Source organism: Momordica charantia (genome assembly GCF_013281855.1).
Source record: "Momordica charantia cultivar OHB3-1 chromosome 1 unlocalized genomic scaffold, Mcharantia_2.0 BLBB01000001.1, whole genome shotgun sequence".
Lineage (NCBI taxonomy): Eukaryota > Viridiplantae > Streptophyta > Magnoliopsida > Cucurbitales > Cucurbitaceae > Momordica > Momordica charantia.
In genome coordinates this window covers 11,972,451-12,043,034 of record NW_028275157.1, presented here as the reverse complement: position 1 = coordinate 12,043,034, position 70,584 = coordinate 11,972,451, and the positions used below count along the sequence as shown (strand labels likewise).

Below are 70,584 nucleotides of genomic sequence, written 5' to 3'. Positions count from 1 at the left end.
TCCTTATAATTCACCAAATATAAATGGGACGATTCGTAAATTCATAAACTAAAGATGGGTTTGAAAATAATTTTCAAAATATAAGAATATGATTTCTAAATTAAATAGGCAAAACAGATGGGGAAAATCCGTAATTAATGAAACTTTTGACTTATTATAGAAAAGTAGACGAAAAGTAATAGCCGGAGCTGCGGGCTGGGTGGATAATGGGACGTCATTTTCTAACTTTTTTTTTTTAATTTTATTTGTTCTTTTTCATAAATAAAAAATAGAGATTTGTTTTATTAAATAATATTAAAAAAATTGTTTTTATTAGGAGACAAATGCATCGAAAATCGGACGACATGTCGGGGATTCCCTGTGGGTTTCTTACACACTTCGACTTTCTTCTGCCTTCCCATCTGTCCACTCAATCCCTTCCATTCCCATTTTTGTTATTTTCTTCTTTAACTTTAACCAAAAATCAAAAATTAAAAAAAAATATTTAATATTAGATTGATGTTTTTTGGTTTACTTTGATCTCTATCTGTCCATTTTAGTTTATTTAGTTTTACAAAATGAGAATTTTGATTGTGGTGGGTATGTAATTTAGATGATGTATCTGGCTTTTATATTCATTTATGAAATAAATTTAGTGGATAAATGTTTGACAGATTTATTCTTTGTTTTTTTTTTTATCAAATCCTGTGATCCAAATAAAATATTTTTAGATTATGAATTTGAAACATTTACATTAAAAATAAAGATAAAAACTTTAAAAGATATATTATTTCATGTTATAAACTCATTTAATTATAATTAAAATTATAAAATTATAAAATATAATATTTAAGTAAATTAATTAATATTATTTTAGATCCAAGTAAATATTTAAGTGGGGAAATACCAATTAAATGGTTAGTTTCTTTTAGGTGGTAGTTATTACTGGTTGGTTTGCAAATAATATTACTAAATATCTTGTACAATTTTTTAAATTGAGATTTAATTTTCAAATATGCTACAAAACGCATATATGAAAACACTATGATACAATTCTATTTTCATTGAATCAGTGTTTTCTAAAATTACCAATTATATGCACCCATAATGAGTGGAAGTGTTCTGATCAAATTATGATAAAAAGAAATGAGATAAAAAATGAAAAATGAATAGACTAAAATATTTATTTTTTAAGAGCACGAAGACTAAAGTAATGTTTTGAAAGTATTAGTGACTAAAATAAATAAAAGTTGAAAGTATAAAAATTAAAATAAACGTGTGGAAATAACATAGATTAAAATTGAACTAGAGTAGGAGGTACGAAATTCTTGAACCAAAAAAAATAAAAAAAAAATCTATTTTAATGATTGAATTTTAAAGATTTTTCTATTTCCAAACTATGAATTCTTTGAATATTTGTTTCACCAACTTTTAAATTTCTTCTATATTAATTTTGAAATTCCAAAATGGTATATTTTAATTATTGAGTTTTATAAGAGTATGCATTTTGAGTCATTATCTTTATTTTGTCAGTTACTTAATATCTACCTCAATATTTGTCTCAAAAACTTATATCACTCTAATACATACCCATATAAATATATTAATACACATATATTAAGCTAAAAAATAAGAATAAAATGGATAATACTTTTCAATTTTATAAACTAAAATAGAATTAAAAAAAGGAAAACTTGATATAGCATTCACCTTTTAGTGTAAAAACAACATAAAAGGGGATAAAACTAAAAATAATTGATATAGGAACCACTAATTGTCCATGAAAATGTACTTTAATGAATTTATTCCAATTTATTATTCCATCAATATCATTTAAAAATGCGTGGGTTCAACTCTTTAGAATACTATTTATAAAGAAAAATTATGACGTGAACAAAAGTAGTAAGTACTCTCCCAGAGCTAGAAAATTTCTCCCCACCCATCGTCTAAAAGAGGAATGACAAAAACCAGGTTACTTTATTATTAGTGTTTGACGAAAATCATGTTTATGAGAAGAGAACGGGATAACCTTTCAAAAACGCACTAATTAAATGGTCTAATTTGTACAATTTAAAATTTGAGAGTTTAACCTTTAACATTAGAAGTTCAGAGGTACAATAATTATATCCGTCGTTATAGTTTATGAGTGACTTATGCAATTTATCCTTAAAAATAGTTTCATTTTTTATTTTTTGAGGCCATAGGACATAAGCTATTTGAAGCTCAAAATGTTTTATCCCTTTTATATAATTAATTTAAAATGTTTATATTAAATTCTACATCTTTCTTTATTACAACAAATATTAAAATTGGAAGATTGAACATTTGACCTCGAGAAAGAAGTAAAGTGTCTTAATCAATAAGCTAGGTTTATGTTGGCTTAAATTTTATATACCAAAATATTTATTACTCAACAGCCAATTAATTACCTGATTTAATAAATATTAAATATTGTTAATTAATTTTTTCTTTTGTATTTTATGGACATTCTTCATCTCACCCTATAAAATGGTCTTTCTTACAACTCTTTTCCAACATTCATGTCATTTTTTTCTCTCTCTCTTCTTTCGAGCTTGAGAGGGATGGAAGATATAGATTTTAACTCCCGACGTTTAAGAAGATAAGTAATTGGTGGACCAGTTTATTTATGTTTATGTCGATAATTTCTTTAAATTTAGCTTCTATATATTTTCATGTCATTCATTTTCCAGTTCGATACAACAAGTTAAAGTGACCTCTACGTTTTATCTTCGGTGCGTAGGGTCGATGTGTTTCTAGGTAGTGCTAACTGTTCTAGGTCTTATTTCATTCTTCAAATGACACGTGTCAATAACATTATCTTGGTCTTAGATTTGAATTAAGGTTTCAAGATATGTTGTTTATAAAGTATTTCATACATATAAAATAAAATTTATGTAATTGTGGGACATTTCTATATTGTAGTTTTGTCTGGATTTATAAGAAAACATTTTTATCCATTTCTTTCAATTTTGGTTCATTTTGATTCCTATATTTTCGAAACATCTGTTATGGTCCCTATACTTTTAAAAAGTGACATTTTGATTCACTCATTTTCATTTTCATCTTATTTTCTTTCAATTACAATTTTAGCATGATACTTCATTCACAAGTTCTTTTAAAATATAGCCATAAATTTGTATTAAAGATTTTCAATTGTATATAAAATTTATGTTAAAATTTTATAAATAAACACAAAAATGGTCACTTTTTTAAAGTATAGAAACTAAAACGAATACTTTGAAAGTATAAGAACTAAAATGAACAAACGTTGAAAATACATGGACTAAAATGAACATTTCTAAAAGTACGATCTACGGGACCAATAGTATTTCTCAAAATTTTATTTTCTCCAATTTAATTATGCATTTTAAAAAGATAAAAATTCTAAAATCGAATGCTAAAATTGGAGGCCCGAAAGTACGCAAGAAGAGGAGAGAGTGAATGAAAATGTAAGCTCCATGGGCCTGAAATATAATTGGGCTTTAGGTCCATCTATTTGTATTTGGGCTTCGCCAAAATTTGGTTTGGGGCCCATTTCATCTGGCCTGCCCATCAATTACCTTTATGAAAATCACAAATATACCCCACTTTCGAGAAAAACAATTGTAAATATAATATAGTGTTAGCTTTAATAATCATAAATCTAACATATTTTTATTTTATATGGTTTTTGATGAATATAAATTGGTAATTAATCTACAAATATACCCAAAGTAATAATTAATTTACATATATTTTTTCCTTTTGAAGAAATAATGCTTTTATTGATCAACAACTGCCACGGGGCTACAGGAGGGGAGGATATTTCCCTTTCAGTGATACACAAAAGCCAAAATGGAAAATTGCAAGTCCACGAAGAGGAAATTGCATTATGGAGACCGTGTTTAGCCAAGATGTCCGCCGATCGATTGCTATCCCGATGAACATGCACGAAGCCAGAGGGGTGCATACCGAGAGTAAGAGCATCGATGTCGTGAATCCAAACCCATTCAGGACCGAGGGTTTCCAAATCACCACGAAGAAGGGATATGGCTGTGAGACAATTCGACTCGACTGTAAGTTGCGAAAATCACAGTGAAATTGCAAAGAGGAGACCTTTGCAAATGGCCAAAAGCTCAGCGAGTAAAAGGTAGCGACCGACATCCTGCTGCCAATAATTGACCAGATTCATCTCGAAAAATGAATCCCAACCTCGTCGAATTAGCTCCACAGGCAGCATCAGTGTTTAATTTCAAACCAACAGCGACCGGTCTCCAATTTGTAATTGATGTTCTCTATTGCGGAGCTGGCGGTGGACATTGGGAAGCTTGTCGAAATTAAACCCAATATGAGGTAATCCAATAGCTTTTAACAGATATAGCAGGAACATGTTTATCTTGAATGATATTGTTTCGATCATTCCAAATGGCCCAGCATGTGATTGCCGCAATTTCTAAGTCCCAGTTACTCAGCTCCCTTATCCATCTCTCCCATTGATCAAGGAATGGTACATTCAAACTCGTAGGCAGAGGAGCTGAAGGGAGAACAATAGACCATAATAAGATCAATATCATCTCTGCAGAAGACACTAGATAGAATCCCAAGGTGCCAAGAACCAGGGGGCTCAATTAAGCTAGAAACCAGAAGGTTATCATTAGAAAATGGTGGAGTCAGCGGCTTAAAAGACCTTTCTCTAGGTAATCAATGATCCTTAAAAACCTTAATTGTGTCGGCTATGCCCACTTGTTTGTGAATCTCCTGGAGAAGGAGTTCACGGCCCCATATAAGACTTTTCCAAAAATACGAGGTTGTAGAGTGAGCAGCAGCCTCAATAAAGGAGGAGTCTGGGAAATATATAGCTTTCAAGAATCTGGAAGCTAATAATGATGGATTTTTCAGGAACCGCCAGGCTTGCTTGGCTATTAAAGCTTGGTTAAAACCCTCCATGTCACGAAAGTTGAGCCCGCCAAGCTCCTTAGGCATACAAAGGCGCTCCCAACTCATCCAATGGAGTTTCTTTTGCTTATTAGTGGACCCCCACCATAAACGAGTGAAAATACAAGCAACATCATCACAAAAGCCTTTATGTAACCGAAACACACTCATAGCATAAGAAGGGATTGCTTGCGCCACGCTTTTGATAAGGATTTCCTTACCACTAGCAGAGAAGAACTTATGTTTCCACCCCTGCATCGCCTTCCATATCCTATCCTTAAGATAATTCCAGTCATTTCCCTTCCTTCTTGAAAAAGCGGATGGCAAACCAAGAAACCAAGCTAGTTTCCTAGGTCATGAACCAGCTCAACTCCCAAAAGAGAAGATAGGCTTGCCTATCAGCAAGGACATTTGGGGAGAATAAGACCGCAGACTTAGAGAAGTTGATACATTGTCCAGAGGCATTCCCATAAGCTTCCAATAACTCCTTGAAAGAGATGCATTCAAGCTCAGCAATCTTAAGGAAGATTAAACTATCATCGACAAATAGAAGATGGGAAATTACAGGGGCAACTTCAGAGTCAAAATAAACACCATGGAGTTGGCCTCTTGAGTTTGCACCATAGAGCATCATAGAAAGACCCTCTACACATAGTAGAAATAGATAAAGTGAGAGGGGGTCACCTTGCCGAATGCCTCTACTAGGAATAATTGATTCCGTTGGTCTCCCATTTATAAGAATATAGAATCGAGTCGAAGTAATGCATTTCATAATCAAGGAAACCCAATCTGGTGCAAAGGCAAACTTGAGCATTAACTGCTCTAGATAATTCCATTACACTCAATCAAAAGCCTTACTGAGGTCCAACTTCAAAGCAGCAAAACCTTTCGTGCCAGTCTTCCTGTTTTTGATAAAGTGGAGACATTTGTGGCCTATAATAATATTATCACTAATAGTTCTATTCTGAACAAAAGCGGACTGAGCAGGTGAAATAATAATATCGAGAACTCTTTTAAGTTTGTTGGCAAGGACTTTCGTGATGATCTTGTAAGAGACATTACAAAGACTAATTGGGCAAAAGTCAGAGACATACCTCAGCTGCTTGACCTTGGGGATAAGGGTTGTATTGGTTGCATTCCAAACATGTAGGTTTCCTCCATTGTTTAAGATATTCAAACAATCCTCCACTGTTTTAGAGCCTACAATCTCCCAATATTTCTGATAAAACAATGTTGGAAAACCATCAGGGCCAGGAGCCTTAATCGGGTACATTTGCTTAAGAGATGTCTCGATATCAGTCCTTGTGAAGGGAGCTAGAAGTTAGTAGTTCATAGGTGGAGTTACCTTGGTAGGAATATGTTGGAGAACATTAGTAATAACTGCGTTAGATGGCCTTAAGGAGGTGAAAATTGACTGAAAATAAGTGAGGAAGGCCGAGTCAATTTCCAAGCTATCCTCTGTCCAAGTTTGGAAATGCCCAAGATTGTGTTGCATTGTTTCCGGAGAGCGGCCTTTTTATGAAACCACTTTGTATTTCGATCTCCCCATTTGAGCCAATCTTCCCTAGAACGTTGCTTCCAATAAATCTCTTCTTGCTCAAGAAGGCCTGCCCAATCATTTTCAAGAGCATGAATGATATCAAAGTCAACTGGATAGGGCTTACTATAGGCATCGGCAAGGCGTGCTTTGGTTTCCTTTATTGGAGAGAATAAAGACTTGACGGTGGAGGATCCCCATCAGATAAGAGCCTTGGATGTGTTGCGAAGATTTGAAGCCAAAGAAAATCTAGGCCCCGAGATATCCCAATGGCCAGCTCCCTGAATAATATCCCTACAATTATCATGGCGAGTCCAAACTTCCTCAAATTTGAAAGGGCGCTTAAAGTCACGTCTCCTAGCATGGCGAGTTGGAGATAAATTTAGAGAGATTGCCCGATGGTCCGACTTAGACCAAGGAAGATGGTGGACCTCAGCCCGCTGAAACATATCTGAAAAAGAAGTCTTACATAAGAATCTGTCTAAACGTCGGCATTGTTGAGCAGTTGCAAACTGATTATTGTACCAAGTAAATTTGTCTCCAATATAACAAAGCCAAAACAGCCTGAAAGTTGGAGATTAGAGAATTATTTGAGGAGGCAAAGCAAGATTTCTCATGATTCCAAAGAATGGCATTCAAGTCACCACACACAAGCCAAGGCGAGTCATCCATATTATAAATGCGCTTAAGAAGTTCCCAAGTTTGAACTCGTTTGTGAGTAGTTGGATGACCGTAAAAGCTTGTAAAGCACCAAGTACGACAAGACCAACGAATACACGTATCGATATGATTAGTAGAATAGGATTGAATGGTAACATCAGCTGAATCTTTCCAAAGAAGACAAAGACCACCACTGAACCCAGTGCAATTAACAGTAAAACAACTATTGAAATTAAGAGCATGTTTCAAATTATTAATCTGCTAAGAGTCACATTTCGTTTCAATAAGAAAAACAACCTGAGGGTTTTCATGACGAATAAAGTCACATATAACTCTGAATGTCTTGGGATCCCTCAACCCACGGACATTCCAGCAAATGTTATCCTCAATAATTAATTTAATATACTGATTTCCTGCATATTGATTAATTGTGAGCACTAATGTAACCAATGTTCTAGTTTTTGCAACATATGCAATTATATTTATACTATTTTATCTAAATCATATTGGATATAGAGTTCCTTCGACTGGTTAGGGTGCGTTTGGTTGGTTATTTGAAAACTTAAATTCTACGACATGGATCCAATGAATAATAAAGTTGTATTTATATATTTTTTCGAATGTGTTTAGTAGCATATTTAGACATTTGTAAATAATAAGAATAATGATAGTTACCAATTAAATATTTAGTTAAATCTAAATATGAGGTCAAATATTTTTAATCTTATAAATTTTGTACAGTAATATTTTACAATATTATATAACTTATAATATATGAAGTCAAACATGTTTTTACAGTAATATTTTACAATATTATATAACTTATAATATATGAGGTCAAACATGTTTTAACATGAAATAATTTTTATTATATCAATCTAAACATAGTTCAATCGGTTAAAACGTCCCAATAAAAATGGATATGATTTTCAGACACTAAGATCTTTAGAAAAGATTTATCATAGTTGAGTTGAGATATACTCATATCGGTGCTGTACATAAACTTAGAGTTTGTCTTAGTGTACTAATAGAAAAGTATCTTCAGTGAGATTATACAAATCAAGTTGTATTTAAAGAAAAACAAAAAGGGTAACCAGACCACTCGATGGTCCTAATTTTTTAAAATTTTCAATTTTATCTTGAATGTATTAAAATTTTTTAATTAGGTTGTTACCTTAAAAATTTGGACATATGGCATGCCATATGGATGTGGCACGGGGAGAAAATGAATTTTTTTAATTGGTGGGTCGGGTTCATGTATCAAGTAATATCCAAAAAGCATGTTCATCCGTCTAAAGCATGTTACAAAATTTATATATATATGTTTTAGAGGACTTAATTGAGAATTTTTAATGTTAAAAGTAAAATTGAAAATTTTAAAAGATTGAGTAGCAAATTGAGAAGTTACTAAAAAAAATAGAGACCGACCCTCTTGTATATTTGCCAACAAAGGAAAAAAAAAATCAATTTAGATATCTAAACTAAGAGGGTTAAGTCAATTTTAATGTTAAACTTTTAATATCATTAATTTAAAATTTGAACAAGAGATTATTCCATTTAATTTCGAGAAGAATATTAATTGCAACACTTATTTTAACTTCAAAGTTTACACCGATGAAATTAAAAATTTAAGATTAAAATACTCATGCATCGAAAAAATCCTCAACTCTAAATTTGGCCAAATATTCTTTTGTTAAAATTATAATTTCGAATTAAGTTCTTGATTTATTTTAATTAGAAAACCCCAAATTTATTCTAAAAACAACCTAATGAATTAGAAATTCGAAAGAACTTTTTCACGACCTAAGGATTATGTTAAATTAGAAAAAGAAGTTTTGCATTTTTTTTGTCATTAAAAATAGAGCCTCTAACATATGATATTTTAGAAAGATTATTCTTCCAAAAATAGAATAAATTTTGTGTCTTCCCTCTTCCTAACATATATGAACCATGTTTTATAAAGCTCAAATTTATCCACAAAATCCAATTTCTTGAACCATGTTGTACATACACAAAATTCATAGGGCTTCCAAAAATAATAAAAAATAATAATAATGTGAATCACGTACCATTTAAGAACGTTTTTACCATTTTGTCACAACTTTAGCGACAAATTGTCGAAACCTCGTAAGATAGTTTTCATATAGTAAAAAAAATTTCATTAATTAAAATCAAATATCCATTTGGTAGTTTAATTAAAATTCATAATCAATGTGCCATAAATTTCTCCACATTTGAATTCACTGACCGATTAAATTTGTTTACTTTAATTTTTGTTTTTCAAATTTCATTAAATAAAACTCAACCATTAATATAACGCCTTAAAACTCTTTCAACCTTGGGGACTAAAAATTTTTCTAATATCTCATATTATCTCGAGTCACCTCTGCCTTTGGTTTTTATTTCTCTTATAATTAAAATCAAATATCCATTCGGTAGTTTAACTTTTTGTAGCTTTAGTTATATTGTTCTTTTTTGTACTCTTAACATTCATCTCAATTTTTCATTTTGCCACATTCAAATTCTTTTCATTTCATTCATATGCTTTAGTTTCTTTTAAGGTTTTAAATGTCAACGTCGATGGAAATATCGAGATCTCGATTTTATAGAAATATCTATCGAAATATAGATAAAATGTAGATGTCGATGGATATTTCTGTAAAAGTTAAGAAAAATTTAAAAATCGTAAAATATTTAAATTAACAAATGAATATTATCCTATTTCTAATTTAAAAAAAAATAATTAATATTAATATTATGTATATATTAGTAACATTTTGTTGATATTTTTTTATATTTTGTCGATTTTCTTGTACTATGATAGAAATGTTGATTTACCTCTCACATCGATGTCGAATTTGTGAAAACATAGATATGTCGATGAAAATAGATAAATATTTAAAATCATGATTTGCTTGGTCCTTCAAAGTTGACACTAATAAATAGGGTTAAATATAAAATAAAGAGGAATTAATACGGTGGTAATATGATTTTTTTTCCCCCTTCGAACTTAGTGACAATATGAAATAACATGACACGATGTAGATTATATTGATAAGATATTGACATATTCTGACTTGATTTCATGCTGATATATGGTCAAATCATTTCTTCACATTTATCAATGATAAAGACCATTAATATCGAAAAATAATAAAACTAATTATTTTTGTTCTTTTATAGTAAAAGAGATAACAATAAAGAACCACATGAGAAAAATAATATTAATCTTATTTCTTTAATTAGAAAATAGAATGATTATCGGAAATATAAATTGATTATTTAAAAATAAAGTCAATGTAAGAATGATTATGGATAATAATTGTCTTACCATCACATTACCAAACATCTTCATTAATTATAACATATTTTAGAAAGCATCATCCAACTTTTTCTTGAGAATGACAACAAATGTTTCTTTATAATATAATATTTTGAACTTACAAGAAATTCATATGTATTAAAATTCTACCCTCTGCCAAGAATCAAATTAAGTATAGTTTACATTACTGCATTTAAAATTACATTTATATGAATCTGTGTCTCACAACATTTAGATTTACTACGAAAGACCTCACATATATATTATGTAATTTTTTTAGTATAACATTATAAATTATAAATATGGATGTGAGAATTTACCACTCCCTTAGTGGTGAGGGGTGAAGTATACGATCTTGCTAAATTTTGGTGGGTTATCTACTTTCTTTTTTAATCCACACTATATGGAAGTGCAAAGTCTATATCATCCATGTGGTAGTTGATAAAAAATCTATGAATTTAATATATTTTTTCCCCTTGACTAAATCATTAACATGTCGGTCAAAACTTTAAATTAAAAAACATCCAAAATATTGTCAAATATTTCTTAAAGTTTAAAGAGATTGCAACTTCTTATTCGAACCTTTAATCAATGCTTGAGTTTGAGTCACAATTATCTGCTTGGTACATAGAAATATAAAATGAGACATATGACAGAATCACATCCGAAAGATGAGAGGGATGAATTCATACTCAACTCGTCATATAATGTAATATGATTCAACTCGTGAAAGTTGAAACATACAACTAGATCCTCGACTTCAAGATAAATGTATCATTTTAGAGATTTTTTTTTTTTTACATAATTTTAAAGATTTTTTAAGTCCCCCTCCCTCTCAACATAATTGTACCTGTCTTGATATGAGCCAAATAATAGAAGCTTCACCTTGAAATAATACTCTCAAGTCCCAACATGTTTAATGTGTATTGTTTTAAGCAAAATCATGGTGACATTAATCCATTTGAGCAACTGTTGGACTTTTTTCCAAGTCCAAAGTTGTTGCTCTAATCCATTTATGTAAGAAACTAAAAATAGCCACTAATCACCCACGATTTTAGAACCTCTATGATGGATTGAGATTATAAATAGGGGCAAGCCTAGTTTCTCCACAAAATACAACATCAAAATTGTAGAGACAACCATAGTTTTCAGATGCAGAATTTAAGCTTATGCAATCCTAGCAAACAGATTCATAAGGATTTCTAACATCAGTTCTTTCGAACTCTTTCTATCTCTACAATTTTGATGGTGTATTTTATTCGATAGAGTAGATTTAAACATAAATATTGATACATCTCTATTTTCTTCAATTTTCCAAATAAAGGGATTAGAGATAATTTACATTCAAATGCATCACCAAAGTATATGAGATGGAAGGAACAAAGAGGTGGCTTTGAAAAGTTTCACATACAAACAAAGATAGTTGAAACCAAGATATATCAATATAATACATCTTGTTACAAAGCTCAGAGCAAGAAAATGAAATTATAAATAAATAAATATATAGATCTTTCTTGGTTTTTGTGGTGGCCAAAGAAAGACAGGCTGGAAGGATCCAAACCCAAACCCAAACCCCAACCCCACTTCCATTATTTTGCTTTCACAAACACAAATTCTTCTCCCACCAATTGCTAAAATAAAACTTTGTCAATTTGTCATCACATACCAAAGCTTACACAAAAAGAAGAGAAAGTGGAGATTTTATGTCTCCTCTTTCCTTCCTTCCTAACCATTTCCTTCACTTTCCCACTCACTTTTTTTTCTTCTGGGTTAAATCATAAATCTAAACATTTAAAAAGTAACCATATTAATTACTCAACTACCAAAATATTTATTTTAATCTCTAAACTTAAGTTGAGAATTGTAGGTGATTTTGAGTAGTGTACTACTGGAGAAGTAATGTGAAGCAATTTGAGGGACTTTCTTAACTTCTCAAATGAGTAGTTTGGTAGGTAAGCCACCTACACCGTGGATCAATAGTACATGTCTATATTAACATATTATTGTAAATTTGCATAATTAATTACAATTGTTTTTTTTTCCTTAAATAACTAAGAGTCAGAGCTTTGTTTTCTATACTCAATTTCTCAAGGGTACCTGCATCCACCCCATACTCTATCCAAAAGATATCAAGAGTTTTTGATTGTCTAAACCTGTATGACCAAAAGATCCTAAGATCTTGTTAACCAAGGCAAAATTAATTAGATTGAAATATATCACAAAAAATGAAACAAACTTGAAAGTTAGATTAAAACAACCCAATACACTGCATGTCGAATATCTAAATATCTAAATTTTGATGATTGTGTTGGGATTGTAAAGCAATAGTCTTACATGGACTAAAAGCAAGGAAGATATCATACTATACCATAGTATATATAAAGTGAAGATATCTCTCGAACTCCATGGATGCTTCAAAGATTGAAAGTTCAATTTCCCACTCGGATAATGTCATATAATAATATCTTTATTTTTCAGAGTATAAACAAACCAGCATAAAAAGAAAGTCGAGTACTGAATTGCATTGTAAATTTAGCATTTATTATATGCTGCAAAGATCTCTCACCTGGCCTCTGAAGAATTTTCTTTGCTTCTTGTTTTGCCTTGTTTTCTGCTCCCATTTTGGTTGTCTTGTAGTATGAATTTCGCCATCAGAATCAGATTCAGGGCATTGCATTTGCAGAAACCAGAAAAACAAACTCGATTTCTCATCAATTTCCTCCTCTCCATTCCAATTTTCCTCAGCTAGCTCTAGATTTCTCTACCTTGTTCATGGCGCTATGATCATCGGAGGTCTCTCCTCATCGATTTCCCCATTCCTCCTCTTCTCCGCTTCGATTCTCGCTTTTCCCCTGCCTCCAGGTCTCTGATTAGAGCATTCCATGGGAATCTGCCATGCGAAGCTGATCGCAAACCCTAGGGCGAAATGCGAGGAGCGCGACGATTCAAGGAATTCCCCCTCGTTCTACAGCCCGAGTCCTGTGTCGAGCCTCTTCAAAAACTCGCCGTCGAACTCGCGCCACCGCCGCCGGCCGTTCCCGCCGCCGTCTCCGGCGAAACACATCAAGGAGCTGCTGGCCCGACGCCACGGCTGTGCGAAGCCGAATCAGGCGGCGATTCCGGAAGACGGCGAAGGGGAGGGGGAAGTGAACAAGAATTTCGGATATTCGAAGCAGTTCTTGGGGAATTTCGAGGTGGGAGAAGAAGTGGGGCGCGGCCAGTTTGGGTTCACTTGCAGAGCCATGGCGAAGAAGGGAAATCTCAAGGGCCGGAATGTTGCTGTTAAGATCATCCCTAAACCCAAGGTCTGTTCATTTTCCCTTTCAAAAAAAAATTTAGGTATAAAAAAAAATTTCTAATAATTTTTTAAAAAAGAAATTATTTGATTACAATACGAATTTAGTTTTTTCTCACAATTTTAAAAAAATATATATTTCACATTTTTAAAAAACACATTTATGTTAGTTTAGTAGTGACATATGTCTACAACCAAGAGATTGTAAGTTTTGTCTCCACCTCCACATATTGTATTAAAAAACATGTTTATGTTTTCAACGAAATTTATATATATATATATATATATATAAAATGTTTAAACTTGCCATATTTCGATTTTTATTAACTATTTAGGATTGGAACGTAATATGAGTAAACTTCTATATTTTTTTTATTTCTTAAAAAAAAATTCTTTTTTTTTCTTTTTTCAGCGGAGATCTAAACAAAAAAAAAAATTAATTAAGTTTATTTCATATTTTTTCTCTTCAAAAATAATTATAATAAGGAATTTTAAATCATTTGAAATTGCATCATTTAAAATGATTTTCTGAATTTTCTCATAAATTAAAATAGAATAAATATGAAAGTCCAAAAGTAATTAAAACTTAGGTTTCCAAATAATTGTTTACTAAGGTTTTTTTTCTTAGTACACTAAGATATATTTAGTTATTAGGTAAATAAACAAAACAAATGACTACGTTAAGATTCCATCAAAATATTTTAAACAAAAAAATTAAATGGCAATAAAATTTGAATGGATAGTTTTAATTTAAAAATATTTACAAATATAATATATTTTTTAAATAAAAATATATAACAACTTTTCAAGAAAAAAAATTATTAATCACTCATTAACATAATAAATTATTATAGTATCGTCTGAAAAATCATGATTTTAATCTAGATTAACTATAATCATAGTTATTATTACTAATTAACTTTAAGTACTGATTAACTATAATCATAGTATTCTACTATTTACTCGTGTTTTAATTTTTCTATATTTTCAATTATTTATTTTACCTACTTTCATGACTATATTTTCAATAAACAAATTTTCAATTATTTATTTTGCTATTGTAATCATTTGATTTACTTGTATTTTAATTTTGCTATAATTTTTAATTATTTATTTTATCTAACTATGTCTATAAAAATTAGATAGTTACCAAATCTGTAACAATCCACTCATCAACTTTGAGTTGGATTACATGATACGAAAAGATTTTGGTACTAGTGTACGCCGTTCCATTTACTGCTTGCCACATCAGCAGTGTATTAAAAATGACGTGGGATCTATTTATTCTATTTATTGTGTAAATAGGGGAGTACCTAGTTCTAGAAAATTTTCCCTAAATGATAAAAGTGACATGTCCATTACACACAACTTTGGTTGATTTGGCACGACACGAAAATCAAATAAGTGAAGGAAATAGATAGCTGGATAAAATAAATTGGCACGTGCTACATAGTTTATTTTTTAGACAATATATCAAATTTCTCGTATAGACGGACCATGCCACTTTATTTTGTTCGACTCTCTATTATTTTTGCGAATTATTTACACTGTTTTACCAAATCAACTAACCAACTTTGTCTTATAAATACAATCGTCAAAGTTTATGGACTAAATTTGTAATTTGACTTTATTAAAACCAATAGGGCGTGTCGGTGAAGAAAACATGCCCCAGACTCTCAATAGGAGTATACATCTCAGATTTTTCTTACAATTCAAGAGACAAATATGGCACTGCCTTCAACATTTTTGTTAGCTTACTACAAGCCATTTTCATGTAAATATGGGAAGGGCAGGACTGTGTTGTTTCTGTTCAAGTTGTTATAGCATATATAGCCTAAGAACATAACTCAATTTAGTGTTGTCCTTTGGCCAGGGCCTATATAAGCAGTTGAAATCATGTGTTATTTTCCACAGATGTCGACTGCGATAGCCGTTGAGGACGTGAAAAGGGAAGTGAAAATATTGCAGGCTCTAAACGGACATAAGAACCTCGTGCACTTCCATGGAGCGTTTGAAGATGACGATAACGTTTACATAATAATGGAGTGAGTTTATGTTCACATATACCTTACTATTTTACTTATATATTCTTGCTCGGTAATCTTGACATCGATTTCTAAGAGACGTCTGTTTGACCTAACAACATTTGGTGGTTATTTAATATGCCATGATTCAAGCATATGGATCTTAAAGGTATCTGGATCTACAACTTGTCAGGTTGATCATTAAGAGCTCGTTTGGTAACGTTTCCGTTTCTTGTTTCTGTTTCTTCATTTTTAATGAAGAAAAATAGAATTGTATAGTCAAAGGCTCATGAATTCATGTATTGTAACAAATTGGAAACGGAAACAAGAAACAAGAAACTTGATTGTTCTAAATTTCTATACAATTTTGAGAATGTTTCCAAAAAATGAGAAACAAAAAACATATTTAGTTGCAAAATGCTTACGTTTCTTAATAAAATTTGGAAACTGAGAACAAGAAACTAGAACGTTAACAAATTAGCCCTAAGAGTTCGTTTGGTAACATTCCTGTTTCTTGTTTATTGTTTCCTCTTTTTTAATAAGGAAAAAATAATCATTTGATAACTATTTCTTGTACTTCAATTTTTTTAATTGAAAAAATAAGGAAACTTGATTTTGTTTGGACAGAAATGAGAAACAATAAATTTTTTTTTCCAAAGTTTCTATACAGTTGTGAGAATGTTCTAAAAAATGAGAAACATGAAATATAAATAGTTGTCAAATGCTTAAATTTTTCAATAAAAATAGAAACATGTAGTAGGAATTGTTAAAGAAATGTGGGCTACTCCTCCCATAGCCCATAGCCAATTTGGTTTTGAGATGAAACCCCATGAATATTAATATGATATCAGAGTCCAAAAGCAACCGGTCATGGGATCCGATCAAAATCAATGAGCCAAAAGAGCCACGATCTTGCGAGACATGTTAAGGAAATGGTTTATAATAAATATCGACTACTCCTCTCATTACCAATTGGTTTTGAGATGAAATCCATAAATATTAATAGAAATGTTTTCACAGAGGTACTAACGTAACATATAGTTGCCGCTACCTTTGCATTGTATGCTAGTGCGAGGCAAAGATTATAAATTGTGAAAATGATATAGATTTGTCTGCTAATTCTCTGAATACTCTTCTACTTTCTGTCATGATCTTCAGGTTATGCGAAGGAGGCGAATTACTCGATAGGATGCTTTCGAGGTATCGCTTCTCATTAACTTCCATTATTCTCATGAGGGAAACATTATACGGTTTGAGATGGTAACACATTTGGATTCTTTAGGGGTGGAATATACTCGGAAGAAGATGCTAAGGTTGTGATGGTTCAGATTTTAAGCGCGATTGGCTTCTGTCATGTTCAAGGAGTTGTCCACCGTGACCTGAAGCCAGAGGTAGAATTAGTTCATATTTCTGTGATATGTTTCGGTTTTCCTTGATGCTAACTTCAATTCTTGTTAAATAACCACTGAACTCTAAAGTTTAAGCTGATGTATTACGGTAACTTTAATCGTTTATGAATACTTTTAACTTAAAATTATCGGTGTGGCAGAATTTTCTTTTCACTACCCAAGAAGAGAGTTCACCCCTTAAGGTTATTGACTTCGGACTCTCAGACTATGTAAATCCAGGTCTAAACTACCATCTCCGAGTCGTGACATTTTCTTCGCTTAGCTTCGATCGTCTTGGTGCATAGAGTTGACATCTGATTGTTCGAAATCTCGCAGACAAGAGACTGAATGATATAGTTGGCAGTGCATACTATGTAGCTCCTGAAGTCCTGCAAAGATCATACGGGACCGAGGCGGACATGTGGAGTATCGGTGTGATCGCTTACGTTCTTTTATGTGGAAGCAGACCTTTCTGGGCTAGGACCGAATCCGGCATATTCCGAACCGTTTTGAAGGCAGATCCGAGCTTCGACGACGATCCTTGGCCATCTTTATCTTCTGATGCAAAAGACTTTGTGAAGGGATTACTGCATAAGGACCATCTTAAAAGACTAACTGCTGCTCAGGCTCTGTGTAAGTTTATTGAACTGAAATCTACTCTTTATAGAAGGAGGACAAAGCTTCTAAACTTTTCTAATGCTTCTTCTCCAAATTTTGTGTTTACAGGTCATCCATGGCTGGCAAATCATCCTGATGTCAAGATTCCATTGGATATGATAGTTTATAAGCTTGTTAGAGCTTATATCTATTCATCTTCTCTGCGGAGATTAGCGTTGAATGTAAGCGCTCTTAAAATTTACTTAATTCTTCTTTCATTATATATTTTGTTCTAACTCCAAAGTTTGAAGTTTTCTTTCGTTAAATGTGACATTTCAATTGTTGTAATTCTTCGTTTACATCTTACTTCATAGGGGTGGGATTTTTTTGAGATACACTCTACAATCCCTCGTGGAATTTGTTGATTGTACCCAATGAATATGTCGACGAGGATGATGATAGTTTAAGTGGGGGTGAGTGTTAAAATTCGATGTACAATATGTGGATGGTACTCTGTGAGTATGTCATCGAGAACCGTGATAGTTTAAGTGAGAGAGAGAGTCATAATTATACTAGAAAAGTGTATCTTATGAATCCACAAAATAGACAAGTGATGGGAGATGCAAGTTTTAGGTTCAAGAACCAAGTATCTAAATTCTATAGGTCATGAATTTTCGAGCTTGGTTCTATTTTAGTGCTTAAACTTTAAAAATGTAATCATTTTTTCCCTCAACTTTTACAAATGACCATTTTGGTCTTTGTTATATTAGTTTGCCAACTAAAATTTGCTTTCCCAATATTTGTTTCCCACCTATGTCTTTGATACATGCTTACATTAACATGTTACCGTATACCTCGGAGGCGTATTATTAATTTGTTAAAAATAAAATAAAAGTAAGAACTAAATAATCATTTTTTAAAAATTCAAGTATTAAAATAGATATTTCAAAAGTTTAGAGACCAAAATAAACCTTTTGAAAGTTTAAAGATCAAAATAGAATAATCTTCCAAAAACAGGAACAACAATTGAATTTAGACCAAAATTTAATAATTTAAAACTATTATTATTATCTCCTAGAGTTGGCCTTAGAGTGGGCGAACCATGTTTGATAATTAGTAGGAATGGGACATGAGTATAATGTAAGGACTACGACCTTTAATCCCTCCGTTATAAAGAAAATATGTGTGATAGCTTTACCTAAAGGCTCCAACTTAGAACTTTTTGAGCTATTTGCCTAAGAATTAAAACCATACTTTTTTTTTCATTATAGATACAGAACTCGTTTGATAATCATTTTTAAACACACATGTATAGTTACTTTTTTCATTGCTCACAGAGGGAAAGCAATGCTAAAAAATCATACTTTTTTTTTCTCCTGAAACATTTTATACTTGCTATGGAAATACTTGGAACTGTGGATAAATAAAAGTTCTGTATTTCTGACAGGCTCTTGCAAAGACGTTATCCTTTGTGCAGCTCGCTTATCTTCGGGAACAATTCGATCTCTTAGGTCCGAACAAAATCGGGTTCATCTCGTTGCACAACTTTAAGACGGTTAGCTCTTTAGCCATCTCGATTTTCTCCAAGAACAACAGCAATGCTGAAACTTTCTGACTGTTGGAATACATAAGCAGGCATTTATCAATACTTCGACCGATGCAGTGAACGATTCAGGGGTGATAGATTACGTCGACATGGTAATCCTCTTACTAGTGATGTTTCAAATATAGATCCGTTTGATAACGTTTTTATTTTGGAGTTTACCGTTATTAAAAATCATGCTTTGGTTGCCAACAGCTGTTGTTCTATTCTAATATGATCCACCATCAGATACATTTTTGTTTCTTAGCGAAGTTTTGGAAACTGAACCAAGAAATCAATAGGTATGAGTAGGTTTCAAAGTTTATCCTTTAGGCTAAATATATGTATTTTGTCAGTGTAACAAATAGGTAAGGTTGGAGATTCGAATCTCTAACGTTAACGAAAGGGTACATATCTTAACCATTGAGTCACACTTACTTGACAGCTACATATATGTGTCTTAATCTCTTATGTTCGGGTGTTTTCTTTTTTTTTTTTTTCAATTTAGTCCATGTTGTCTATAACGTTTTTTTCTTTCATATGTCTTAAACCCTAACATTTTTCAATTGTATCCTAATCACGGGTGAATGATAAAATTGGTTGATATAAACTTACAAGGTATAAAATACTCAGTAAGGTCGAAGAAATTTAGAGAAAGAATAGGCCACCCGGGGGAGGAAAGATTTGAATTCCTTTTCCAATGTTTTGCTATAGCACTCAATATCATACCAATATAAGTTTATTATTAAACCAATTTTAACATTTAACCAACGATGAGAGTATAATTTAAAAAATATAAAAATGTAAGAGACTAAATTGAAACTTTTTAAACGATAGGAACTAGTTGCAAAAAATAACATTCATGCATTGGGAGCTAAAACAAGTAATTAGCCTAGTTTTTAAAAGTAAAAAAAGAATATAATCGTTATCAACGGACCGTAAGAATCGAAAAGTGAAGGTGATAATTAAAGTATGAATGTTTCAGGTGAGTTCCTCCCCATATAAAAAGATGGACTTTCAAGAATTCTGTGCAGCTGCCATAAGTGTGCATCAGCTGAATGGCACTGAAAGCTGGGAGCTGCATGTAAGATATGCTTATGACCTCTTTGAGGAGGATGGAAACAGACCAATTATGATAGAGGAACTTGACTCGGTATGCTCTCTCGGTTTGAAATCTCGATATCTTATTCATTTACGAAAAATACTTAGGTTCTAACTGGCTGTGATCGCCACTGAAAACTTTACCACTATTCATTCTCTTGAAAACCACAAAAAGTATCTCTTCTTTTACATTTATCTCTCTTACCTTTTAACAAAAGATCATGAGAGATGACCAGTCTAACACCTGAAACATCTACTTTTCGCCGTACGTAGGAACTGGGACTGGGGCCATCCGTCTCGCTTCATGTGGTTCTCCAGGATTGGATAAGACCTGCAGATGGGAAACTTAGTTTCCTGGGATTTGTCAAACTTCTAAATGGGTTTCCCACTCGCACCAACAAGAAGAAATGACATAAAATCAAACCTTAAAACAACTAGTTTTTTTTTTACTTCTTTTTTTGGCCATTCTCCTAGATCGAAAATGTGCCGATCGATCGAGGAGATGACCCGAAACCGGACTAGAGCAGCAACGATCGAGAAGTTCGTGACGTTTTCTTGACCATACATTCTGCATCTAGTACACTTTCATACAAACACACACACAAAGAGACAGACAAGAACAACATATTTTTCTGCTATGAGATGTGAAGCCTTGAGAACCACAGTTTTCTGCATGTTCTGTAGTTGTCCTTCTCTCCCATAACAAAATCCTCTCTCTTTTTTTGGTAGAGTTGAAATTCAGAGTATTGTATAGAGAGTTTGACTCAAGACTAATTGTGTAGAATCTCTCTGTTTTTGTAACTTAAAATTCTGCTTAATCTTGACTGTGAAATCTTTGGTCTTCCAAGGATTTCCATTTGTTTGAAGCTTATGCTCTTTAACTCAATATAGTCAGCTTCTTCTTATTATTATTAGGACACTTTTGATTTATTTTTCATTTGAAATGGAATTTCTTGGAGGAAAATGGCAACCAGTGATGACAAAGCATTAATGAGAAAAGCAATGTTATCTGGAGTCGGTTCAAATTTTAGCTATGATATTTGCCCATTTTAGAAATTGAATTTTTTTTAAAAAAAATATCTATTCTTCTATATTTTTCTCTCCTTATTGTAAAAATTTAATGGTGGTTGATAGGGATGAACACCTGGATTTTTGGGGTTGTAAGAAGTGCAAATAAAATCTCACGTTGGATGATGGATTGATCCATAGTATATAGGTGTGAGACAATTATCTCCATTAGTACGAGGTATTTTGGATGAAATAAAAAACGAAACGGTGAGGTTCATGCTCAAAACGGACAAATATCATACCATTCTTGAGATATTTTGGGATACGTCCTTAACATTCAATAAATACTTGAAAACGAAAAGGAATAGTATAATTAATTACGTACTCATTGCCAATGGTAGCTAAAATAATAAATATTAAAAGAAGTTCCAGAGATAAACAACTCTTAGTTATTTCCCTAGATACTTAAAGTCTCATATTGGATAACGATCTCGTTTTTTATTTTTTGTTTTTAAAAATTATACTTGCTTCCTCTCAATTTATATATGTATTTTCATGGATTTAAAAGATACAAAGATTTTAAAAAGACGGATAAAAAAACAAATAATTACAAAGGTAATAGTGTATATAAGTCCATTTTCAAAATCTGAGAACCAAAAATAAAATAGTTATTAAATGGAATCTTGATTCCGGAACTTACTCTTTTCTCGAGAAGAGGTGAGATAAAAATATTCCTAAAATCAAACTTGATACTTCTCATCAAAATTTGAAATATTAAAAATAAATACTACTTTTATCTTTTAAAAATACAATTTTGTGGGACAAATTCTACAACAGAAAAATTAGGAAAGGAGAATAAGGTAAGTATATAATGAGAAATTGTCAAATATGTCCTTCCACATTGAATATAAGTATTCTCCTTTTTTTTTTCTTTTAGTAAAAGGATACCAATAGTTTCATCACATGATTTTTATATATTTTTTTTAAGTTAGAGGTAACAAGTATCTTATCCACTGAGCTACGTTTAAATTGATATTGTCAATTATGTATATTTAATTTGGTGAGAATTTGAAACCTCCAACATTTTGATAAGTGATGTATACTTCAACCAATTGATTCATGTGCAAGTTGACATTATTTGTTAAACTTTTGTATATATATTTTTGCACTTTTTATCATGCACCCGAAAAGGTTTGGAATTAGGGTCAAAGACTATCATATCTGAACTATACGGTACACACCCATCATAGAATGATCTAGTGGTTATTTGAGGCAAGTGAAAAAGTAAAGGAATGCTAAACTCGTGGCAGTCATACAACTTTTAGGTTTTTTTTGTGAGTACAACATGTGGAGGTGGGGGACGAACTCACAACCTTTTAGTTAGAGATATATGTCATTACCACTGAGCTATGCTCGCTTTGGTTTATGTACAATTAAGTTATTTGGGTTTAATAGATCCTTGACATGTTTTGACATTTATTTAGAATTAATGAATCTATGAGACATAAAATTGAATTTTATTTCTAATATGAACCAAAACTTTCAAGTTTAATGTCAAAACAAGTATAACTTAGCGATAATTGACATATATCTTCAATCAAGAGGTTGTGAGTTCAATCTCTCATCCCACATATTATACTAAAAAAAACTTTCAAATTTAATGTGTAATAAATTTGTGATTTTTGTTTTTTAAAACAATGTTGAATAAATCGAGAATGTGTTAAACACAAAATAAAAAATTCAGTGACCTATTGAATAATACAAATCTAAAAATCTAAGGATTTGTAGTTTGTCTTTTTATCTTTCTTTCTTTCTTTTTTAATTTTGAGATGATCAAATGTTGTGAATTTAGACTAGATGTAAACCAACTTTGACGGGTAATAAAAGAAATTTGGTATAACTACGTTCTACTCACGCAAATTTTCTCTTTGTTGACACTAGGAACTCACCTTTATTAATAGAGATCATCACCCCTCATGCAAGTTATACAAAACTATAACGTACTTACTTGAGCATTGGAGTACTAACTCTATTTTGTAGGTCGTTTTTACGTTGATATCAGAAGTCCGAGGTTTTGATCAAATTCTCGATCAAACACTGGATATTGGCGAGAGGAAGCTAAAATACTCAAATGTTGTTGATATACTGTGCAACTAGTGGAGGACCTAAGTGGATGTGCATCCATTGTTGGATCAGACCATTATAATTTATGTGTCTTCTTGCTCTTCTTTCATCTCTAAAAGATCGGATCGACCGACCAAAACCAACCAAACCGACTTTGATTGGTCAATTTGGACCACGGTTTGGTCAGTGTCGGTTCTCTCCATTTCCAATCTCTCTTCCATCCAGTCTCTCAAACCCAACTCTTCCCTTCTCTCACAGGCACCGTCTTCCTTTTTTGACGATAAACTCCTTTGATTCCTCGAAATGTAGCGAGCTCTCATCGTCTTTCTCTCTCTTCTTTCTCTATTCTCTTCGATTTTAACCAAAACCAACGATCAATTTCGTTTTTGCTTGCAAAACCATTGACCAACGTCAATTGAATGGTTGATTTTTGATGTCGGTTTGTGACCAAAATTGACACCAACCACATATTGGTTATATGCTCAATTATACACATGGATACATTGCAGCTATATAGTTATGTTGTCTTTTGGTCATCTTAAGAATTGATTTCTCAAAATACTTACGTTGCATTTGGTTGATAATCAGAAAATAGAAATTTGAAAACAACGGATTCAATGAAAACCAGATTTGTATTCCTTTTAATGGTTTTAGATATGTGTTTGGTAACAGATTTGGTAATAGAATCTGAATTTAAAAAATTGTTCAATGCTTATTTAGCAATATATTTGTAAACTGAAAATAGTTACAGACTAAATTTTAATTTAATCTAAACTTATATTAAGTAATTTATTAACATTTTTTGTGAATTTTGTATGATTATTATTTTATAAGGTTATATAGTTTAGAATACATTATATTTTACATGTTTCAATTTTAGAGTTTATAATATGAAGTAATATATTTTATCGAAGTTTTTATCTTTTTAATGTAATTCTGTATCTTAAAATTTTCAAATTCTGAATCTGAAAACATAAAAAAGTCGTTTTCAGAATTTCTACTGTTTGGATCACAGAATTCGAAAACAATTTTCAAAAAAGAATCTCAAAAATTCTGTCAAACGCCTATTCACTGAATCCATTTAATTTAGTGAATCTGAAAACAAAAAACAGAATCCAAGTTTCTAACCAAACGAACCCTTAGGTTCTTCCCGATAAGTATCGATCAGCATGGAGATAGATCATTTTCTTTTTTCAAAAAACATTATATTATTATTATTTCTTTTATATTACACACCATCTTTTAGTGAAGTTGAATGTTTTTTAGTATACTGAATGTTTTTTTAGTACAATAACCCGAAGGTATTGAAGTTTGAACCTTCCATTGAAAGGAAGAAGCATATTTCATTTATGGTGTAAGCTCATGATGACCACTGAAGTTGAATGTTGAATAAATGATTTTACTAAAAATAAATATCATATTTTTCTAAAGAATATGACAAGTATGGCATCTTTAAAATTGTTAGGTTTTCGTTTTGTTACATTATATTTTAGATCTTAAACTTTCAAAAATCCATTTATTTATTAAATTTTTAGTTTTATTCTAGTTTGGATTCTTAAATATTTTTAATGTCTATTTTAATACCTAAATTTCTTATTTTGGTTTTTGTTGTTATTATGCTATTAGTTTTTTTTTTAACATAAATGTTATTAGTTTTTTAATAATTGATAACATGACTTTGAATATTTGAACCAAAATGCTAACCTTATTTCAAGTATTTGGACCAACATGCTAACACGACTTCTTTACTATAATTTTCTCACCTAATATATGTTTACACTCAAAAGTTACTTCTTTCTTAGTTCAATAATCGTAGAGGGTAGAAATTGAACCATCTATATTTTAGATGATAATAAATGTCTTATCTATTAAGTTGTGGTAGAATTGACTACTAGAAGTTAATTTATGTATCTGTTAAAAGAAAAACTAAGATAAGAACCAAAATAGTTCTACTCTGAGAGTTTAACGACTAATTTTTACATTGTGAAAGTTAAAAAGATTATAATGAAATCAGAGTAAGGAAAGTTACTACTAATATATATATACATATATTTTTTGAATTAACCCTACTAAAATATTTAAACAAGGACGGTTAGGAAATTGATGAAATATTTAAAATATTTAAACTTAGATCAGAGTAAAATGAACCAAAATGAATAAAAATAGGAGAACAATATATATTTGGTCTCTGAGGTTTGAGGTAGCTGTCTACCTCGTCCCTAAAGTTTCAAAATGAACTCTTTCGGTCCCTGAAGTTTAAGGTAGGTGTCTAATTGGTCCCTGAAATTTTAGAATGAACACTTTTCGTCTATGAAGTGTGAGAAATAATTCTAAATGGTCCCTATTTCTTTTTTTACTATTATTAACTAATATTAAAATGATATGGCAAATTGCAATTAAATTGTTCATTGTAGTCGATGATATGACAAATTATATTAATTAAACGATATATGTCTGGTATGAATGGCGGACGGCGGCAAAGACGTGGTGGTTATCGAAAAAGGGTAGGAGAAAGAGAGAGGAAGAGATGAGGAAAGGAGAGAGAAAGTACATCACCTACACATGTATTATTTAATTAATATAATTTGTCACGTTAGTAACTATAATAAATAATTTAATTGCAATTTGACACGTCATTTTAATATTAGTTAATTAACAGTAAAAAAAATCAGAGACCATTTAGAACTATTTATCAAATTTCAGGGACCAAAAGTGTTCATTTTAAAATTTCAGGGACCAAGTTGACACCTAATTTATACTTAAGGATAAAAAATGTTTATTTTAAAACTTGGACAAGTAGACAGCTACCTCGGACCTAAAAGTGTTCCTTTTGAAACTTTAGAGATTAAATAGATACGTAAGACCAAAATGTATTTTGCCCCAAAAAAAATATACAAGGACTAAAATATTTAAAAGAAAAAAAAAAGTTAAGAAACAAGGGTATTTTTGTAAGTTCGGATTTTATTATTTTATCACAATTTTCAGTTCGATAAGGGAAAAAGATATTTCGACACGTACAGAGTGCGAAACCGAATCTCATTCCTTCATATAAAAATATCTCTGAAGCAGACACAAAAAAACCAAACCAATGCGTAGAATCGAAGGGGAATGAATGAACAATCCGCTCCAAAATCATTCGAATGCTGCAAATCAATCGAATCATTTGCTATTGAATCGCCTCGCAAGGTACCGACATCCATTTCTTCTTTCAATCTCTCGGTTCTTCTTTCGTTTCTCGAATTAGGTTTTGTATCGGAGTGCGTCGATGTTTGAAACCCTAGGGTTTGATGATTGCTTTGTTGAGAACTTCCTGAGGAAGTGAAACAGAAGGTGCACTTGACTTAGGGTTTGTCTTTTCAAGCTTTGGATGGGTTTTTCTTTTCGTTCCGTTGGGATATGTAGTTGGTTTTTATAATCGAGTTTCGCCCCTTTGGGGAAAAAAAGAAAAAAAATCTTGCTGCAACTTTTAGGAGCTGAAATGTGATTTTGCCGTCTTCTTCCGGATGTGGGATTAGTTTGTTGTGTTGGTAAGCTTGTAAAAGTTGGTGGCAATGTTGTATTGCTGAGGCTTGTACTATCGTAAATTGAATCTTGTGGAAAATCTTCTATTAACTTCCCCTCGACGAGGAGTGTTTGGTTTTATTTGATAATGGGCAATTTTTTGCTCCTTTTGGGATTTTGGATCAAGTTTGCTGGATTTGATCATTTCTTTCTAAGTGGACTTGTTCATTGACTGTGTGTGTTCGTTTCAGGTCATTTTTTGGCAATTCTAATTTCACTTGAAGTCGGGTTTCTTTGGTGGATTCAACTTGTAATCTCCTAAGATGGATAATGCCGGTATGAAAGCAGAATTTCGTAAGCCATCTTCTGAAACAGCTAGCAGAAAGTATCGGCGCCGGTCCTCTGTTAGTGGATCATCTTCATCCGATGGTTAGTTTGATTTGGCTTTGGAAATTTTCTTTTGAAGTGAAAATTTCTTTTGAAGACGGTATCCACGTGAATCTGGCATGGTCTGTGGGTCCTTCCTTTTATTTATTTAGTGTGTTTGTGCTCATGATAAATGTTTTTCTTTTTTTTTCTCTTTTTGGCAGAAAGCCCCAAACGAGATCGCAGCTGCAGTCCAAAACTCATGAGAGATGATGCCCCAAAAGACTCTGAACGGCAACTAAGGAGGAAAGATGATGAAAGAGATGTAAATAAGGATTCTAGTAGAAGTCATTATAGTCGAAATTCTGATTCTTACAGATATGCTGATCGGAAATCCTCTAGAAGTTCACATGGTTACTCTAGGCATGATGATTATGTCAGACATGACAAATATGCAGATGAAGAAAGAGATTATGAGAGGTTATCCTCTCGTTCTGGTAGAGAGTCAAAGGGTGGTGCTCATTATGGTCATTCAAGACGAGATAGTGAGCATTCTCGTTCACGAGACTACTACCGGGATGGAGACAAAAGTTCTCGAGATAAATATGATGGTTCTGGACATAGAAGCAGGGATGGGGATTCATTATCTGAGAGACATGGTTCAGGCAGAAGACACGTTAATTCCCAAGAAATGGAGAAACATAGGAATATAAGAGACCGTGATGGTCGAGATGAGAAGAGAGACCATATAAAGCATCCTGGAGACGACAAAAATGATCGGTTGATCTCCCATGATGATGCTAGGGGCAATCGGAATGACTCATTGTCAGGAAGGGATGAAAGTAGGTACCGTACAAAAGAAGTTTACAGGAGTGATCGGAAGGAACTTGATGGTGAAAAGTTTTCTAAGGAGGAAAAGAAATATGAAGCCAGAGAAACTAACTGGGACAAGGGTCAAGGTAAAGAATCAAAGGAAAACTATGATGGTAAAGGTGTTTTTGTACATGAAAATCAAGGATCACCTGCTAAAAAGCCTAAATTGCTTAGCTCGGGAAAAGAAGTTAATCATGAAGGTCAGTGCTTTGTCATGTACTATTTCAAGTTGTTTTCATGTAGCACCACACTGATATTGTTGCCCTTACTCGTTTCAAAATTTGGATGTGCAGATGAAGAAAATCAATCTTCAATCTCTAAGCAAGAACCGGATGGAAAAATGAGTTTAGGACAAGGCCAAAGTGGCGACTCTGATTTTGATGCTGACTTTAGTGCTGCAAAAGTTGCTGCAATGAAAGCTGCTGAATTAGGTAAAATCTTATTCTTCGTGAAAATTTATATGCTACCCTAAGGTTATTGATCTCACTTGAGTAGTTTTGGTTTAATTTGTTTTTTTTTTTTTTTGATAATAAACAAAGATTCATTCCAAAAGAAAAGGAGTCCAAAAAGAGGCATACAACCTAGGGGCAAAGGGTCGAGTTTTGTTATAAGTTAGACATTCATACTACTAGATCACTTTGTTGTTGAACATTCTGCTCAGGGTTTTTATTTATTTATGTTTTTTTGTTGGAAGAAAGTTTGATTGCATCCTAACATTGTTCTATTGACTCAGTTTCTTATTAAAAAAATAAAAATAAAATCGTTCTATTGACAATTCCAAAAAATATAGTTACTAAATCTGCTTGGCTTCTTTTAACATCCTTAAGTTTTAGATTACTGTAGATGACTGGAGATATTTAGTGTGCGAAGTAAGTTTTTGCCATCTTTACTTCATATATATATATATATATATATAAAAATGTATATATACACACACACAACAAAAGAAAGGAGTGAAGCCACCCTAGTCCCTAACCCAAAGGAGATTATAAGCCCTCCACTTGACCAAAATACTGCTGTGAAAGTAATTACAAAAAAGCTTACTTAGCCTACGCCAAGAAGCTGTATAAAGGGGAATGGTATCCAAAAAAGATGAAAAATATATATCCTTTCATGTACAAATTCTATGGTTTCTCTCCAGTTCCCGTTCCTAATGGTATAATTGGCCTTATCTTATAGGGGAAGCATGATGTTTTATTACTTAGTTAATTTTGGGTATCTTCATAATCACAGTTTGGTTCTTAGATCAGTTACTAGAACTGGAACAAGGTTGTGGTTGAATGTTACATTTCGTTTTGGTTTATGACATGGCTTTCAACAGAACAACAATACTTCAGATTTGGATGATTTATAATTTTTTGACCTTAAAGTTTATAAAATTAGTTGTTCTGACAGTTCTATCCCATTAACAGTTAATAAGAACCTTGTTGGTGTGGGCTATATGACTGCCGATCAAAAGAAGAAACTGCTGTGGGGGAACAAAAAGAGCACTGCCGTAGAGGAGGTATGCATGATATTCCGCTACATAATCATCTTGTTATTCATCGGTTAGAATGATACTGCTTTATGGGATTTGTTTGGCATGAAATAGTTTTGCATCTGGTTCATAGTTGGAGACTTCCAAGAACCAAACTGTAGTTAGCCAGACCCTTTTCTGTGTTCTATAATGCCTCTTCCACTGTTTACAGTCTGGACACCAGTGGGACACGGCGTTGTTTACCGATCGCGAACGGCAAGAAAAATTCAATAAACTCATGGTAAATTCTCTCCCCCTCCCCACCCCACGCCTCCCCTCCCTTCCCCTTTTGTTCAATACTTCCATAAATGTTTGCAACCTTTCATTGCTTGTCGTGACTCTCACTCCCATTGGAGTTTCTTCATCACCTACTAACACATTTTTAGAGTCTGAGGTTGCCTTGGTGCCTATGGCCAATTGTAGGGTGTGAAGGGCGAGCTGAAGACGGAGCACAGACCGAGCAACCAAGATGGCAGCGAACTTCTTCGTGCCGAGAAGCAGAAAGAGCTCCAGCTGGATTTAGAGAAACAGTACACTGCTGGACTTCGAAGAAGAGATGGTCGAACCGTTGGATTAGGTCTTTAAGAAGCGTAATCGGCTCTGGATTATTTTTGTGCTTTGATGAAACTGTTATGAGAAGCTTTTGTTTAAGTTGCTGCACAAGAGTTGTGTTTAATGTGCTCTCGACAACAACCTTCTATGGCATGTTCCTCCCCTCCCCACCACACCTTAAAACCGTAGGATTTGTTTATGTTGCATTTATGAAGGTTAGAAAATCATCAGATTGTCTCAAATTGCCGAATTTATTGTCTAGCTTTATACTTGAACATGGATTTCTAGTGTCTATATATTTGCTGCTGCTAATTAACAGAGATCCACGTCCTTCCATCGAGTGGGGACAACGCTCGCTGGCTGTCTAGTCGAACTCGAGGTGGGCTTGCTTTGACGATGATTGTACGTGGTTGTTTCGTTGGTTCTGTCGGTTGCCTTTTGAGAAAATTAAGGTCCTTGTTCTTAGTTTTCTGTTCTTTTTGGGAAAGATTAGTCTCACTTGATAATCGTTTTATTTTTTGTATTATAGGTTGGAAAATTAAGCATGTCTATAAACACTTTCTATTTCTCTGTCTGTGTTTCTTCGTCAAGTTATTTTTTTAAAATATTTTCAAATTTTAAGCCTAAATTTGAAAACTAGAAAATAGTTTTTAGAAGATAATTTTTGAAGTTCGGGAATGCATAGGTGAAAAAGAGAATGAAGAAATTGTGAGGAAGCCGGAATAATTTTTATAAAATGAAATCATTTCAGTTGTCTTTTTTTTAATCATTTTACTTGTTGATTTCAAAAAAAGGTGCTTAATATAAAAAATCCTTGGTATCTTCTGGGCTTTGAGGCGGGAGCGAAGGGAAGAGAAAAAGAGATGCTTTATCTTAGTACCATAACATTTTAGAAACTAGGTTAGGTTTATTTCTTTGAATTTTAAAAAGTTTTAATTATATTTCTGAAATTTCTTCTTCAATTACAATTAAATTTTGTTGTTAATACCTTTAATACATAACATTAAAGTAAGAACTTATTATAATCTAATCAAAGAATAAAGAATTTTTCGAGATTTTGAGAGTCCCTCGACAATTTGTTCCATTTTTAAAGTTCCATAAATGGTCCATTTTATGACACGAAACATCTTGTGCCGCTGAATCTCAATTTTTGTTTTTATTGGAAACAATTTCATTTAAAAGAGAAGGGAAGGGTAATAATGAAAAATCTTCAAATTCTCGGTGTGTCACAGCCAATTTCAAATATGGAGAACATTACTAGTAAACTACTTGCTTTCTTTTAGAATACTAAAAAAAAATAATAACAATTCGAATTAAAAAACGCTTTTCATTCCTATATACATATTTTTAAGTAAACGACTTATATTTATTTCATTTAAGTAACTACTTAGTTCTAGTTCTTATATTTGAGTTTGTAATGATTTAATCCTTGTAATTTTAAATTGCTAACAATTTAGTTCTTAGATCTTAATAAATAATACTGTAATTTAAAATTTGTAACAATTTATTTCATATAATAAAAAATTTGCTTAGTCTTTATTAACTTAAATGTTGATTTTTATTATGGACTTTTATACACACCTTTGATCTCTCATACTATTATTCATCTACATATATAAGAGATCCTATTAAACCTTAACATTTTTTACAATAAGAATTACATATGAAGTTCGGAGACTAAATTGTTACAATTTTAATAATACAAAGACTAAATTGTTACAAACTAAAGCTTCGGGTGGAAGGGCCAAAAAAGTATTTTTTTTTTTTAAAAAAAAAAGACACAAAAACAAAACAAAAACAGAATCGGCCACAAAATTAATAGTAAAATTGGAGGATGGGAGGAAAAAAGAAAAAATAAATGTGGACAATAACAGGAATGCCAATTTGCAAAATTCAGAAGGCTGGATCATAATTTATACCACACATTTACAACATTGGCCAAACATCCACCTCTCCTTCACCATGAAAGCTTTTCAATGAGCAATCAGAGAGCCTTTTGTTGGTTGGCATTAACATGGACAAAAAGATCTCTCCATGAAATTTTCTTAAGAGAAATAACTCGGGCCAGACCTCAGCTTTTTTCTTCATCATCTGTGTAGACGGGTTTTTGCCATATCTTTGTATTCTTCTTCGGGTCATCGGTGAGGCTGAGATCTGTATCATCTTCTTTGAACGTTCTAATGAACGTCTTTGCACCTGCCATGATGAGCCTTTCGATCATGAACAACTGATAATTGTTCTTTACCATGGGATCAAGAATATGGCTGTAGTTTGAGGAGTACGCCAACTTGTACCTGCAAAAGCCGGGTAAGAATCAAGGCGGTATGGAGGAAACACTTTGTTCTTTATTCTTGGTTAAAAATGGAACTCGCGCGTAAAAGGACACACAACTAAACCAAGTCATTTGATGATCTATTAGTCTATCAGAACACAAGGAAGATCATTTTAATGAAGTCTGAATTTTACTACTAAATGGCAACGAATCAATCCTTCAGCTCTAACTCTAGTGAATCAAAAAAGTGTGTGAGAAGGTCTCACCGAGCAGACAGGGGCGAAAAGAACCCAGGAGTTCTCTCGTTCGATGCAATAAAAAGTGTTCTGCCTGGAGCTACCCATTTTGCAAGTCTCTTTAGCATAAACTCGGGCCGTGTATCCCTATCGAGATGAGGATGTAAGCTTCTATCAACACCAAACCTGTCCTTCCTGGTCTTTATTTTATCTCCGCGACGAACATGGATGGCATCGTAATCACCGAGTAGCCCCTTGATCTAATGATCAGATAGTCTTTTCAGGATTAACAATAAAATGAGAGAGGGATGAAATGCATTGGCAATTATCAATATAGAAGGATTAATTATGCTGCACAGAATACAATGAATAAGATTTTGGGGGACAGACCATTATTTATAGAGCCATTCTGAAAAAGGAAAAAAAAAACTTTTAAATCTTTTCCTCAGAGTTATAGCACATAGAGTAATATAAAAGGGGAATAGAAACAGAGAAATAAAGATTCCCAATCATTTATGTGCCTTCTGATCAGTTCCCAAGAGGGCACCACTAACATAAAAATCCATATTAATTTTTTCCACAAAACTATCCAAATAATGGTTACTTACAACTTTCTTTCTCCAGCAAGAGGTTGTATACAGCTTAAAGAAACCACTGAACTGTGAAATCTACAGACTGTTCACCATTGTCTTCGAACTGTTATACTATTCTTTAAACACCATCATATTATAGAACCATGGCATGATGGCAAAATATAGACGTTTATTAAAGACACAAAAAGACGGACTTTCCTAGTACTTTGGATGATGGAACTTTGGGATTTTATCTCAAAGGAAGTCTTGAATTGGGGCCTATCAGAACCACCCTAAGATGGCCTAGTAGTCATTAAGGCCTAAAGGCTCGGAGGAAATGAGTTTAAACTATAGTACCCACCCACAGAATTTAAAATCCTAGTTTCCTAGGCAACCTGGGTAGAGTTAAGCGCTGTGGTTGCCCCAGGAGATTAGTAAGGTGCAGTTTAGCTAGCCCACACACTCGAGCGTATAAAAACAATAAAAATTGGGGTCTATCAGAAACATTTTGTTGCCTGGTCCCAGATCATTTTGTGAGTCATCTTGGGTTGGAAAACTAAATAATTTAAAACCCTTGAAGTCTCTCGAAGCTCCACTTAGAGAGCACAAAGCTTCCTAAGAATTAGTAAGGGTGAGCCATAAGCATAACGCAAGGAGTGACATCCTCCGATATCCAGGTTATTGTTAATAAAAGATCATTGTGGAGTCTTCAACTAGGGCTTGCTATATATATTCAAGAGTATCTAAAGTAAAGTCATCCCAGATAGCCAGGCTATCATTAATAAAAAATCATTTCACTAGTCTTTAATTAGGGTTTGCTATATGTTTCCAAAACTATCTGAAGTAAGTCTTTATAAACTACAATCGACCAAGAGCTTAATAATTATATTTTCTAGGGTGGCAAGTTTACACTTAGAAGTATCCAGAAAGTCAGAACTAACCAAATACCAAATCTTATAACACTGAAGCCGAGCATCTACTACAACTTTAAAACACCAAACTATAAATATGGAAATGCATCGAAACCAGGTTTCGAAAGCAATAAGGTAACAGTTTTCAACTTTGATAGGCTCTCTGTAATTTTATCATAGAAGAGTAAAAATATCTATGCAATGGAAAACAAAAGAAAGAACCTAATATGATTTCATAAAATACCTTCTCAGCTGCATCCCTCAAGTTTTCTGCTGCCATTGAAGGAAGGAATTTATATGGCAGCAATATGGCACTGCGATTGTTTCTATCCTTGCATTCCATAAACCTAAAAAGTTATCATGATATTAACACCCAAATAATTCGTAATTTAGGATCTTAAAATGAAATACCATCATACTAAGTTACAAAGAAATGCATGAAACGACAAACTACAAAGATAGGCTTCTTTAAGCTTTTACTGATTTATAATATGGTAACACCTGGAACTCCACAAAAAAGAATGGAGGCCAAACGTTTTGATTACTGAACTGAAAATTTTATTTCCCAAGGTTTGATTTACCATGAAAGAGGGCTGGCAGTCCGATTTATTAGCAAAAGATTTGAGTAACGGTTGTTGTCTTTGAGTTCAGCACGACTAACTCGCTCAACATGGGCAACGGCTCTAGCTCCCAATTTCATACCAGTTGACAGCACCTGATACCATAGTTTTGAGTTGTCTAAAATCACTGGTACAGTATCAGAAATAAGGTCTATATCATACAAAGAGTCCATGGCACAAGATTTTGCTTCCCAACTGCAATGCAGAGAAACAAGTTCAGGTTTTGTGTTTTTTTCTACAAACGATTATATATATATATACATATATATGTATGTATGTATATGTGTGTATATATATATGTAAGGCTATGTAAGGCAGTTTTCATCTTCATTTGAAGCACGAAGAGGACCAATCTAATACAGTTTCAACTACCATCAAGTATATGTTCATTCAAAATTTCATAGGTACAATATTTATACGATTAAGAAGTATTAGAAGGAAGAAACACCTTTCCTCTGAGCTTGCATTGTTGGACTGATGAAGAATCCCTTTCTTATTGTGTATAGGATTGATACACATTCTAGAGGGCATTACGAATATTCTGCACCAAAAGAAAAAAGTGAGAGAGAGAAGCAACTTGCCTAAGTAGCTTATACAAAAGCCTTCAAGCAATAAATAATGCTCCGATCAAAAGGGCATTGAACTAATTCATTACGTTACAAAGAAAAAGTGACAGAGCAATAACATCTACAGTGATCAAGCAATAGAAGTTGAATGCCAATGCAGAGTTCTTTGATCTCATGAGTTTCAAAATATGAGAATTGCCCATTTAGTGTCAGAACTACAACAATCCAAATCAAAATTCCTTCATACAGAACATCATCATGTCAATTCTTGGAGCAGCCACTTCTACCAAACAAATAAAACAAGGAGAAAGCATCCCCAAAAGTAAGTATTAAACCCCAGAATTTAGAAGAACTCCATAGAAATTACCTCCGGAGGAACATGGCCTCCTCAAGGGCACACCTCAAGCTGGACTCCTGGTGACCCAAACCCTCGCAAGACTCGCAATGCTTTCCGGGACAGTCGATTCTGTTGCCCCAGTACAAGAACTTGTCGTTCGCACTGAAAACGTGCCGGTTACGCTTCGGCTTCTCGTTCACATTATTGAATCTGAAGATTTTCTGAATAGAATTCGAGGATGAAAAAGTAGAAGAAGAAGCCCCATTGGTAGAAATCAGAGAGGAAAAGAGGAACAGAAAGGCAATGGCGGCGAGGGCGACGAAGAAGAAGAAGAGTGGGGATCTGGGCTTGGGTTTTGCCTTCTGGGCTCTGGGAAATGCCATTGAATTTGCAGAGCGGAAGAGAAAAAAGGGTTAACTGCGCAACGCAAACAGTGATTCGAATTCGATTCACTCGAACAAGAACCAAAATGGATTGAATCCGCAGAAGGACAAGAACTTGGATCGAAGATTAGTAGTAGCAGCAGTGAGAAGTGGCCTGAGAATTAAAAGAAAAATCATGAATGGCATTAATGATTGATGATACAAAACTTTGAATTGAAGAAATTTTTGAGAAGCAAAAGGTGTTTGTGGTTATTCCTCACCAAACCGCCATGTGTCCAATCAACAAACTCTCTGTCTTTGACTGTTGAGAACATTTCATTATTTTTGTTTTCAATAGGCCAAGCCAAAGTAGTCCGATTTGTGTTCTTGATTGTGAGAAAGTTAAAGAAAAGGATTTGGGAAAATTCGGAATTGGGCATGATTGTGCCAAACATTTTAGATCTTACCAAATTGGGTTGTTTCATAATCAATTTTTCACAAATCTCTGTTTGGATAAATATTTCGCTTTTTGATTTCTAGATTCCTTTTAGAAGTTGTTCAAAACAATCCTTACCTTCGTTTTTTGTGTTAAAATGGGGATGAAAAGAGTATAAGTTGTAAAGAAAATTTAAGGGTTTTAGTTACGTTAAAACATGATTGTCATTTAGGGAAAAGAGTTTTCGGTTAGGAAAAAAATATGGTTCCTGCCCTCACAATTAAAAGATTCAAGAGGAACAATATTTTCGAGGGGATATGCAAACCATGGACAACATGATCAATTGACGAAATTTAGAGCTAACAAAGAAATCCAAGACAATCAAAACCTAGTGACCATGAATAACTCGATAAATTTCTTACTTTTGAGGATAAAAATTACCTTCTTCGGCCAATAAATCATTTTACTTTTGTTCTCCAAGATTTATTTATTTATTTATTAGAATCGATGTCGTGTGGCTTACGTTAGCGGATTCTTATAATCAGAACTTGTTGCTTGGTCTAAGCAATACTGTCACTAGTCCAGGACTCGACCTTGAGACCTCAAGGTAGGTTGAACCTCAAAGCCTCGAGCACCACCATCTCAGGGGACTTTTGTTCTCCTAGCTTTCGATCCAAGCTTTCCACGAACCTACTCTTCCACAACTTTTATCTCAAGAATATATTCCTCTTGCAAAACCTTCTCTCTAAACCCCATGCTCTTTTGAATTTGACTAAAATCATTAGATTGTCATTTGTGTCGATATGTAATTTCTATTTTATTTTTGTCCTCATTTTAACAAGCAAGTGAGTGGAATGATTGGTTTAAAACCTTTTTTTTTTTAATAAAACATGTGGAGATGAGGGATTGAACTCAAAACCTCATGGTTGGAGATACATGTCAATTACCACTGACCTATTACTTTAGCGGTTTAAAACATTTTTAAAGATTAATGGTTAAAATGAAGCTTTTGAAAGAGATATGCATAATTGAAACTTATCTTAAAGTTCAAGAGCATAATTGGAACCATATGTACCTTATGTACTTTTTTTACCACTCATCGCCGCATCGCTTTCTCATTTTTAGTAGAAAAATTTATGGAAGAGTATTTTTTAAACAATTTTAAAGGTTGAAGGTAGAAATTAAATTTTTGAAATGCTTGAGACATAATTGAAATAAAATTATCTTTAAGGTTTAGGAACATTTTATATAAGTCAACACGAGCATATTTAAAAGGCAACTTCCTCCTCTTGAGATTAGAAGTTTGAACCCACCGATGAAATAAAGACTAAGTATCAAATACTAATAAGACCATTTAAAAGTTAAAAAAAAAAAAACTAATACAGAGAGAGGAAAAAAGAAGTGTAATTCCTTTGGGAAACAAATGTAATTTGCCCAAATAAAATCCTTTTTTTTTTTGAATAAAAAGCTGATATAATTTATATCATTGTATATCCCCTCCACTAACAATTGTAGATTCTGAGGGGTTTTAGGGTTTAAGAGCACAATCCTTCATTGCCCATCAATCTGATCACCACTGCTCCGATCTTCTCTCATTTCCGCCGGTAGAGCTCCCAATTTCTTTGTTTTCCGGCCATTTCTCCGGTCACCATGTGGGCTCTTCGTCGAGCTTCTACGCCCGTCAGGTATTCCTCCATTTCTCCTTGCCGTAGAAGAAGTCCTTTCAGGCGACATAATGGTCTTCTTCATAAGGATCGCTCTCATTTTCCATCTCTTTGGCAACCCATCTCTGTTTCTTACTAAAAAGTGAGAACCCATTTATAAAATGGACTGCCAAGATTTGGGACGAACAATCTAAGTTTGAGTTTTGTAAGAATGTCATGATATGAGCTTAAATTTGGAGAAATGGAACTGGAAAATGAGTAACCCTCCACCGGCCATGTCTGTGAATTTGTTCCAGGCTCCCAATTCTTGCTGCGTATGCGCTGAATTTATACTGTTGTCCCGAATTTTAACATGTGTTATTCCAACTGTGCATTAGATTAGCTTATTTTATTCTGTAATTGCTCATTTATTTTCGCTTTTCCATCACTAGTTTCTATTCTCTTTTGTCCAATTGGAGAGGTTTCCTTTGACTCCTTTGGATTGCGGTCTTCCTCTCTTGTAATTCTTCTTATAATTTTGTTTTAAAGTGTATGTAAATATATCTAAGAAATAAAGGGTTATTGTCATGCTCACATCTCATATTTGAGATGGCCTAATTTGGTGGTTAACTTTCTATTGCTTTCAGGAACCAAGTACTTGGAGTTGGAGCTTCATATACTTGTCTTAAATTAGATGCATTGACCACTTGCGCTGATGTAAACCACAGCATAGCTACTTCCCATGTCTTATCTGATAGTTTCCGAATTTCAAATTGGTTTCACAATGTAGCTCACGGACATTCAAATCATGGTGTAGATAGGCGCTGTCTTTCTTCACGAGCCGGTGCAAGAAGTAGCGGGGAGGAAGATGAGTTGGAAGATGGGTTTTCCGAACTCGAATCACCCCCCAAAATAAAGCCAATTCAGGCTGCTGATTTAGAGGATGATGAGTTGTTCATCTCTGATCCTCTCACTGATGATGATGATCGTGATTCTGCAGGGCCCTCTCAGAATGATCTGGATTTATCAGAGACTGCAGTTGATGTGGATGAAAGAAGACCACTAAATAGAAGGGCTCACTCGGAGCTTTTCCAGGCCATAATGAGCAGTCCAGGCTTGTCTATCCATAATGTTCTTGATAAATGGGTCAGAGAAGGGAAGGACTTAAACCGATCTGAGATATCGTTAACCATGTTTAATCTTCGTAAACGTCGACTTTATGGAAGGGCACTACAGGTGATTTGGCATCATTTTATTTAAATATCCAATTGTTTGAAACTTGCCCTGTTGCCTTCTGGTTTAAGACTCAGGTAGAATACATTAGGCTTATGCCATACATGAAAATTCAGCCTCCTTTGGTTTCAACAAAAAGAGAAAATAACATATTTAGTATATCCTATTTGAATTGAGTAATTAGCATACAATTCTTAAGCTTGTGAATACCATCAGATGCAACGATTGTACATTATAATAAATATTTATTTATTTATAATTTGTTTGATTTATTTTCCATCGCCTCTGAGGCTTTAGAAGGAAAACGTCTGTCTGTTTTTAATGTTTATAGAGCTCCTTGTCTCATTCCACGGTTTACTCCCATCACAAAAAGAACAAGATTCAAGTTCACATTTCTTCTTCTTTCAGTACATGTACCTTGCTATCATTTTTTTAAAATGAAAAACCGAACTTTCATTAAGAAACATGAAAGAAAAATAAGGGCATATAAAAAAACTAGCCCTACCATAGGAGTCCTTAAAATTAACTAATATAGAAGAGAACTCCAGTCTGAAAGAATAAGACATAACGGATAATTGCAAAACAACTTAGAAACAAATGCCCAAACAAAAATTGAACCTAACCACGTCCCAAACCTCTTCCCAAGACCTCTCCACAGAAGGAGTGTCTGGTACCATGTGCAACACCCTTCGATGTGTGGACTGTGAAATGATTGTTAACATCTGCCTGTTAATGTTGACAAATCAGGATAGAACTGTTTGTTACTTAGTTTTTTGCAGCTACCTCATAGTTATTCAATTATGTGGCAGGTGACAATTGTGGTGGTTGCTTGTTGTATGACTTATGCTGCATATTATATGTATAACAAGTTTTGTAGTTGAAACTGTGTGATAGCTACAACCCAACAATTGTTATTTTATTCTGAAATTTTTTTACCATGTTTGCATGAGGCAGTCTGTAGAGTTTACTTTCATTTTTCGTCCTTCCTTCTTTCTGTTGCCTTGGTTGTTGCCCAAACCTAGAATATGGTTTAGTTTCCTAAATTTACAAATTTTCAGTCTTCCGGAAGGATATATTGGTTTTCTAATAAATGATTGTAACTATGGTAGTTATTTCCTTTTGTTACTCTGGATATAAATTTAGGAACATAAAATGAGTTCCTATGTGTCTCTCGGCACCAAATGTTGTAGGATCAGGCGGTTGTCTATTTGTCAAGGTGCGTGCAAGCTGGTCCGGATACTCACGGATATTTAAAAAAAAAAATTATATGTTTGTATAATAATACTGAAGAAGGAACTAATGTTGGTGGGTAACTGGTTACCCTTAGCTAGCAGATAAGAATCTATTTCAATTGTGACGCTGAGGCATAACAATTATTTTTAAGGTTGAATTAAAGAACTTCTTTATGGCATTTTGAATACACTCTTGATGCTTTGGTTTTGCAGTTATCAGAGTGGCTGGAGGCAAATAAGCGTCTCGACTTTATCGAGAGAGATTATGCTTCTCGCATCGACTTGATAGCAAAAGTATGTGGCTTACCAAAAGCTGAAAGCTACATTGAGAAAATCCCAAAATCTTGCAGAGGTGAGACAATCTACCGAACGCTGTTGGCAAATTGTGTTGTTGCCAACAACGTCAATAAAGCAGAGGAAGTGTTCAATCAAATTAAGGATCTAGGATTTTCAATCACTGCATTTTCTTGCAACCAGTTGCTTCTTCTTTACAAGCGACACCACAAGAAGAAAATTGCAGACATTTTATTAGTAATGGAGAATGAAAACGTCAAGCCTTCTCTCTTCACTTATAAGATACTAATTGATGCCAAAGGTCAATCCCATGACATGGTAGGAATGGACCAAGTTATTGAGACAATGAAGGCTGATGGCATTGAACCAGACATCAACACACAAGCCATCATGGTTAAACACTATGCTTCTAGTGGACTTAAAGAGAGAGCTGTGGAAATTCTCAAGGAGATCGAGGGAAATGACCTGAACAAGAAGCGTTGGGTTTGTCGCTTTCTACTTCCTCTCTATGGAGTAATGCAAATGGCAGATGAAGTCCAGAGAGTTTGGAAGGTCTGTGAGTTGGATCCTCGAATCGAAGAATGCATGTCTGCCATTGTTGCTTGGGGAAAGCTAAACAATATCGAACAAGCCGAAACGGTATTCGATCAGATGCTAGAAACGTGGAAGAAGCTGTCGACGAGGCAATACCACGTGATGCTAAAGGTCTACGCAGACCATAAAATGCTAGCCAAGGGGAAGGATCTCGTGAAGCGGATGGCAGACAACGGTTGTCACATTGGCCCCCTTACCTGGGACGCAATTGTGAAGCTTTACGTGGAAGCAGGAGACGTCGAAAAGGCCGACTCCGTGCTGCAAAAAGCAATGCAGCAGAACTCAATGAAGCCAATGCAGTGTTCTTTCATGACAATTTTAGATCAGTATGCAGGACGGGGAGACATTCATAACGCAGAGAAAATGTTCCACCTGATGAGAGAGGCAGGGTACGTAAGTAGGCCACGCCAGTTTCAGGCTCTGTTGCAGGCTTATATAAACGCCAAGGCTCCAGCTTATGGGATGAGCGAACGAATGAAAGCAGACAACATAAATATTAATAGAGCTTTGTCAACGCAGTTGAGTCAGGTTAGTGTATTTAGAAAGACAGCAGTTTCAGATTTGCTTGACTAAGGATTAGTTTCCATATGTTTTAGATTTTATTGGTTAACGTTTAAGAATCATTTTGAAGTTCAAAATTTTATTATTGTTTAAGGTTTCATTTAATCTGATCTTTCTTGTCCTGTTCTAACTTTTTTGTTTTTGTAAAATTATTATTTTTGTTTAAATCCTATTTTAGTCTCTATGTACCGGTCTCTTGTACAAGGCAAATGGTATATGACATGCAATTTCAACTTTTGTTTATTTTGATTTTTATACTTTTAAAATATTTTAAAATATTCATTTATGTTGGTAAAATAACTTGCGGAATCGAGAATCCCCGGTTTGATCGGTACGAGAGTCGAACTAGGGATTCTATCTTGAGTCCCTGACTGGGGATGGGGTTGGATATCCCACCAACCCAAGACTTTTTAAGAAATATTTTTCTTATTATTAATTATTCTTATTAATTCTTACTATTATATATAAAGTTGGTAAAGCCCAATTGTTTCTTTTTCTAGTCCAAGTCTAAATTCATGCCCAACACATTAAATTTTAAGAAAAACAAAGGAAAGGGAAAGAAAATTAATTATAATTATTAAAACAATACAATTAATGAAAACAGTTTCCTCGCCTCTACTCCCAGTTCGTTAATTTAAAAGTACTTAGGCTTGTACTTTGAAAGTATGAATATTTATAAAAGTAATTACAAATATAATATTTTATAAAGTAGTAGCAATATAGTTTTTTTTTATATATATAAAATTATTGATCACTAATTGACTTTAACAATAGAATCAATAAGTATTTATTTGGTTAAAATACTAGTTTGGTTTCTTTACTTTCAGCCTTGGTTTACGTTTTGGTTCCTGTACTTTAAACTTTGGTTCATTTTAGTCTCCGTACTTTCAAAATGTACATTTTGGCCCCTCTACTTTTAAAAAGTGACCATTTTAGTCCCTTAATTTTATTCTTAATCTCATTTTTTATATCACAATTTCAACACGGCACTAAAATTAATATATTTATTCAAATGTTAACATTACTTTATATTAAAGAGTTGTCGTTATGCGTAAACTATGTGTTAAATTTTTATAAAGAGAGATCAAAATGATCACTTTTTAAAAATATAGGGGCTAAAATGAACATTTTCAAAATACAGAGAGTAAACTGAACCAAAGTTTAAAGTATGGGGACTAAAATGATCCAAAGGTTGAAAGTACACTAAAAAAAAGAGGGATGAAATTCGAACCTGCAACTTGAGTTATTAATACAGAGTTATGCAATTATACTTAGATGGTCAATTAACTTAAATATAAAAAATCATGTATTTAATTTTTGTAATATTTTATCTTAATCATGACAAATCTGCAGTGATCCCTAAATTATGTAAGTATTAATGCATGTATAGGTAAAGTTAAGAATTTTGAAGTCGTTGATGATGATTTAATTGGCATTAATGTTCAATTGTAAATCTTTATTAAACACTAGAATTTCTCCCTTTCATGTTGGAAAAACATGGATTTTTTAGTACACTTTATGAAACATTCTCTCGTGGGTTTTACACTAACAGTATTATTTATGAATTGAAATGTCCTCAACATGTTTGGAATAAATCGAGAAGATTACATGCTACATGCTTATTTGACCATTGTTAATGACCAAAATTGTGCAATGGTCCCACTAGATATATTATAGAGACAAATTTGGTTGGAATAAGTCGACGTTGTTGGTTGTGAGTCTATGGCGACGCAAATTTGGCTATCCGATCGAAACATTTTCAAAGTCGTTAATTGTGGTTAGTCATGATCCAACTACTTGTGATTTTTGAAGTGTTGGAGGCAAAACGATTTAATCGAAACCAAAAAAAAGAAAAAAAAAAGACCTGTCTTGTTTGAATGTTGGTAGAGATAAAGGTTAGATGCATTGATGTATGTGGATGGAGTTGAACATTCAAAAGACAACCAAAACCACACCCAAAAAAAAAGGAAAAAAAAAAAGCTCTTCACTTGTGAATGAATTTGGACACTAAATGGTTTTGATTCATTGGAATGAATCGAACCCAATTTCTTAACCATATGCATGGACATGCATTAAATTCCCGTCAGCATGTTGCCATGTTCATCGACTTTTCTATATGTCCATGTGTTCAACATCGACATAAGAAGTTAACAATTATACCATAAAAATATCAGTGAACGTAATAATAATAACAAATATTTTAATCCAGATAAAAATAGATATATATTTATTTATTAATTTAACTATTTTATCATTACTACTCGATTTCGTTATTTTTGTTGACATTTAACATATCCCTTATGGGTAGGTTTTTTTTTTCCTTTAAATTTGTAAAATTTCATTTCTTTATACATAAAAATTGACACATGTAAGGGAGTTTTTGTTATAGAAAGGTTGATTTCAAGATAATTTTCTGTTTAGGGTAAATTTTCTCTTACCCTAAATTTGGGATCAGTCAATATCAATATTTTTGAAACTATATTAAACTTAAGACTATTTTGAAACAAGTTTATTAAAAGTAACAACATTTTAGTAGATGTATATTTTTCTAAAAACTTTTTGGTAGATGTCTACTTATTGTTAATGACTTTTATTGACAAAAAAATATTCATTTCAAGTGATTATTATATTTTGTGACTTTTGTTTCTATTTTGTTCCAAAACCTAAATAAAAACATAGTTTTATCATTTCTGAATTTGGGTCATGCAATTCTATTCAAACATAAACAAGAAACGAGAACGTCGCCAAATAGGCTCTAAATGTCGAAATGTAATTTCATATCTTTTACATACATCAAATAAATATATTGTAATTTATATGTATTAATTAAGCAAATAGACGAAGAGAAATAAGATGAAGCAAACAATAATTGAAAATCTTGAAAATTATAGGTGAGAAGGATGAGAGCTAATAAGGTCCACTAAAAATTTTCCAAGACGTGCAAGAATTAGCAACTAATTCATTCTATGGAGGAATGATTTTTCATTTTATTATTTAAATTTTTACTACTCAATCAATGGAGTTTTATATATGCAAATTGAAAATATATAAAGTTCTTTTTTTCCCAATATCACAAAGAGATTGTATGAATAGAATTTTGAGAGAAACTTTAGGGTTAAATATTATTTTGGTTTAGTATTGTTTACTTTGGTTTATTTTTTAGTACATGTAATTTCAACTTTGGTTCAATTTAATCATTGTACTTTTAAAATGGTTATTTTGGTCTCCGTACTTTTAAAAAGTGATCAATGTTTCCGTACTTTTAAAAAGTGATCAATGTCTTTGTTCGAAACATTTTAATACAAAGTTTATGCATAATGGAATTCCTTTAATATAAATTTATGGTTACGTTTCAAGAAAATGGTGAGTAGAGTGTCATGTTAAAATTATAATCGGAAAAAATGAAATGAAAATAAAAATTAAGAGACAAATGAGTACCGTTGTTTGATTTAATAAGCTTCTAATGATAATATATAATATATTTCTCAAATAGAAAGAGATAAAAATACAACTAACAATATATAAGAATTTACAGAAAAAATGACAAATTTTTTTTTTAAAATTGATTGTTAGCTTACCTGAGAAAATACTTTTGGTCTTTTTATTTTTTTTTATAATATTGTTGGGTTTAAATAAAATTTCTTCCCTTTTTCATGAGAACTCAACAATTTGTTGCCAAATTTGATTTTTTTTTTTTATATATATTTTTTTATTTCTTGGCAAACTAAGCAATTCAATGGAAGCTCAAAGGAATTGACCACTTCTTTGTTTGTTTGAATTTTTTTGAAGCTTCTATTTGACAATTCATTCAAATTCAGCAAAACCAGCCTCAATTTCATAACAAAATCAATTTTAATTTTCCATTTCTAAATATCAGACTTTAATGATATATTCTCTTGTTTTATATGTTTTAAATTTTAAAAACCTTGAAATAACAAATGAATTCATTTTATAAAAACAAAACTAAAAATAGAATCATTATTAAATGGGTCTTTAGCCATTAATGTCTACTTCATCAACGTTTGACTATTAATTAAAGTGACAAGAAATCTATCAAATAAAATAATAAGTTAAATTCAGTGAAATATAAATCAATTTTATCCCCTCCAACAGAATAGAGGGAGTCAAGCAAAGTTGTACGTTCGAAATTCCTCTCCATAAACAGTTAATATATACATAAAATAATACTTTTTTTGTTGATAGAGTAGAACAAATTTCTTACGCTCCACCACTAAAATTTTCTTTAAAATGAAAGAGGGAGTCGTAAAGGAGTGAGAAAAGAGATTTTCTTTTTTCCAAAAATAAATACCTATAAAAAGCTGAAGAAGAAAGAATTTATTGTTCATATATATATATATACACATTTTTCAACATGAACATAAATTAAAACGTAGACGTTATAAACTTTTTCGATAGACTTTCTTTTCAATACAACAAACGTGGGGTAGGAATTTGAGTCCCTGACCTCATTTCATATTGGCACTTTCTGAATCAATCGAAAGTTTGAATTCTCGCTCCATATTCTTGTAAAACTTCCTCCTGTCTACCGTGAATATTCTTACATGTCCTCAAGATGCAAGCAATAAAAAGTAGTCCAAAAATGGAAGCCCATCAACGACTTTTCTTCTTCCTTGTTTCCTTGTACGTTGGGGGTCTCAAATAGCTTCCACTTTCTAAAAACTTCCATGGCCTTCTTCTCTTGGTTCTAACAGAAAGCATGACAAACCTTAAAATCACCAAAAAACATCACATTCACTTCAACAACCCTTTCCCTTCAGCTCCAACTTCACTTCCTTCAGTTGAGGGAGATCTCTCTGCAAACTTTCAAGCACTTCCTGCGATCAAAGTGCTCTCAATCGGACAGGATTTCCAGCTTCTATGGAGGTTCGAAAATGGTGGGTCTCTCTCAATCTACCATCTCTCTCAACCCACCAGATCCATCTGGTCAACAATCCCAGGGCAAGCTTTTGTGTCTGCAGCAATGGTGGAAACAGAGGTGGAAGAAAGCAGAGGCTCGTTTGCTGTGAAGGATGGGGCTGTTCATTTGGTCTGTAATCATCAAACAGTTGACGATATCAGGGTAATCAATGGCTGGGATCATGAGTTGGAGGTTAAGGATCATCATTTTCCATCTGGGTATTTGGGATTGGACCAGAAAATGCACCTGAAAGATGCCCAGTTTCCTATGCTGCTCATTAATGGTAGAATATTCAATACAAAGAAGAAGATGATGAGGAGGAAGAAGAAGAACAGGCTTCAAGAAACTGGTTTCAATGGAGATTTAAAGTACAACCCAAGAGCCCCTCCTGCTTCTGCAAGGTATTGGGTATTGTTTGAACAGAAAAACAGCAGCCAAATTGGGTTTCAGGTGATGCTTGGCCAACCCAGCTATGAATGTCGCCAAATGGCTCATTCAAGAGGGCGATTCGACAGGTTTAAGTTTCGATTGCATCGACTTAAGAAACGGAAAGTTGAATGGTATTGGTCTTTGGCAAAACTGAAAGGGTGTGTTAGAGTTTCCTCATCAGAAGAGGAAATGGAAGGCTTGAGATCAGCTGAGGAATTTGAAGGATTCAACAGGGTCTGCTTCACCTACACAAGTGAAGAAAAGGAAAGATTCTTTGGATTTGGAGAGCAGTTTTCTCATATGGATTTCAAGGGGAAAAGAGTTCCAATCTTTGTTCAAGAACAGGGCATTGGTAGAGGAGATCAGCCTATCACTTTTGCAGCTAATCTGGTTAGCTACAGGTAAGTTTAAACAAACAGTACACTTATTCATCTCTTGGTTCTAAAACTGAGTTCAAAACGATCCATTTAAACCTCTGGAACTTACCTTCACTTCAGGGCTGGAGGAGATTGGAGTACTACTTATGCTCCTTCTCCATTTTATATGACATCCAGAATGAGATCTCTGTACCTTGAAGGATATGAATACTCTGTATTTGATCTGACAAAGAATGATAGAGTTCAGATTCAGGTACCCTTCAATAACTATACTAGAGCTCTTTTATTGCCTTCCACCAACTTAAAAAACCATGAAATGCTTGAAAAGAGCTTTGGTTTAAGACAAAAGTAGAAAGTAAAAGAAACATAATAATACCAAACAAATAAAGATAGAAGTGAAAAAGCTTAGTGCATTTTACCAACCTAAAGCCATGAAATGTTTGAAAAAAAGCCTTGGTTTAACACAAAAGTAGAAAGTAAATAGATATGAACTCCAAAAGAACATCTCAGGATATCCCCCCAACCCCAAGTAAAGAGCTCAAATAAGAATTTTAAACTTGCAGTTTTCCCATTTTCTGTGAACTGGAGATTGCAGATACATGGGAATTCAATTCAAGGATGGATATTGCATGGAAACTCACCTTCTGAGCTTATTGAACGCTTCACCGACACCATTGGGAGGCCTCCAGAGCTTCCAGGATGGATGATATCAGGTGCTGTGGTTGGGATGCAGGGCGGGACTGATGCTGTACGCCAAATCTGGGATGACCTTAAAGTTTATAAAGTTCCCATTTCTGCATTTTGGTTGCAGGTAGTACAAATTTCTCATTTCTACAAGCTAGTATTAAGATTTCTGGAACAAATTCAACATCCTATACTAATAGATGAAAAATATAATGCAGAACCACAAGTCATACAGTATTTTTCTCATGCTTTTATAGTTGTATAGTTTTTCTAAAGTTTCTGTACATTCTTTTACATTCCTCATCTGAGAAAATAATGTGTAGGACTGGGTGGGGCAGAGAGAAACAGTGATTGGATCACAACTATGGTGGAATTGGGAAGTTGACACAACAAGGTACTGTGGATGGAAACAATTAATTAAAGATCTTGGTGCTCAGCATATCAAAGTGATGACATACTGCAATCCCTGCCTAGCTCCGGTATCTTCTCCTTTCTCACTAAACTCTGTTCTTCTGCAATCACCAAATTGGAAATATTCTTACTACTCTTGCATTACGTTAAAAGGATGGATTCTTTTGAAGTCTTGTCTTCCACCAGATAGACATAGACACTGCTTTCTTAATGCCTGACTAAAATGGAGAGCTTATTATACAATTAGTGGATATGAGCAGAGAAGTGGAGGTTTAATTGTAGACTAATGATTTTCAGTTTCAAATTTCTATATGACTTCAGACTGATGAGAAGCAGAATAGAAGGAGAAACCTTTATGAGGAAGCAAAGGAGTTGGGGATCTTAATAAAGAAGAAGAATGGAGAACCCTACATGGTTCCCAACACAGCTTTTGATGTGGGAATGTTGGATCTTACACACCCAAATAGTTCCAGTTGGTTCAAGGAAATTCTGCAAGAAATGGTGGATGATGGGGTGAGAGGATGGATGGCTGATTTTGGCGAAGGCTTGCCTGTAGATGCCACCCTCTATTCAGGTTGTACTAATTTCCCACCTCAGAACGAACATCGATTCTGGCTGCATCCACATTTAACCTCTTTATATATCTGCTTACACCTTCTGTTACTAAGCAAAAGACGACCCTTAACTGCTAATATTTGTACTCAATTTCAAAATAAATACCCAATAATGGTTGATTATCTCACAATTAAGAGATAATTTTCTATTTGTCATCTTGTAGACCATCAGATAAATCCTTTATATTTCGGTTGCTACTTCAAATTTTATGCTGTAATCCATCTTACTTGCTTCTTTGAACATTGAGCTACCAACTCGGGTTGAACTTGAAATTTGTAATTCCCATAAGGTTGTCAAATGAGGTCCATATTTCCCTTTTTTCCAACATTTTTATGTCTGTATCCTGGACAAAAAGTTGATTCAAACAAGTGTGATTATCAATGTAACTTATTGTCACTAAAATACTGTTTAGTTTACCTTAATCAGAAATGATTTCACATTTCAGAACTACTCTGTATTATCACTTACAGATTGACTCATAATTTCAGGTGAAGATCCCATTGCTGCCCATAATAGATACCCAGAAATATGGGCCCAGATGAACCGAGAATTCGCAGATGAATGGAAAAGCAAACTTGTCGGTAAGGAGAAAGAAGACCCACATGAGGCCTTAGTCTTCTTCATGAGAGCTGGTTTCAGAAACAGTCCCAAATGGGGGATGCTATTTTGGGAAGGAGACCAGATGGTAAGTTGGCAAGCCAATGATGGAATAAAGAGTGCTGTCACTGGCCTTCTCAGCAGTGGACTTTCTGGGTATGCTTTTAACCACAGTGATATAGGAGGGTACTGTGCGGTAAATTTACCATTCATCAAGTACCGAAGAAGTGAGGAACTGCTTCTACGGTGGATGGAGTTAAATGCCTTTACCACTATTTTCAGAACCCATGAAGTAAGTTAAAAACCAACTTTACTTTTTTTCCCATTCTGTTCTCTGCTCCTTTCTCTGAGAAGAATCAAAACCTGAAAAAACATTATGTCATGACATCAAATTCATAAGAAACATCTTTCTTTCATAACCACATCCTCAGATTATCCTCACTAAAATGCCCCAAACAAATGGAAACTTGTACCCTGCAGCAGAGTTTTATATATATACAAATAAAGTATGGGGAAAGCCTCATTTTGGACTGAGACTCGAAAATGAAATATGCTACAGCTATATAAATTTTGCATCAGAATATTAGTCACTGTTTTCAACTGTCTTCTGCATGTAGGGAAACAAACCATCCTGCAACAGCCAATTCTACTCAAACGACCGAACTTTGACACAGTTTGCTCGCTTTGCCAAGGTCTATAGTGCTTGGAAGTTTTACAGAGTCCAACTTGTAAAGGTACGTACACAAACTTTTACATTCCAACTGCGACTTCCATATTTGCAAATGGCTAAATTATGTTTTAGTGACTAAAATTTGAGTGTCTTTTTGACTTAGTCCCTATTGTTAATAAAGTTTTTTTAGTCACCTCTTATGTTTTTAACATTTTTTTAGTTACATTCTTTCGTGAGTAGATGTTAAATATGGCTAATAGTAAACTTATGCAATATCATACTTATTGAGTTGGTAGAAATTCAGGAGAGGAATTAAAATTTTCCTCTCTTAGGTAGCCTAGTTCCTCTTCTAAATTTCTTCCAATTCACTAAGAATCATGTCATATGATCTTACTATCAGAAAGGGTATAACCGAAAAATGTTAAACCATAAGGGACTAAATTATAACTTTTTAAACGATGGGAACTAAACCGAAAAAAGCTCAAACATTAGAGACTAAAACATATAAACATATATTTAGCATTTGCAAATTCCTCGGCGGATCCCATGAACTTCTATCTCTTGGGTGGCCGGGTCACAAAACAATACAGGAAGCTGCTCAAAAGGGCCTGCCTGTGTGCCGCCACCTATTTGTTCACTACCCAGAAGATGAGTATGTGCTTACATTGAGTCACCAGCAGTTTTTGGTTGGTTCTGAGATCCTTGTTGTGCCTGTTCTTGACAAAGGCAAGAACAATGTCAAAGCCTACTTTCCTTTGGGAGAAAGTTCTTCATGGCAGCATATATGGACGGGGGAATTATATACTAAACCAGGCTGCGAAGTTAAGGTAGACGCTCCAGTTGGCTATCCTGCTGTATTCATCAAGGTTGGCTCCATTGTCGGGGAAACCTTTGTTAGAAACCTGAAAAATTATAACATTCTTTAAGAAAGTGACCCACAAAACTTGGGGGTTGCTTTTACTATTCATTGGATTTCTAGATTACATTTGTAGTCCCTCTACTTCATTACTTTTAATGTTCTGGCGACGGTAATAATCCAATTAAAGTATAACTAAAAGTTGGGAATGAATCAACAACGCAACTTGATATGTATATGACCAGAAATTACACACGACCAAGCATGAGGATTAGAATTTTGTGTTTATTTTGATCCAGATTAAAAAAGACATATTTGGTTTTTATATTTCGATTCTCTCATTGAATTTTTTGAGTTTAATATGTAACAATTTAATTTCTATAGTTTAAAATTTGTAACGATTTAATCTCTATCGTAAAAATCCATTAGTTTGTAGTAAAGGTTTGGTGAGGCACCCACCTAATCCCATGTATATAAAAATAAAAATGATGAACCGATGGGATCTAAATGGTTGGCACGTCAAACTCACATCACATCTTAGAGAGATATTTAACGGTAGTAATTAAATCAAATTATAGGAGTTAAAAGCGACTAAATCATTACGTATTGAAATTCAGCAACCAAATCATTACTTCAAAATGTAATTCATAATCTAGGGACTAATTTCGTGGACTATGCTGTGAAATCATACAACTCATACAGAAAACTCAAGAACTACAACTATATTCTTGTTGAGCAATCAGAAGCAGTTTCTTCTTCCAAGGATCTAAACCAGAAACTCCAATCATACCTCACCAGTCAATCTGAATTCCAAAACTATGAAATTTCCCAACCATTCTCTACCATTTTCCATTAGAATTTAGAGTATATCAGACGACATCATAAACGTGCAAATAGAGCACATTGCACATTGCACATCAAAGAAAAATGAAACAACCATACCATACAGACAATACATCAAACACCTCCAGTGCATTCTTAATTACATAAAAGCACAACCCGGCAGCAGCGTGGATTGCTAATGTATAGAAACACATATATAACTAAAACCGCGCATTCGAAGTCCAAAACTAACAGAAATACCGCATTGCATTACATACAACATTATGCAAGCAAACCTTAGCGACTGGAGAGTAGCGGAGATAGCAATTGAGATGATCACGCAGAGTTTAAAGACGAAACTTACTTCGATGATGAATGATTGTGCTCTCATGGCGGAAGAATGGGGTTCGAGAAATGGGGTTATAGGGTGCTTGTGATGAGCTTGCTGAAAATGGATTCCTATGCTCCAATGGATATTCCCTTCGTAGATACTCAAACAATATTCATTCTCTAAATTTTAACTAATGTCATTTTCAATAATTTCGAACTGTTATCTGTTGTGTTATCAATTATTTGAAGGAAAATACTCATATAAATGCAAAAATCGATTTTTTTTTTAAGTTTAAAAATAGAAATTGTCAAGAAATAATCAATAGTGTGGATGGTGCTATTTTAGTTTTGCACTTCAAAATATCTGATATTTAACTTTGGTCTATTTACGATCGTTTTGGTATCTATTTTGTTCCTTAAGCTTATTTTTAATCTCATTTTTTTCTATCACAATTCAATATGACACTATATTCAATCATTTTTTTTTAAATATAGCCATTATTTTATATTAGAAAAGTTACTGACATACAACAGACGTCCCATCCCTAGTGTTAAAAGATCTAAACTCTGGCTCTAGCATTAGAGTTCGGATCTCTCAAAACACACCTCCCCAAATTGCTCTTTGATAAAAAGAGGAGTCAAACCCTTTGTTAAGGGAATGCAATTTCTTGCACCAATTCTCAAGCTCCCTTTTTGTCTCATCCAAACTAATATTGACTTAAGTTTCGAAGTACATTAGGTAGAACGCCACACTGTTGTTGAGTTCGGTTTGCAAGTTACATACAATTGGAGACACCACACACATCATCCACCATCAACCATGTAATCAAATCAGGTTTAGGCATCAACAGTAGGTTAACTATAAGTTTAGTCCTTAAACTTTCGGAGTCATGAACTTCAAACGTATCTAATATGTTATCTGGTAAAATTGAGACCTCATTCGAGGCACAAAGGAGAACAGAGGATGTCGACAGTCCCCATGGACACTGGGCGCGGCATACTCTACCCTATGTCCGCTATCTCTCTCCATATATACAAGGAAGAGAGCAACTCTAAACGAGGTAACTCGTTTTCCCTTACACTACTCCTTGTGAGAATTCGACACACACTCTCAAGTAGACTCTTACTGTTACAGTCATCTTACTTTATTTGCTTCGCACACTTCCTTACTTGAGTTCTAACTTAATCATTGGAGTGCATTCGATAAAGCATCACACCAATGCTATACTTGCCCAAAAATCAACAGTGAAAAGTGTAACAAATTCCTAGTTAAAAAGTGCATAGCAAATCTCTAAACTTTTCCTTTTATGTTTAATAGGTCCCTAAATTTTAATTTTATATCTAATAAGTCATTTAACCTAATTAACAATTTTTTTTAAATTAGCAAACTTATTAGTTATTAGAAAAAAATAGAAAGTCAAAAATCTTGTTAGACACAAAATTCATTTTTAAGTTGAATAGATTGATTATTCATAAAAACAAAAAATATTGAATATTTAAGAGGACCTATTACATACATACAAAATAACAAATTTAAGAAGTAAACTTGCAATTTAATATTTTTATTCATTTTTATGCATGCTAAAAAGTTAATATATGATAATTTAGATAGCAAAAGTTGGGCGTCAGCAATCTTCATAATCACTAGTAACTACAAACCCTATTAATTCCACTTAAAACTGCTACTTTATCTTCTTTCTCAAGCAAACAATAAAATTCATAACATATTTGATAATTAAAATAAAGGGAAAAAACAGAACTTTATTATTTGAAACGCCTCGTGTATAAGAAATTAAACTCTCTTTTATGATAATGGAGGACACAATTGTACAACCTATAGAACAGATCCGATTCAAGTAAGGTCATAACTTGATCTCTCATTTCATCAATGAGGTCTCAATGACTAAGATTTTAGAATAAACAATATAAGAAATTAAACTCTCTTTTATGATAATGGAGGACACAGTTGTACAACCTATAGAACAGATCCGATTCAAGTAAGGTCATAACTTGATCTCTCATTTCATCAATGAGGTCTCAATGACTAAGATTTTAGAATAAACAATGTATAATTATGTGTAAAATTATACAACATCAGGGGGAGGCAAAACAAAAGACCAAAAATGGAGCCAAGTTAGAAACATTAAAAACTTGCTCCACAACATTTCACACATCAAACTCAGAAGTTTCTACATTCTAACTACAACACCCACGAGTCTCCTAAATTTCTCCCCTTCTATCATACACAATGAGCACAGCACTTCCATGCAAAGGCCTGAACCAAAGCTCTGTGTCTTCACGACACCATCGCCGAATGCCATTGCTGAGAACTTAAATCATGATGAATGCCAATGGAAATAGATACTTCATCCAATTTAATCTGTTTACTAGCTTTGTTTTAACTATAGAGCAGACGACTCGAAAAGCCAGAAGTTCCAAAGCTGACCATCCTGTAGTTCCTACCTTTTTCAGATTAGAAGCTATTATCCTACACTTAAATATCTAGATGCCCGATATTGATCAAATTTGCAGATTTCTGAATAAGTTCCTTCCGAAAATCCACCTGGGGGAAAAAATAACGCTCATATAAGCCCAGTGGCGATAACATGGAAATTTTTCAAGTAACAGAGATGTGTATGCTAGATAAATTTTAAGCTCTCTTCAGAGTTCACCTAGCAAATAACCATCGGGCGTGGCAAATAACACAAATAGGAATGCTAAGTTAAAAGGGAAAACTGAAAAAACCTTTCTAAAGTGAAAGAAAACGATGCTGATATTCTCTAGTTCTAATGAATTGGTTGGTATCTAAATGAATCCACTCCTGTTGGAATGGTCCATTATCCATCACTTAGCAACTTTTAACGTGTAAAAGAAAATACCAAGTTGATCCAAATAGTGCCTCCTGCTGAAATGGATCTCCTAAAGTTGAATTTAAACATGCATATATATGACATGGATAAGCTACTTACTCGGGCACCCATAAGAGACGAAAATACGACATTTGCTTCTGCTGCGTCCTCAACTGTCAACTGTTTCAGCATTCTTTGTTCTGGGTCCATTGTTGTTTCCCATAGTTGTGCAGGCATCATCTCTCCCAAACCTAAAGTGCATGACTAATTTATAGCATACTTCCGAAACATAGATATTTTTAAGAAAAACTACATGGAAACTTTGGAGGATGTACAAACTTGCTATTACATCGCCATTTCTTATTAAATACTCAATACATTTTTTTTTTGTTCAATACATTTTTTTTTGTTGAGTACTACATATGAGGGTGAGGATTCAAACTCATGACTTTTTAATTAAATATAAGTGTATTAACCACTTGAGCTATGCTCGATTTGGCTACATTGTCATTTCTTATTATCAACATTATTATAGGAAAATATAAGTTTCATCACAAAAACAGCCAGCCCAATCGAAGGACGTTTTTTTTGTAGTATTGAAAGGAATACCTTTTGATTCTTTTTAGAAAATTTTTATTTTGTGGTTAGCATTTTGTGCATGCATAATAGTCAACTTTTTTAGAACTATATTATTCATACTTTTAGCACTAATTGGAAGACAACTCCATAATCATTAACATTTATAGTAAAGGCATGTTTGAAAAAAAGCAGTTTTACTAAAAGTATTTTAATTATAATCGTTTTAGTAAAAAAAATTTGAATAATAAATCACTTTGATGTTTGATTTTATACTCTTGAAAAAGTTCTTAGTCAAGCCACTTACAGCAAAAGCACTCTAAAATGTTTTTTACTTTTTTGAAAAGCATGTTTATATTACTCTCAATCACAATGATTTTGGGTGGAAAATGATTTCGGCAAGCATCAGTTAGCTCAAGACAAAGATACGTAAGATATAAGGTAGAGAGAAAACAGACCCATCTAACATACGTGATAGAATCAACACTACGAAGTATGAATACCTTTGAACCTCTGAATATTGTATGATGCATTTTGAGGGAAGGTACTTTGAAGATTTTTTAGTTCTATGTCATCGTAGCAATAATATACTTGCTTCCCCCTCTCAACCTGGCAACCTCCAAAAAAGAAGAATAAGGCACAAAAGAATTAATACTACGCATCATTCTGCATCTCTGACCCATCAAAGGGGAAACCGAACCTTGTAAAGAGGTGGAACTCCAATATAAATGCAACCTTCATCATACAAAGCTTTCTGCAATCAAGAACTAATATAAATCGGTTTTCGATCGACTACATTATGTGTTCAAAGTTGCTTTTGCATCTTATATGCGCTTCCTGTCAATAAATAATATTGACAATTACCTACCTGATATCTAAAGAAAAATGTTAAGAGCAGAGTTCGGATGTGAGCACCATCTACATCGGCATCCGTCAAGATGATTACTTTATGATAACGGAGATCCTCTTTTCTAAAATCTTCTCCCTGACGCCAATAGTAAACAGTAAATACATAATCTAAGAAAATAATAATTTTTAAAAATTGAAGAAAAAGAATTTATAAACCTTCACTCCAAGTCCAAGACCAAGAATTAAATTCTGAATCTCTTCATTTTTGTACATTGCGGCCTCGTCCTTCCTCTCAATGTTTAAGATTTTGCCTCTCAAAGGTAGAATAGCCTGAACCCGAGTATTTATAAGAAATCAATGATAATTAGGATTTGTAATATTTGGTTTTGAAGGCAAGGTCTGTTGTGGCTTGTCAGGCGTGCACATACAATTTATATTCCTATGTGCATGCAAGTACTGTCTGTAGATTGTAAGTTATACATGTATACATGCATGTATCTAAATCGTAGTTTGCTTGATATAAGGAGAAAGAAATAACAACAATAATAATTACGATGAAATATGCTGTCACAATCCTCACAATGTATAATTATATCATTTCAAAATTTTAAATTCTGAACAAGACAGATTTTAGTAGCATTTCTAATATTTCGAACACTGGATTTAAAATCATTTCTTGAACTTTATTGATTTCAAATGGAGGTAAAAGTATCTTTCAGCTAAGAGGATTTCTCATCCTCTTTTCTTGCAATGTTCTTTTATTTTAATATGTTTTGTTTTCTATTAAAGAAAATAGCTTAATTTATTGGCCCTACAAGCTTTAAGCCTTTTTAACAGTAGCAATAAATTAAATATAAATATACGTAACCAACGGATCATCAACCATCAGAGAATACCTGGAACCGCCTATCACGGCCTTGTTTTGCACTTCCACCTGCAGAGTCTCCTTCTACAATGAAAATTTCTGTAGCATAGAAGAGGTTAGGTGAGACTCAAAAGAAAAAAGATTTTTTAAAAGATAAAATGTGCCTCAAAATGTAAAAATTTCTCAGAACAAGAATGCAGTCATTCAACACGTCTGAAGACTCAAATTTTGATTAAGTGCTTCTGTTGATGTTGTCTTAAAGGAAACACACTTCAGATATGTTAAGCTATAAATATCTAAACTTCTGGGTGGTTATCACTTGGAGGGTTGCGATTGTTACAGATAACTGGAAGAATTAGGTAGTTAACCAATGAGTTTATACAATATAAAAGAATAGAACTAAAGCTAGTAAAATACTATTAAATATCCATATCATAAAGCCTCAAGGCACCTATATGAAATATTTTGTTTCTTATCCAAAATATATATCCATCTTAAAACTCTAAATTTCCACCCATTAGAAAGCTAAATACCTGACTCCTCGGGATTAGTTGATGCACAATCTGCTAGTTTGCCAGGAAGTGATGATGAACGTAAAACATTCTTTTTTCTCACCAGCTCCCTTGCCCTCTTGGCAGCGAGAGCTGCCTAAAGATGAGAATATAGAGAAAATGAAAATGATTCAAGTTAAGAGAAAATTCTGAAATGGAATCCCACTTGCAATATGGCTTCCTCAATTGGAGCACATGCTTTTAAAGGAATGAATCACATGTAAAACTTCATAAAGTAATGGATAATCACCTTGAGAGCATTTAAAGATTTTGAAAGAATTAAATCAAGAACATTAGGATGCAACTCCAGGTATTCAGTTAGGTACTCCTGTATAGACTGCTCAACTACTTTTCGCACTTCAGGATTTCCCAACCTTGTCTTTTAGGAATTGACATAAAATAAAGACACATTATACAGGGGAAAACACAGATAATAGCAGTATAACCTGGCAAGGACATCAAAATTAAAATTTTAAATTTACAAAACTTCTGGAATAAATATACTACCTTAGTCTGTCCTTCAAACTCTGGATTTTGGACCCTGACTGAGACAACACATGTTAATCCCTCCCTAACATGTTCACCACTTAAGCTGATATCCTTATCCTGGAAAAAATACATAATTTTGCTTATTTTATTTCCTTATTTTATTTCCTTATATATTAGTTTTTTTAGTTGAACTATAAGAAAATCAAATATCCTCGTTAACTCCAATAAAAAAAAAGGATGACGTAGGAAAGGAGGGAGACTAGATAGCACCCTATTAAATTCTAAGGAGATTGGAAAACTCTAAAAAAAAAAAATTAGAGGTAGCTGCCCGAGAAGTAAATGGAAGCAAATAAAATCCTACACTGCACTATTATCCTTTTTCCTATCAAAAACATATATATGATTTTATTCATTCCGTGCAAAGGATGACCAGAGATTAGTCCTTACAATTTCAGCATTTCCATTATAGATTTGAAAGTTGAGAGAAGACACTCCATGCAAAAAGGCCAGGTAAAAATATGCGGACATTGTTCATCATCAAATTCATTGCTCAAATCAACTAAACACAAACTAGAAGTCCTCTTCTGGATTTTCTCTATAAGGTGTTAAGATTTCCACGACCAAAAACAGACTTTCCCTGTGATATTGCAACATACATTCTGGTTCAAGGATTCAGTGGAGGAATATAATAAAATATTCAATCCTGTAGTTAGGAAAAATCACTTAAAGTTTCTGATAGACATTCCTATATAGCCCACAATTTGTTTGTTTTTTTTTCTTTTGGTAAGAAACAAATTTTATCCATCAATGAAATTACAAAGGAGGGGATGGAGAGTCTCAACCTAAAGACAGCTAGGAAGTTACAAAAAGAAATCTCTTCCAATTGACACAAAAGGAAGTCAGGCTATGGTTGTCATGAAGCTATCAGAAATATAATTGAATTACCTTTCTTATTTTTTAAGATACCTAGGAACGGTGAGGTTTGGGCATGTGGTAGGAAGTAGGGAAAGAGCAAGCAAATAGAAAGGAATTTTTCAGGATAAATCAGACAAGTACTTCTTGACAACAAGACTCCAGAACATGAAGCAGCTTCATAAAATAAATGCAAAATTGTATAAATGCCATAATCAAGCAAACTTACATCTCTGACTCCTATGCACATGGGCAATACGCATACAGACACATCAAAAACTTGATAAAACTATGAAGATGATTTTTTTTTAATTATAAGAAACTATGAAAACAATATTACCTTGATAATCTTTGATTTCTTCCCAAGATTATTGAGAGTTCTCGTCAATGAAGCCTTCATGCCATCTATATGGGTGCCACCATCAATAGTACGTATGCTATTAGCATATCCTAGAATTGTGTCTGAATATGCATCTGCACACCTAGTAAACAATCGATAAAGCAGGCAATCTTAAAATTCTTGTCAAAGAAGTGTCAGTTGCAGAACGATCGTTAATATCTCATATTATGGCCAGGGCCATAACAATGGAGAAATCTGACTTTGCAATGCATTGATAATCCCATAACCATGTTGGGAAAGAAATTTAGTATTATATTTCTGATATGGAGATTTTCATTTAATTAAGGCGTTGATTAGTAACTGTTCTCATTGCTCACATGAAATAAAATCCAGCGAAAGGCGAGATTAAATGAATTACCACTGAAGAGCAACATCAATGGCTACTCCATCTGTTTCTTTTCTGAAACCAAAGACATCATCATGAAGTGGTTTCTGGAGTAAATATTATCAGCATTAGCAGTGATTGGGACTCGCATTACGAATATATTAATGTATCGTGTATAAAAGATGAAACGAAAATTAAGGAGATATGTACAAGAAATGAGGAATTAAAATAGAATAAACGGAAGAGTATAAGATGCCCATACCTTATCACTGTTCAGCCATGCCACATATTCAACCAAGCCACCAGCATAGCAGTATTCATTGTACTGATTATTCTCCAGATCATTATCCTCTTTTTTAAGGGTTATAGTCAACTGCAAGGGTCACAACAATGGGATGGTAACTCATACAGTGCTTCGAAGGCTTCCAACATGTAATAGAAAATAATAAGGCTATCCACTAACTCTTATATTTGATGATTTTCCCAGAAAAAGCAAAGTAGAATTATATCAAACCCGGCATCATTTTATAGACATGAAAACCAAAAAAGAACAAAATACCTTGGGGTTTAGAAAAGCCAGCTCCCTAATTCGCCCAGATATTGTGTTGTAATCAAATTGTATCACAGTAGTAAAGACTGAATAAAATTAGAACACGATGATTAAAGTAAAAAGAAATATCAACAAAAAAACAAGCTTCTATGATCGTCAAATAATTGAAAATTATATCAGAATTGTTAATCAACAGAAATAATTCAGACAATTATGGTCAAACATTACCTTCTTTGTCAGGCCAAAATCTGATTCGAGTTCCTTGGCGATGTTTCAACTCAGATGAAGGAACATGGCATGTTAGAGTGGTCACAGGCTTTCCACGAGAATAGTTTTGGTGGAACTCCTTCCCATCACGCCAAACACAAACTTCCAACAACTAAAAACAATTCATAAAATTTAATTAGGAAAAGGAAATTCTACATTCCTTTTATAATATGTGCAGTCATTGCCCCTTTGATTTGTTAAAATTTTTGTCAGTTATGCAATCCACCTTAAAGTAACTCACAGAATAAGAAATTTGAGGCTGTTGACCACTTTCATGTTTTTCTTTTCTTTCTAGAACCGAGCATTCATTGAGAAAATGAAAGAATACCAAAGGGACAAAAGAAACGGGCCTACAAAAACAACAGCCAAAAAAGGGAGCCAAAGCAGACCCTGACCACCTTCAGTTTGGATCTGTCCAGACACCCAAAACCAAAAAAAGTTTTACGCCCAAACTATTTCAAGTTATTATTTGTCTCCTTAGGGTTGAAAATATAGGTGTCAATTACCAATCGGAACTTGCCCATAACGTCAGAAGAATGCTTCTTTAAATGAGGATGGTTGGAAACCAAATAAGATTTATCATTGATTTCATTCTTTGTTTTTAATGAAGAAACTGACTTTAAGAGAAAATTAAAGAATACACAAGGACAACATATATATATATACAATGTTTTAAAAGGCTAAAGGCGGTCTCGAGGCTTTTTCTCCTGAAGAGGCGAGGCGTAAGCCTCGAGGAGGTATGAGGTGTAAGCCTCAATTTTAATTAAAAAAATTATACAAATTTTACTAAAATTTGTATGATCAAGTATTGCTAAACATAATAGTTATATAAAAGTATAAAAAATATCACCTGTTAATTGCCACTTGAATAAAAATCCTAAAAGAAGATCCTCAATATCACTACTATTATCACTAGTATTATTATAACTAATAAGATTGACTTGTACTATAAAATTTGTCTCTAATGTTTTTAAAGTCTAGTTAGTAAAAGTAGTGATAGATTGAATCGTCACCACACCTACAATGCATTCCATATGCAAAGAAACCTTTATATTTTATAAGAATTGGGTAAATTACTAATATTGTTCTAATCATTACACGAGGTGTAAGGACTTTAAGCCTCGGTGCATTTTCAAAGAGGCATAAGCCTCTTCTATGAGAGGCGTAAGCCTCTTATGGTTCAAAGAAGGCGTAAGTCTCGAAGCTAAAAGTTAGAGCCTTGCCTCGAGGCGAGCCTCAAGGCGTAAGCCTCAAAAACTTTTTAAAACATTGATTATATATATATATAAAGGAAAACCTAAGGCAAAAGGAGCCAAAGCAAATAGTTAACAAACCAAACAGTACAACAGAGGGCCCAGTTCAAAAGAATGAGAGAAGGATAATCTAAAAAACTATTGGTAAACAGAGACCTAAAGAAGGGATTAAACCTAGCCAAGAACCAAACCTTCTCCCAAAATCTCTCCTCATATCTAAAACTGTCCTATTCCTCTCAAACCTAATATTCCACAAGACTGCAAAAAAGCAGCATGTTAAAGAGTCATCCCCTTATCTTGAAAGGGAGGAGGTCCCTCCTCCATCACAGCCCCACACAATCTATTATGGACCATCAAAACACCAAAAAGCCTTTAAAAACCAAAAAAATGGGTGTGTCCACAATTACAAAAATGCAAAATGAATTTCAAAATCAAGAGAAAATACACCAATAAAAGTCTATAAAATGGATAACAGCCGCCCACCTCAGACAAGGCATTAACCACTGAGAGACCAACCCCATGTAATCCACCTGAGACACTGTAGCCACTGCTGGAACCACCAAATTTTCCACCTGCATGTAACACCTGTACATTCAATACCACACGAGTCTCACTACACCGTCATTGATAGAGTTCATGAATTATAATAACTCATGCTCACTATTATCTTTAAAAATGGCAAGAGCTTTAGTTAACTAAAACCTGGTTCAACATTTAACTGGCGTAGCCATATAACCACAATTACAAAGATGCAAAATTAGAATCAGATCGCAAAGTGTAAAAGATACAAGCTCATGATCGAAACAGCAAGTCTCTGAAAGCATTCTAAACAAAGTTGAATAAGCTTTGAAAAATCCATAAACATATTTGGTTATAATAATCTGAAATTATTCTTCTACAAAATTTGGGTTTGTTTCTTCATATCTTTATTTAGAAACAAATAAATTAATCATTAAATACCACCAGCAGGTGGTGGCGTAGTAGGCTTGTGGCCGAATGGGAATACCCTCTCCCTGATTCAAGCCCCACAGGGCACGTAGTCCGGGTACCCCCAATTTGGGGACGAATCCCGCAACATCTGTTACAATAGGGAGTGGTTGTCGACACTCCCGGTTATAGGGAACCTCTGGTGTAAGCCACAGGACATCGATTCCGGGTTATAAAAAAAAGATGAATCATTAAATAATATTTTTAGAGAGAGAGAGAGGGGAAAAACTGTTATTTTCAAATAAAATAAGAAATATGCCCAAAATTACTCTACTACATATTCTCGACCCATTTACGTGGAAACATCTAAAATTGAAGTTTATAAGCATCTTAGGAAATTTTCACCTTTTTCTTTTTATGAAAAAACAAGCTTTCATGGAGGATGAAAAAATAAAAGGGAAAGACAACCCAACAAAAGGAGCCAAACTAAGAAAACAAAGCTCCAATCTAACAAAATCAGACCTAAAGGGTAATTATAGAAAACTTTGGACACCAAAACTCAAAGAAAGACAAGAAACTTAGCAAGGGATCAAACCTCCTCCCAAGTCCCAACAAGGACCAGTTTCCACCTTTTATTGTTCAAAGAAACACATTACATACATGAAAAACCTATTCCATGGTAACTCGAGTGAAATGTTATTCATGAAACAATACCGTCAACACAGTCTCCAAGGAAGATTTCCTCGTTGCAGGATGCAAATCAGTGGGAATCTGCAACATATAATATAAAGTTCAATACGGGAAAAAGAAACTACAGTATCCACTACATTTATGCATTATTAATTGGAAAAAATTCATCCTGCATTTCAATCTTAATAGTTCATCCTACATTAAGCCAAAAGTTCATTAGAGAAAGAAAAAACCGTTTCCAGATATGCCTGCAGCAACACCTTATTCAGAGAAAAAAGAAAAACTATCCAACTTACCAATTTTATAGCAAAAGATTATAGTGAAATAAGTCATATGAATTTGAGCATCAAGATTGAAAATATTAAACTCAATCAAATCTCAGAATAATGTGATATGCCTCTAATGAAGATTGAAACACGAAAGCTATAATCTTTCGAAAAATGGATTCCTATTCTTTCAAAAAAATTTATTTCTCAAAGATTTGTTCAAATAACAATTAAGGTGAAGCAAAGGCACCCAGGCAGATTCCTCCTTTTGCTCCTTAGCCTACGGGGTAAAGAAATTGAAAATTTGAAAGATTTCGTTGAAATTGCTCATTTGAAAATTTCCCAAAAACATTTCGCTCAATGAAAAAATAGGTCAGATTCTACAAGATCAAACCTAATTTATGACACTCTTCCTTTTTCCTAATATATTCTCTCAAACTTCTTATAAAAAGATTGAACGACAATGTTCACAACTTCAGGTTAATATGAATGCAATGTTGCCAAGCTAAAAAGATTAAAGATAAAATGATAAATCATACCCCACGTCCATTATCAGTGATGCTCACAGAATTATCTGCATGCAAGACAACATCTATCTGTGAGGCAAAACCAGCTTTGAGCCTCATCAACAGCATTATCCAATATTTCATAGACCTACCAAGATCAATAAAGTCATCTCATCAACTTTTGCTTTCTTCTCTTCTTTTTTTACCATTTTTTTCGCTTTTCTTTTTCTATTTCTTCTTTTTTTTTTGGGGGGGTGGTGGTGGTGGATTTAGTCCAGATTAGAATTAGAATGTTATATACCAAATGATGCAATCCTCGAGGGCCTGTGCTCCCAATATACATTCCGGGCCTCTTTCTTACAGGTTCCAAGCCTTCCAGTACCTAAAAATTTGGAGCAACCAGTGTAAACCAAGAACAGAATTTGTAAGTATGCTCAGCAAACAACTTAACCAAGGAAAAACATCTAAGTTATGCTTAAATAAAAATTTTCCCTTCATATGCAACTATTGACATGTACCTACTTCAAAGACATTTTTTTCCTTAAAATACTAAATAAAGGGTTGTTCATAGTGGAAAGGGCAAAATTGGAAAACCCTAGGGTTGGCCAGAGAGGTTTTGCATTCTGTGTTACTCCAACAGTGAAATTATTGAACTAATCTTTTTTGAAATGCCCTTTCACTTTTGTGGCAAAATCTTCTCGGGACGTTTAACTTTCAAGCCTATTTCCCTAGCTCAGTGAAGAATGAATGCCATATATTTTCCTCAATGTGGCCGTCTGCTTAACGGCAAAGTCTTTATCTTGCGCAGAAGTATTGTTGGCATTGTTTTTTGGCTTAACTGGTGGAATGAAACTACTACCAAGTATTATGATAAAGTTACCTCTATTTAAATACATCAAAGGATTTCTAGGTATAAAAAATAAGTACATATGTTTGCAACAACCGAAGAGCACTATACAGACGGAGGAACTAAAATCTAAATGCTTTATCATACTCAACAAGAAATTGGATATTACTCGAATCAATGTTTTGAAAAGCACATCTTTTCAAAAAAGCGCCCTAGTGAAGCACAAGCTTCAACACCTCACAATTTGTTTTTATAAATATTTAAAAAATATTCTCCAAAATCGTTCGATCTCTCTAAACAAAATTTATTAACATTTTTCCATTACTTACATGCCTCATTTACAGGGAAGTTAAAGAAATCCCTTCAGTTGAAGAGCATCAGCAAGTCTAAAATGCATTCTACTTCAAACTGTAACATTTGGCTTCAAATGTTTCTCTGGTTCTAGATTTCTCAAAAGTACCCTACAACTGAGTTTGTACAAGTGATTTTGTCTCTATGCTTGACTTTTGAACCACGCAATGTCTGAACTATAAAATAACTTAAGATATGAAGTAAATTTCCAATGACGTGCCAACATTTCTACAATGTGAAGAGTTTAATATTGATAATAGAGAGAAAAACATTTTTTTAATTTAAAATGTAGTGAAAGTATCGACGAACCAGTATAATCTAATGACAAATATAAATCTTTACGAAGGCTCCCACCCAAGTGAAAAAATTATCTAATACAAAAAGTTAGGCCTTAGAAGTTAAAATTGAAATTCTCAATTACTTGCCTGAATTTGCTCAGACCCATAAGCCTTCAAACTCTCGCTTCCCGTCGGTGTTTCAGTAGCAGCACTCGATGACATGAAAGCCTTCGCAGAGACTACATTTTGAACCAAACGAATGCCAGAAATCTTCCCCGTTCGAAAACTCGTCCCGCTAGCTCCATAAAAACGATCACAACGAAGCAAAAAATACAAAAATAAACCCCATTTGGCCGCACAAGATAATGCAAGAAAATCGAACAAAAACCAAAACAGCTACACTATCCACGTTCAATCACCAAGACCATAACAATGCCGCCATAACTTAACGCTTCAACACAGCAAAACCGAAAAGCGAGTACCAAAACGGCATCTCGAAATGCAAACAGAAGAACACGAGAGAGCATTAAAAAGAAACATTCTGAACATTCCCTGCATATTTTGGAGCAAGAAGAAGAGTAAAGAGATGGAACCTGAGCTGGAGGAAAGTGGCGGGAGGAGCGAGAGAGGCAGAGGAAGAGAGAGAGCGGAGGTGCAGAGAGGAAGGGAGAAGGAAGCTTGAGGCCATGAGGCGAAGGGGAAAATAAGGAGGAGCCTTGAGAAGAAGATGGCGAAGCGGAAGCGCCATGAAAGCTATTTTTGTGCTCAAAATTGCAGTGAGGGAGGGAAATTTTGGGGTTGGGGTTTTGGTTCAGAAGAATTTGCAGCAGGATAAACCCCCTTTTCCTTGGGCTAATTGGGCTCCCCATAATGGGCTTCTGATTTTCTAATCCAAACAATTTAGACCCAAAATATTTTTCGTCCCTAACATTTTATTTTTCGATTTGGTCTCTAATCTTTTTGAAAATTTTAAATTTCGTACACATTTTCGGGAAATCTTAGGAATGCCTACGTATCAAATATCGTTAAGAAAAATGGTTAAAAATTTCAAAAATTGCAGGCCGAGATTCAAAAGAATTGGACAAAGTGTTTGTTCCTGAACGACGGAAGTGGAAAGATACTAAGGGAAAGGGATATACTCCTTTATTTTAGTAATCACCGAAATTGTACGATGTCATGGTCACATTTGATTTTCCGAAATTTAGGGAGAGGTAGAATTCCATATTTACCTTTGACACATGTCCTTGCATCTTTTCTCCATTTTACCCCTCCATGTTTTTCCAGGATAAATCACATGATCAAACCATGAGATTCCTAAAATCTCTTCCTAACCAAACCAGCAAGATCTTTACTTAATCAAACTAACAACTCTATCTATCTCATTCGAACTATTTTAAAATATTAACAATTTGTCTCCAACATAATCTAAGTTTTAACAAAACCTAACTAATTAGTTAGTAAATTTCACTACAATCGTCATCTTAAATACAATGTCTCCTAAATATTCTTACATAAGTTTCATCAATCTAATGGGCACTATGATATCTGTGTAATTTATTCATTAAAAATCCTTAAACAACAGTACAGATGTAAACCTATTGACTGATTATTTCATAAGTGTGTGAACTCATATACATCTGACATTTTTTTAATTTTATATGAGATAACTGGAATAGATAGTACCATCTATTAGACGGGAGCTTCATATCATAAGTGGGCTCGTGCTTCTCAGTGAAAAATCAATATGCTTTGATGACAACAAATATTTTTGAGAGTTTGAACTTCACCCAAGAAGTTCATGAGTTGTCAGTTATATCTCTTTTAGAAAGTATAAGAGATATTTTGCAAAAGTGGTTTTGTCAACGAAGGTCGTTTTCTAATTTTCAATAAGTAGATATCACTCCATGGGTTGTGAAAGTACTACGTTCATCTTTGAAGGAGTGTTGCACAATGGATGTAAGATTTAATTCCACAGCATTTTATCCACTAATTATGTTTTTTCTTCTCGTTTTTTATTGATATATTTCATATGTAATTTTATGGAGTTAATATTCTTAACCATATGTAATTTTATGAAGTTAATATATTTCATATGTAATTTTATGAAGTCCAAGTATGGAGCAACTGCTATAAAGTTAATATTCTTGGATGGTTCCCATGTGTGGGCATGTCTTGCTATTAGTCGGAGAGGGGTAGATTTAAATACATTTGTTTATGATTTCTATCAAGTGTCAAGATTGGAATTATTATACCAGGGCGACGTACATCCAATTTGTCAGACTTACAACATTACATCAACATTTGGTCAAGACGAGAGAGTCATTCTCCCTCCAAATGTAAAGCGCTCTACTGGTAGGCTACGAAAAAAGAGACTTGTTGCTCTTGTTGAAAATAGATCGACAGTAAAGTGTGGTAGATGTAGTCAGTTAGGACACAATCAGAGACAGTGTAAAAATGCACCCTGATATTGATTTGTTCTTTTCTTTTTATTTGTAAGCTTTACTGTCTTTTTATAATAAACAATGGGAATTATTTTATTATTTGTTTTCCAGTCAACAATTACACCATCACCAATTTGGGGGTCGGATGGGTCGTTACAAATAATTACATTATATAGGTTGCATTTTGATAACATAGTATTAAACAATCCATACACAGTATATATATATGTAACTACTTCATTGTCAAAAGGGAAGCATATGAAATCAACATAAGAGAATCCTATCTCTGGTTATCAAATGTAAACAATTATAGGATTAAATTGCCTGTACATAGTATAAGTACGTAGTTACCCAATTTTCAAAAGAAAGCATAAAGAAGGTTACAACAAGTGGTAACTTCATGACCCTGCAGCTCAAAAATAGTAGCTAACAAAAAAGGAATAAGCATTTACTCATCAATATTACAAAGGGAGCAACACGGTGTTTCACAATCTAACTTTAACAGTAATTTATTGTTTATTATTGGAATCTAATCTTAACAATAAAATCGTTAGTCTCTCACCCAAGTGATCATATCTACTCCTAGTTGTATCCAACAAAATCCCCAAAATAGGAGGTTGTTAATGGATTAAGAAACATTTAATACAAATCAACATTTATTGAAAGGAACATACACTTAAAAGGTAGTCGTTCGAATAAAATCGCAAATCTATTATCGAAGTAAATTATGGGGGGAAGAATTGAAGACATAGGAAAATTTTGGAGCTTAAGACAACCGTTCGAATGGAGTACATACCCTTGTAGACACCCGTTCGAATGGAGCTTGAGGTCTAGAGGCGAAACTTTACGGTTTACGCTTGTAGGCAGTCACAATATGAAAGTTCTAGAGGCATGCGGTGTGTGGGTTAGAATGTCACTACAACAAATGGAGTTAGGGCATGCGAAAAAGAGAGTAAAGGAAAATGAAAGTTGGAAGGAGTCTTTTTCGATTGCTTTCCCCTCCATAATCGAACCTAACATGGTATTAATTTTCATCTTCTTCAATGCAACTACCCCACCCATATTTTTAAAAAACACTACTTTCGAATTTTCAATTACTTTTTTATTAATTTTCCATTTTTATAAATTGATTTTTTATTTGTGTTATTTCGTTTTACATTTTGATTCAATCTTTTTTTTATTTATTTCAAAGTACGTATTTAACAGATTTTATCTTACAAATTTTGAAAAGATGAACTAAAGATTTGTTTCAATGATATTTTTGCCACAAATTTGTAGGGGTAATGTCACGATAATTTTACCTATTTTGATGAGAGGGTATATTTGTCCACATATAATTTTACCGGTCAACTCTAACCGACTTTTAACCATTTTTATGATACCTGATTCTTCAAATCGAACTGATTAATATAGCTCCTCTGGTTGCCCTTAGATTTTTTCATTCAAGATCCTAT

At 33.5% G+C, this 70,584-nt stretch overlaps 6 protein-coding genes and 2 long non-coding RNA genes across 12 annotated transcripts; 4 read left to right on the top strand and 4 right to left on the bottom strand.

Moving 5' to 3' along the window:
- Positions 1-13,315: 13,315 nt before the first annotated feature.
- LOC111021331 (CDPK-related kinase 1) lies at positions 13,316-21,313 on the top strand. The gene is made up of 11 exons (XM_022298249.2): positions 13,316-13,738; positions 15,643-15,773; positions 16,911-16,952; positions 17,035-17,143; positions 17,302-17,380; positions 17,477-17,773; positions 17,867-17,979; positions 19,185-19,292; positions 19,373-19,435; positions 20,305-20,472; positions 20,694-21,313. The coding sequence occupies exons 1-11, from the start codon at positions 13,316-13,318 to the stop codon at positions 20,829-20,831; spliced, it is 1,671 nt and encodes a 556-aa protein (XP_022153941.1). The 3' UTR covers positions 20,832-21,313.
- A 5,259-nt stretch (positions 21,314-26,572) lies between these two features.
- Positions 26,573-30,926, top strand: LOC111021318 (pre-mRNA-splicing factor). Of its 3 annotated transcripts, none has more exons than XM_022298225.2 (7): positions 26,577-26,738; positions 27,305-27,482; positions 27,644-28,492; positions 28,586-28,723; positions 29,705-29,796; positions 29,981-30,049; positions 30,195-30,926. In XM_022298225.2, the coding sequence occupies exons 2-7, from the start codon at positions 27,377-27,379 to the stop codon at positions 30,726-30,728; spliced, it is 1,788 nt and encodes a 595-aa protein (XP_022153917.1). In that variant the 5' UTR covers positions 26,577-26,738; positions 27,305-27,376; the 3' UTR covers positions 30,729-30,926. The 3 variants fall into 3 exon arrangements, with proteins under 3 accessions (XP_087982768.1, XP_022153917.1, XP_022153918.1); XM_022298226.2 differs by having other exon boundaries at positions 26,581-26,738; positions 30,232-30,602; XM_088126642.1 differs by having other exon boundaries at positions 26,573-26,738; positions 27,644-28,723.
- A 1,239-nt stretch (positions 30,927-32,165) lies between these two features.
- Positions 32,166-36,668, bottom strand: LOC111021332 (uncharacterized). Its single transcript, XM_022298250.2, has 7 exons — positions 36,518-36,668; positions 35,905-36,411; positions 35,420-35,512; positions 34,933-35,166; positions 34,596-34,698; positions 32,899-33,128; positions 32,166-32,654 (listed from the first exon to the last, which is right to left on the bottom strand). The coding sequence occupies exons 2-7, from the start codon at positions 36,255-36,257 to the stop codon at positions 32,432-32,434; spliced, it is 1,236 nt and encodes a 411-aa protein (XP_022153942.1). The 5' UTR covers positions 36,258-36,411; positions 36,518-36,668; the 3' UTR covers positions 32,166-32,431.
- Positions 36,669-38,161: 1,493 nt separating this feature from the next.
- On the top strand, positions 38,162-42,359 carry LOC111021326 (pentatricopeptide repeat-containing protein At1g80270, mitochondrial). Of its 2 annotated transcripts, none has more exons than XM_022298233.2 (3): positions 38,162-38,357; positions 38,963-39,551; positions 40,994-42,359. In XM_022298233.2, exons 1-3 carry the CDS (start codon positions 38,323-38,325, stop codon positions 42,239-42,241), a joined length of 1,872 nt encoding a protein of 623 aa, XP_022153925.1. In that variant the 5' UTR covers positions 38,162-38,322; the 3' UTR covers positions 42,242-42,359. The 2 variants fall into 2 exon arrangements, with proteins under 2 accessions (XP_022153925.1, XP_087983958.1); XM_088127832.1 differs by lacking the exon at positions 38,162-38,357 and adding an exon at positions 38,393-38,478.
- Positions 42,360-46,549: 4,190 nt separating this feature from the next.
- LOC148213278 (uncharacterized) lies at positions 46,550-48,735 on the bottom strand. Its single transcript, XR_015790239.1, has 2 exons — positions 48,595-48,735; positions 46,550-48,176 (listed from the first exon to the last, which is right to left on the bottom strand). It is a non-coding gene; the product is annotated as an uncharacterized LOC148213278 (long non-coding RNA).
- Positions 46,947-51,913, top strand: LOC111021314 (uncharacterized). 2 transcript variants are annotated; one of them, XM_022298216.2, is made up of 8 exons: positions 46,947-47,977; positions 48,074-48,206; positions 48,549-48,764; positions 48,961-49,116; positions 49,370-49,622; positions 50,152-50,552; positions 50,878-50,994; positions 51,521-51,913. In XM_022298216.2, the coding sequence occupies exons 1-8, from the start codon at positions 46,947-46,949 to the stop codon at positions 51,854-51,856; spliced, it is 2,643 nt and encodes an 880-aa protein (XP_022153908.1). In that variant the 3' UTR covers positions 51,857-51,913. The 2 variants fall into 2 exon arrangements, with proteins under 2 accessions (XP_022153908.1, XP_022153909.1); XM_022298217.2 differs by having other exon boundaries at positions 51,451-51,596.
- Positions 50,484-53,151, bottom strand: LOC148213277 (uncharacterized). Its single transcript, XR_015790237.1, has 3 exons — positions 52,973-53,151; positions 51,595-51,832; positions 50,484-50,623 (listed from the first exon to the last, which is right to left on the bottom strand). It is a non-coding gene; the product is annotated as an uncharacterized LOC148213277 (long non-coding RNA).
- A 1,713-nt stretch (positions 53,152-54,864) lies between these two features.
- LOC111021304 (DNA gyrase subunit B, chloroplastic/mitochondrial) lies at positions 54,865-67,503 on the bottom strand. Its single transcript, XM_022298206.2, is given in 22 exon segments — positions 54,865-55,501; positions 55,908-56,038; positions 56,867-56,972; positions 57,064-57,117; positions 57,232-57,348; positions 57,429-57,542; positions 58,109-58,176; positions 58,611-58,725; positions 58,879-59,007; positions 59,136-59,234; positions 60,370-60,511; positions 60,788-60,861; positions 61,017-61,127; positions 61,314-61,390; positions 61,533-61,683; positions 63,308-63,409; positions 64,466-64,522; positions 65,247-65,321; positions 65,323-65,361; positions 65,515-65,595; positions 66,837-66,984; positions 67,283-67,503. Coding segments are annotated over 22 exon segments (2,214 nt in total). The 5' UTR covers positions 67,438-67,503; the 3' UTR covers positions 54,865-55,432.
- Positions 67,504-70,584: the final 3,081 nt, after the last annotated feature.

What these genes read in the sequence shown, in the direction of transcription:
- LOC111021318 (XM_088126642.1), top strand. Translation starts at nt 27,377, where the DNA reads ATGGATAATGCCGGTATGAAAGCAGAATTTCGTAAGCCATCTTCTGAA. An exon ending in AATGAAAGCTGCTGAATTAG is followed by an intron (nt 28,724 to 29,704) that starts GTAAAATCTTAT and finishes TCCCATTAACAG; the next exon opens with TTAATAAGAACCTTGTTGGT. An exon ending in AAAAATTCAATAAACTCATG is followed by an intron (nt 30,050 to 30,194) that starts GTAAATTCTCTC and finishes ACACATTTTTAG; the next exon opens with AGTCTGAGGTTGCCTTGGTG.
- LOC111021314 (XM_022298216.2), top strand. Translation starts at nt 46,947, where the DNA reads ATGACAAACCTTAAAATCACCAAAAAACATCACATTCACTTCAACAAC. An exon ending in GCTAATCTGGTTAGCTACAG is followed by an intron (nt 47,978 to 48,073) that starts GTAAGTTTAAAC and finishes CCTTCACTTCAG; the next exon opens with GGCTGGAGGAGATTGGAGTA. An exon ending in AGATGCCACCCTCTATTCAG is followed by an intron (nt 49,623 to 50,151) that starts GTTGTACTAATT and finishes TCATAATTTCAG; the next exon opens with GTGAAGATCCCATTGCTGCC.
- LOC111021331 (XM_022298249.2), top strand. Translation starts at nt 13,316, where the DNA reads ATGGGAATCTGCCATGCGAAGCTGATCGCAAACCCTAGGGCGAAATGC. An exon ending in AGATCATCCCTAAACCCAAG is followed by an intron (nt 13,739 to 15,642) that starts GTCTGTTCATTT and finishes TATTTTCCACAG; the next exon opens with ATGTCGACTGCGATAGCCGT. An exon ending in CGTTGCACAACTTTAAGACG is followed by an intron (nt 19,293 to 19,372) that starts GTTAGCTCTTTA and finishes ATACATAAGCAG; the next exon opens with GCATTTATCAATACTTCGAC.
- LOC111021326 (XM_088127832.1), top strand. Translation starts at nt 38,408, where the DNA reads ATGGTCTTCTTCATAAGGATCGCTCTCATTTTCCATCTCTTTGGCAAC. An exon ending in TCTCTGTTTCTTACTAAAAA is followed by an intron (nt 38,479 to 38,962) that starts GTGAGAACCCAT and finishes TATTGCTTTCAG; the next exon opens with GAACCAAGTACTTGGAGTTG. An exon ending in TTTATGGAAGGGCACTACAG is followed by an intron (nt 39,552 to 40,993) that starts GTGATTTGGCAT and finishes TTGGTTTTGCAG; the next exon opens with TTATCAGAGTGGCTGGAGGC.
- LOC111021332 (XM_022298250.2), bottom strand. Translation starts at nt 36,257, where the DNA reads ATGGCATTTCCCAGAGCCCAGAAGGCAAAACCCAAGCCCAGATCCCCA. An exon ending in GAGGCCATGTTCCTCCGGAG is followed by an intron (nt 35,513 to 35,904) that starts GTAATTTCTATG and finishes CTTTTGGTGCAG; the next exon opens with AATATTCGTAATGCCCTCTA. An exon ending in AATGCAAGCTCAGAGGAAAG is followed by an intron (nt 35,167 to 35,419) that starts GTGTTTCTTCCT and finishes TCTGCATTGCAG; the next exon opens with TTGGGAAGCAAAATCTTGTG.